Below are 72089 nucleotides of genomic sequence, written 5' to 3' on the forward strand. Positions count from 1 at the left end.
ATGGCCTTAGCAGCTATCTATCAAGCAATCCCTGAGGAGATGTTGTTTTTGTTAGCAGAGAAAGAGACAGCGAAAGAAGCATGGTATGGTAGACGTTAAAAACTATTCATGTTAGTGCTGAACGTGTAAAGGAGGCAAAGATCCAAACTCTGAAGATTGAGTTTGAAATTATGAATATGAAGGAGTCCGAGACTATTGATGATTATGCAGCAAGGTTGACAGAAGTTGTTAATAAAATACGTACTTTTGGAGACAAGTTTGAAGAGGCATACTTGGTGAAAAAATTTCTCCGCTCAGTACCTCCTAAGTTTCTTCATATCGCATCGGCAATAGTGCAATTTGCCGATTTAAAGGTGGTGACCATGGAGGAAGTTATCGGCCGTCTTAAAGCATACGAGGAACAAATCGGTGGCAACAAAGAGAATGCTGAGCATGTCTTATTGACTCAAGGAGAATGGAAAGAGAAAAAACGTAGCGACAATGGAGGCCATAGCCGAGGGCGAGGTCGCAGTGGTCGCTGGAGAGGTAGTGGTCATGGACGTGGAAACGACTCGTTTCATTAAGAGAAGAAGGCTGACAAGAGAAAGGTAAGATGCTACAATTGTCAAGGCCTAGGCCACTATGCCTCAGAATGTCGGAAGGTGAAGTGTTATAGTTGTCAAAAGATTGGCCATTATGCATCTGACTGTAGATCAAAGAAATGGGAGGATCAGGCGCACTTGGCTGAGACGCAAAGTGACGAGGATGAGCCAGCCTTACTTACAGCACAAGTTTGTGAAGTCCGAACTCTCGGTTCACCAGAATTGACGGAGATGGCTCTTTATGAAGAGAAGGTTGTCCCGGAAGAAATTGAGAAGAAAAGCAACACTTGGTTCCTAGATACGGGAGCCAGCAATCATATGACTGGTTGTCGAAGTTGGTTCTCGAAATTGAACGAGTCAGTGACCGGCACGGTGAAGTTCGGAGATGGATCACTTGTAGAGATAAAAGGACGTGGAGATGTGAAAGCTGCGTCTGTGAAAAAAACAGAGAAGATGATCGATGAGGAGAAAATCGATGGCTCTGTGAAGATTGAATCGGAGAAAAAACAGAGAAGCGAGAAGAGAAGAAGAGCGATGGAGAGAAAATCGTTGGCGTTGTGAAGTTTGAATCCGAGGAGAAGAGAGATGGCGTTGTGGCGGAGGTCCAGAATGTGGCAATGGAGGTAGCGAAAGCAGAGGAGATAAAAGAGAAGGAGGTCACCTGTGACGGCAAGAAGAAGGAGAAGGAGGACGGAAACAATGATAATGCTATTGAAAAACAGGTCGCCGGAGAAACGAAAGCAGAGGAGGAGAAGGAGAAGGAGGCCATTGTTTCCGGTAATGCAATTGAAGTAGCACAGGGAACTAAACCTATCGTGGAACAGCAGTTAGTCGGACTAGTAGAACAGGTAATTAAACCTGTTGAGGAAAAGCCATTGGCCAGACAAGTAGAACAGGTAATTAAAACTGTCGATGAAAAGCAGTTGCCCATTGAAACGAAGACAGAGAAGAAGGAAAGCGGCGATAATGGCGGCAGCTTTCATCCTGTGAAGCGGAGTATATTGTGGTGACGTCAGCTGCTTGTCAAGGAATATGGTTAAGACGTTTACTGAAAGAATTGGTTTGAAGAATATGAGAATGTGAAGATCAAAATACAAGATTAAGGGGATGATTTGTTAGTTTATTTAATCTTGTATTTTAGTATTTGTGGCTAATAGCAAGGGAAGTTAGTGTAGGTTATTAACAGTTGTTGTGTAGGTTATTAGCAGATTTTTTTCTTCTGTCTTTAGTTTTTTTTCTTCTGTCTACATATGTGTACAGCAAGTTGAAGAAGAGAATAGTAGTTGGTTTTTGCTTATTTTTCTGAGTATTGTCTCTTCCTTTATGAGTGTCTCTAACAAAACTTATCCCAGAGAATAGGACTAATTAGAAAACTTATCGCAGGGAATAGGACTAATCAGTCCTAAAGAATAGGACCTTATGACAATTTACAACACAACCAAGAGGCTATGAAAAAAGGGGGAGTGAACTATGGTGTATAAGCTCAACAAAGCACTCTACGGGTTAAAATAGGCACCTAGAGCATGGTTTAGCCGAATTGAATCCTACTTCATGAAAGAAAGTTTTGAAATCAATTCTAGTGAGAATAATCTCTTTGTTAAAAGGAAGAAAGGTAACATTTTGATAGTAAGCATATATGTTGATGAACTTTTGTTTACTAGCAATGAGATATGAACTTTTGTTTACTAGCAATGATGAAACATTACTGGGAGAATTTAAATGTTCTATGAAAAAGAAGTTTTATATGACTGATCTAGGATAGATGAGGTTCTTTCTAGGGTTGAAGTAACACAACGATCAGATGACATTTTTATATGTCAAAGAAAGTATACAACTGAGGTTTTGAATCAATTTGAGATAGAAAATTATAACTTTGTCTGTAATCCCATTGTTCCAGGACAAAAAATTGGTAAAGATAAAAATGACATTAAAATAGATACAACTTTTTTCAAGCAGATAGTAGGAAGCTAGATGTATCTCATTGCCACTTGTCTTGATCTTATGTTAGTTGTTAGTCTAATAAGTCATTTTATGGCTTTTCCAATGCAACAACATTTTGCAGTAGCAAAAAGAGCTTTAAGGTACTTGAAAGGTACAATTAACTATGATGTATTCTACAAAAGGGGAGGAGTGAGTGATCGGATCGGTTTTACTGATAGTGACTATGCCAGCGACATACAAGACCGCAAAAGTACTACAGGCTATGTGTTTATGATGAGTGAAGGAGCAATGGCTTGGTCATCTAGAAAGCAGCCTATAGTCACTTTAACAACCATAGAGGCAGAATTTGTTGCTGCTGCATGTGCATGTCAAGCGGTTTAATAAGAAAAATACTAAGGAGATCGATTCTTTACATACAGAAGAAACCAAACTTATGTGTGATAATGTTTCAACTATGAAGCTGTCAAAAAACCCAATTCTATATGGTCGTTCTAAACACGTAAGCGTGAGATTTCATTTTGTTAGAGATCTTACAAAAGAAGACATTGTCAACTTAGTGTTCTGTGGTATTCAAGATCAATTTGCTGATTTGTTGACAAACCCTCTTAAGTTGGAAGCATTTCAGAAATTGCTTAAAGAATTTGATGGATGTGATATACTAGAATAAGTTTAAAGGAAGAAATGTAAGGAGTTATGATTTAGTCAACTTTTGTTTCAAATAAAGTTATAGTCTTTAGGAGTCCTATTCTCCGGGACTCTTAGAATTTTTTTGTTGACATTTTTCTAGATATTTTTTGTTCAACTACTTTACTTGAGTTGTGGTTTCTATCTTCTTGTAAAAGTTATATATAATTAATAAAAGAGCACTATGTTATTTGGTCTAAGAATGTCCCCAATCTAAAATTAAAATCAATTTTAATATAATTTAAAATTAATTTAAATATAATTTAAAAATAATTTAAATATAATTTTTAGTCTCACACAAACCCTAATAATCGCCACCAAACTTTCGGAAAAGCAAGTCTTCTTATTGAGAAGAAATCCTTGAAAAAGTGCAAATATTTGACATGTTTCAACGCTAAACTTGTGATTCCTCTTCTAAAACATCATATTCGAATATGAGACCCTAAATAGCAACCAAGACTCTTGGGTCATGGAAAAGGAAATCGAGACTCGAGATCATGGACTAATCTCATGTTATTGCTAGATTTTTGGCAAAAATTGAACGATCTGATGCTCGATCTTTCTCAGTTAAGTTATATACTTTTTTTGTGGAGCCTTGCAAAATGACTTTCATAATTAACTTATTCCGGTAGCCTCCGTCTTCTCTCTCTTCTTCCTCTTCTTCCCTTTCTTAAACGTTAGGGGTCCTATCCTTGAAAAAGTGCAAATATTTGACATGTTTCAACGCTAAACTTGTGATTCCTCTTATAAAACATCATATTCGAATATGAGACCCTAAATAGCAACCAAGACTCTTGGGTCATGGAAAAGGAAATCGAAACTCGAGATCATGGACTAATCTCATGTTATTGCTAGATTTTTGGCAAAAATTGAACAATCTGATGCTCGATCTTTCTCAGTTAAGTTATATACTTTTTTTGTGGAGCCTTGCAAAATGACTTTCATAATTAACTTATTCCGGTAGCCTCCGTCTTCTCTCTCTTCTTCCTCTTCTTCCCTTTCTTAAACGTTAGGGGTCCTATCCTTGAAAAAGTGCAAATATTTGACATGTTTCAACGCTAAACTTGTGATTCCTCTTATAAAACATCATATTCGAATATGAGACCCTAAATAGCAACCAAGACTCTTGGGTCATGGAAAAGGAAATCGAGACTCGAGATCATGGACTAATCTCATGTTATTGCTAGATTTTTGGCAAAAATTGAACGATCTGATGCTCGATCTTTCTCAGTTAAGTTATATACTTTTTTTGTGGAGCCTTGCAAAATGACTTTCATAATTAACTTATTCCGGTAGCCTCCGTCTTCTCTCTCTTCTTCCTCTTCTTCCCTTTCTTAAACGTTAGGGGTCCTATCCTTGAAAAAGTGCAAATATTTGACATGTTTCAACGCTAAACTTGTGATTCCTCTTATAAAACATCATATTCGAATATGAGACCCTAAATAGCAACCAAGACTCTTGGGTCATGGAAAAGGAAATCGAAACTCGAGATCATGGACTAATCTCATGTTATTGCTAGATTTTTGGCAAAAATTGAACAATCTGATGCTCGATCTTTCTCAGTTAAGTTATATACTTTTTTTGTGGAGCCTTGCAAAATGACTTTCATAATTAACTTATTCCGGTAGCCTCCGTCTTCTCTCTCTTCTTCCTCTTCTTCCCTTTCTTAAACGTTAGGGGTCCTATCAATTTTAAAAAATACAATTAATAAAAAAAAGTTTTTACTTTATTATCGACTTTGAAAAGTTTTTTTTATTTTATTTTATTTTATTTTTTTATCTTTGAACTATCATGTCAATTTACATAAATGATGTCACGTATGATTTTCAACTTTTATACGATGACTACCTTAGTTATCGTATAAAAAATCATTTGATTTTAACAAAAAAAAAAATCCATCAAAACTCATTGTTCCGAAGTTCAAAATCCAAAGATAAAAAATGAATTTTTCGGAGAAATAAAAACGAGATCGAACCCTACCAAAAGTTTAAGAAGGTTGAGTAAGATTTAATCTAAAAAAAGAAAAGAGTGCAAAATTCACATCATTAAGTTGGCTTGCATCTAGAACATTTTTCACTTAAAACATATAAAGGATAATATTGACATTTCACAAAAAATCAAGTATAAAATATAAAAATGAACATAGAATAGAATTTTGAATTTGGAACATATAACTTTAAATTTAGTCCAACTTTGATATTAAATTCAACTACTCTTGTTAGAAGTATAAATGTATAATAGAGCATTGGAACATGTTGAGTCGGAAGGATGTTGAGAGTGTGGAGACATCATGTCGGACAATTAAATTTTGTAACGCTCATAATTTACTGAAGTGCTTATAAATGTTTATTATTATTGTTATTAAAAGGGAATGGTTGAGTATCTTCTTCTATTGAGATGAGTTCAATTTTTCACCTACACATTTTTTTAACTTAAAAAAAGGCATTTTCAAATACTTATATCCTATAAATGGCAATGATACTTCAATATTTATTTCATTGTTTTTTTTATTATAATTAAAATAATGTTATGTTCTAGAATTAAAATTAATCATATCAAATTATATATGTTTTTTAATTGATCTAAATTTCAAAAATAGGTTTAAAAGGAAACTTGTCACATGCTATGCAAAAAAATTTCTAGCATTAACAAAATATATGTTATCTTCCATGGAAAAATTCTTTAACTTCTGTTTATTTATTTTTCGATCGTGGCAAAATTTTATTTATGGACACTCATCTATTTAAATAAATTGAATATATAATTTGAAATAATTTGTAAAATTCTAAAAAAGATACTTAATTCATGCTTTAAAAAGGTTTGAATTAAAATAGAATAATTTGTTTGTAACCCTAGGTATAAAAATTTTAAAAATTATTTTATGCACAATCGTCGAAAAAAATTGAGAATTCCGTGTACCATGCGCTAGTCGTTTATCTGTAGTCGTGGGTTAGGTGCTCTGATTTGAGTCGGTTCGATTCTCGAGTTTATTGGTTAGGTTCACTCGAGTTGGACTGTGGGTTGGTTCAGCCGATGGGTTGTGGGTTGAAATTGGTTTGGCATGCGGGTTTGCGGGTCACATCGAGTGTAGAGGCCAAGTGTTGCAAATCGAGTGGAGCCACGATGCTCCATGCGGCGTTCGATGTGTGGCTCCACCTAATGCACGCGTGTCCTCCACTTGGTGTTACGCGCGGTTCTACTAGCCAGTTGACCCGTGGCTGGAGCTGTTTCTCCCTCCTCCTATAAATTAACAACCATTTTCGATTAGATTTCTTTTTGTTTTCACTTTTTCAAATCTTTAGATTTTTTACCCTATTCAAATCGTTCTCTTCACAAAAATTTTAGATCATAGTTCCATCTACATCCTACCATTTAGTCGTTCATCTTCAGACTCTTCTAACATGCTACCAAAGATTAAATTGTTTGGTGCATTAGAAATTTGATTCACCTTCTTTAATTCTTCCCAATTCTATTGCTCATTTCCAGTAAAATGAAAATCTTGGCTCACAATAACACGACTAGTGTGTGGTTGAAAAATTCTGTAAGCTTTGGATATAGTACTATACCCAACAAATATGCCAGCTTCTACCTTTTTGTCAAGCTTATCACACTTGACCTATGGAATGTAAGTGAAGCAAAGAGACCCAAATACTTTAAAAAACTTTAAAAAAGGTTTGTACCCATACCAAACTTCAAATGGTGTCAAGTCCTTCACATCTTTTGTTGAAATTCGATTTTGCAAGCACACAACAGTGTTTGCTACTTTTCCCTAAAAACGTTTTGGAAAATCCTTCTCATGAAGCATGCATCTCGTCATCTCCATTATGAATCTATTCCTCCTTTCACTGACGTCATTCTGTTGAGGAGTGTATGGTGCTGTCAATTGATGTTCAATTCCAGCCTCTTCACAAAACCTGTTAAAAGTTTCTAAAGTGTACTCCTTGCTAATATCTGATCTTATAGTCTGAATTAAGCATGCACTTTCATTCTCAACTTTGGCTTTGAATTCCCAAAATACACCCGTAACTTCTGACTTTTGCTTCAGCAAGAAGATCCAACACATTCTTTTTAGATCATTAATAAAAACAGTGTAATAAAGATTACCATTTAATGATGGTGTTTGCTGAGGATCACAAAGATTAATATGAATCAGTTGCAGCTTTTTCGAGCCTCTCCATGCCTGTTTAGGAAAGGGTTGCCTATGTTGCTTCCCAAAATTACAAGTACGGCAAGGAGGCATGTCCTCGTCAATGTCAGTGAGTTCTTCTACCAGCTTCTTTGATTGGATCTGAAGCAAACCTCGATGATGAAAGTGTCTAAGTCTTTTGTGTCAAATCTCAGTGGCACTAACTTTGGATATAAAGGCCATCGGATTTAGAGCAAAGCTTTTTCCTTCCATTTTGACATTGAACAAGTCTTCGCCACTAGCATCTTTGATCAAGCACTGTTTATTCTCAAACAACACTTTATAGCCTTCATAACTTGTTATAGCTACTATGCCTTTTCCCTTGACTTCCAAGTGTTCACCATTGCCAATCCTCACTCTCTTATCTTCGGTGTCTCTTAATTCCTCAAAAGACTCATTGTCATATGTCATGTGATTTGTGCACCCACTGTCAATCAACCAGCTCTCGCTTGATTCTTTGCCTGAGGAAGAAGTGACTATAAACAATTGATCTTCTTCTTCTTCTTCTTGACCAACTATCTGTGCATCTACTTCTTTCACCTGATCTTTAGCTTTACAGATCACAGCTTCATGTCCAAGTTGATTGCATTTGGAGCAGAAGGCGTCAGATCTTCTCCAACACTTGTATGGTGGATGGCCTTTCTTCTCACAATGGCGGCAAGGTGGATAGAATTTTTTGAAACCTCCTCCTTTTATCTTCTGATAATTGGCAGATGGATCTCCACTCTAGATAAAACAATTTTTGTTGTCTTGATGCTTGACATGTAAGGCACCTTCAATCACCCCTTCTTGCCTCATAGACCTCCTTTGCTCTTGTGCTTGTAAAGCCTTCAAGAGCTCTGTAAGAGAAATCTTTGACAAGTCTTTGGTGTTCTCCAGAGTAGTAATGGTGGCTTCAAACTTCTCTGAAACACTGACTAGCAGCTTTTCAACGATCCTGGAATCATTTAATACAGAACCAATCAATCTTACCTTGTTGGCAATGCTGAGAAGTCTGTCAGAGTACTCTTTCACCGATTCAGACTCCTTCATCTTCTGCAACTCAAAATCCCTAATCAAATTCAGAACTTTCATTCTACGAATCCTCTCATCTCCTTCATATTCAGCCTTGAGATAATCCCAGATTTCCTTTGCTGTTTTGAGAGACATTATTCGCATAAAGATCATTTGAGATACAGCAGCAAATAGGCAAGCTTTCGCCTTTGATTTCCTTGTCTTCTTTTCCTTTTGTAATTTGATTTGTGCTACAGTAGGATTTGCTGGAAGCGGAGGGACCTCGTAATCCTCTTCTATTGCTTCCTAAAGATCCAAGGTCTCCAAATAAGTCTCCATACGAACTGTCCACATTTGATAATTGTCTCCATTGAAGACTGGTGGTGCAACAGTTGAAAAACTTGATTCTCCTCCCATTTTGATCTCACAAATCCCTTAAGAAGATAGCTCTAATACCAATTGTTAGTGAAAGAGGGATTGATTGAATAATTGATAAGAAGATTGAATTATGAAGAGCAAGAATGCTCTATATATACACAGATAATACAAAAAGATATTTAGAAAAATCTACCTAAAAATCTACAGAAAATGGTAACAAACCAGTACTCAAATCAAAATTAAATCAAATCAAAACTAAATCTAACTCCTAATGGAGATTTAATTAGATACTAACTGACAGCAATCTAAACAAATACGTGATCTTTAACAAGTACAACGGAAATTTAACGCATGATCGCACCCTCAGATAATTCACCAAAACTTCCCATAAAATAACACATCATCAGCTCATAACAATCAGTCATAGGAGGCTACCACCTAAGGCAAATAGCTATCATGCATACAGTCCAAGCGAATCATACAAGTATTTCTTCCTAAACACCGGGTGATTACTTACCTGATTGACGCGTGCCCTTTCGCTAGCGTTTCTATGCCCGTGAGGTGTCCAAAAATACAGAATTCCTTCAATTAGGTCCCTATTCATATAAAAACAGTATTAGATCTGGAATCAAGCTAACAATCGGGCAAACGGGCAAAAACGACCTTCTCATGTGTGCTCACACGCCCTCACGCACCGGCTGTGTGTCGACCATGCGCGAGGAAGTGTGCCAGTCGCAGGCGTGGGTCGGGTAGTCTGGTTTAGCTCGAGTTTATGATTCAGCTTGGGGTTTGCAAGCGACACGTGTCGTCGTCTCACTGGGGCTACGTTGCTCTAGTCAACGATCGACGCATGTCCAGTGCTTGCCGCGCCGCCCTCCGCCGCTCGCCGGCTGACACAGCCTCTCTTTTTTCTTCTTCTTCTTCTTCTTCTCTCTCCTCTGCAATCCGTAATACAGAGTCACATTTCTAATTTTCATATCTTTTGATTCAGAGTTCAGATCAATATGATTTATTCGGCAAGGTTCTAAATCGTGTTACAGGCTACGTCCTGGTATTTTTTTTCAAAATTTTTGCTTAACTACCAGACGAGTTAAGAGCATCGGAAGTTTGCTTACCGTTCTCGGACGATTCTAGCATCTTCGCCTTCAGATCAAGATTTCGGCCAAACTTCTTCACAGATCATATGTAGAGTTGTTCCTAGGTGAATATATCGATATTTTAGGACTTGATTCACATAGAAAAAGCTCAGATATGAAAAATGTCATTCAAAACCTTACCTCATGAAACGTTCTTGGATCTTGATGGAGTGTTGGTCTTGCTAGCCTATCAGTCCTTGTATAGGTCTTGTCTGAAGGTGGATTCCGACGGTGGTCCAATGAACTTCGCGGTGACTCTTTTCTGTTTCCTCTCTAACTTCTTTTTTCTTTTGTTGGAGGTTTGATGGGGTTTCCTTGAATTTTGCCCCTCTGTAACTTAGCCAACCTTCTTTTTTTTTTGGGCGTTTTCTTCACGAATCCTGTGGAGAATTCCCTCTAGATGAACAAATCAAGATTTTAGACCTTGATTCACTACAAAAAGTTCTATATCTGAGAAAAACGCTTAAGATCTTACTTCGTGGGTTTTCTCGATTTCAACCTATGGACATATCTTTTATACATCAATGGGAGATTGAGGGCGATATTAAAACGAGAGGTAGATGTTTAGTTTGATTTTGTCGGTTTGCATTGTCAAAATTAGTGTAACTTATTTTAGATAGAATTAGTCAAGTTGTTAAGCCATTCATCCTTATTAGGAGGAATAGTTTATTTCAGTAGAGTTTTTGTAGGAGTTATTTATAAGATTTATTTTGGATTAAATAGAAGCCCTCTGCTTAGTAAAACACAAGCCATAGTAAACAACAGTTCATTATTTCAGTTATCCTTGTATTACCTTCTTTGAGTAATAATAATTTCATATTTATTCACACCTTTGAGCGTGAGATATTGTGACTATTGGTATCAGAGCCAAGTTGATACGTTTGATATTATTACTCAACGAGATGAATGGTGGAAGTGCTTCTATGTGTATATCTATGGAAAAGCTGGTTGGCAATAACTATAGTTATTGGAAGTTATGCATGGAAGCTTATCTACAAGGAAAAGATTTGTGGGATTTAATTGAAGGTGATGACACAGAAATTCCAGCCGATACTCCACAGAATGCAAAATTACGTCAACAATGGAAGATCAAATGCGGAAAAACCTTATTTACCTTGCGAACTTTGATTAGCAAGGAGTATATTGATCATGTTCGTGATTTAAAGTCACCAAAGCAAGTATGGGATACACTTCAAAAGTTGTTCACTAAGAAAAATACCACTCGACTACAGTTTCTAGAGAATGAACTAGCTATGGTAACTCAAGGTAATTTTTCTGTTGAAGAATATTTTTTTAAAGTAAAAATCTGTGTTCTGAAATTTCAGAATTAGATGCTGAGGAACCAATGAGTGAGGCTCGATTACGGCGTTATCTTATTTGTGGATTACGGAAAGAGTTTATGCCTTTTGTTTCCTTAATACAAGGGTGGGCATATCAGCCTATACTAATTGAACTGGAGAATCTTCTTTCTAATCAGGAAGCCTTGATTAAGCAAATGACTAGCAACAACGAGTTTTCCCGAAAGTCAGAAGATGTGTTGTATGTCAAAGATCAAAGGAGACAGAATTTTCATTCAAAGCCTTCATCTAGCAATGGGAATCAATTCAGAAGTGAGGAGTCGTCAAAGAAGCCATTTAAAGCTTGTTACAAGTGTGGAAAACCAAGCCACTTTAAACGAGATTGTCAGGCGAAAGTGGTGTGTGATCGTTGTGGAAAGCTAGGCTATATTAAGCCAAATTGCCAAGTCAAAATCCAGGAATCAGAAGCAAATGCTGTATATGAAAGTATAAATTCTTTAGATCAAATTTGGGAATACTGCTTAACCACTAAGGTTCTTGATCAGCCAACAAACGTGACTTCAGCCGTATATCAAGATGATGTCTCTACAGGTGATCAAAATTATAATTCCACTACTTACGTTTCTGAATTTGATTCTCTCCAAATTTCACCTCTGCACTCTTTTTTTTACTTTGATGCCAATTCTGCTGCCCCCTGGTGACCCTTCTGTTTATTTCACGGTCTTGGATTTGGGATTCGACAAAAATGAAGATTTCGAACTAACCTTTGACGATCTTGACGCCTCTGAGGCTGACGTTTTCCTCATCTCCGAAGATTTGGATCAAACTACCAATTTGTTAGACTTGCAGGCTGACCGGGAAGCTTCTGGGGACGCTGCTGAAAGTGAGAATCTAGACCAAGTTCAGAAAGGCAGTGTTGTGGTAGAGGCTGAGTTGTTGGATAAGAGCATGGATGTGGCTAAAGAGAGAGAAGCTTGTAGGGATGATGCTGGTTTATCAGAAAGTCGGGATGTATCGATTGATTTGGGGAATTGTACTAAGGATGAGCGTGATGTTGTGGCTGACGAAGGTGACAAATTGGCAGTCAGTTTGGTTGGTGAAAGAGAATAAGGTAATGGGATGGATGACAAGAACTCGTTAGAATCCTTAGTTTAGTTGGATGACGAGTGCAAGGAAAGCAAGGGCCTCGATTAAGAAGTGAAGACCAGAAATTTTGATGTATCAGATAAAGAGGTAGAAAAAGAAATGTCAGATGGAGAGACAACAAAAACTACCAAGGCATTGACTCAAAATTTTAGAGATAAAGGTATAAGGGTGCAGAAACTTCAAAAAATAAAAAGAAAAAGAAGAAGAGTGGAAGGACTGCTCGAGAAGAAGATGATTTGGATAAGATTCTTGCTGAGCTAGGAGAGTGGCCTACTATATCAAAACCAGCCGACCCTCCTCTCTCATCACAAGAGGCCTAAGTTGAGAACCCACCTGACCTTGTAACTCCTCCTGATGCATCGGTTAAAAAGGAAATTGAAGAAGAGAGCACAAAAACGACTGTCGCTAGGAAGAAGAAAAAGCGTAGGCAAAAGGAAAGAGAAAAAGAGAAGCTGCTCAAGAACAAACAAGAGGGCAAGCTGTTAACAGGGAAACAAAGTGAAGTTTGAAGCTTTTCGTAAGTCTCTCGGAGTTATTAAGAAATAAGCTTGCACTAAGGGAAGCTGTCAAAATTAGTGCAACTTATTTTAGATGAAATTAGTCAAGTTGTTAAGTCATTCATCCTTCTTAGGAGGAATAGTTTATTTCAATAGAGTTTTTGTAGGAGCTATTTATAGGATTTATTTTTGTTTAAATAGGAGCCCTCCGCTTAGTAAAACACAAGCCATAGTAAACCGTTCATTATTTCAATTGTCCCTGTATTACATTCTTTGAGTAATAATAATTTCATATTTATTCACACCTTTGAGCATGAGATATTGTGACATGCGCTCACTGAAAACTACGATGGTCGTTCGTCTTCTCTCATTCACCTTTGCCATTTCGTTTCCTTCTCTCTTCTGTTTGCAAGTTTGGTGAAGAGGGTGGGAGCATGTGGAGCGTTTTTCCTTAGGGTTGTGGGCTGGGTGTCTGTTGTCTGAGTTTCTAGGCGCCTCGCCGGAATATTTTAGATTTTTCGACGATCGACAACTTTCGTCCATGAAAGTGTTAAATTTTATGTCAACTCGAGGTATTCTCATTTATCTTATCTTTTCATTTCCACGTGGTCTCTTCCATGTGGTTGTTTCTTCTCCGTACTTGACGAAGACAATATCTTTCTTGCATATCGATTTCAACTCGCAGGTTAAGGTTTTCATAGGTTTCCCATCATAACTTAATTCCTCGTTAATTTGACAGGGTCTGTAATCCATTTACATGAATGAGGTCTGTAAAGTAGTACTAGTCTCTATGCCACTGAAGCTTCTGTTATGTCTTAAAAATCTTCTCTAGACTAGGGTTCTTATATTTCATTCTCTATAATCAAACCTAGACGCATTGAGTTATATTTCTTTTTGACAAATGACGTAGGTGTATCTAGGAGGGACGCTAGGGAGAATAAGTTCTTTCATCAGTAAGTCTTGTAATTGCACCTTAAGCTCATTTAGTCATATTAGTAGTCCGTAAGTGCTTTAGCAGTTGGTTTAGTTCCCGGTTCAGGGATGGGATATTCTTGGTTGGTCTTTCCAAAAGCTTTTGAACATTCGCTCACTATAGATATTGTGCCCAAGATCTCTTCCTTTTCCTCTTACATTCACCATACTAATATGGCCGAACCCCCTTGTTTGGTTAATCTCTTCGTTTTAATATCTGAGATTACCTTCGAGGTACTCCTAACTCATGTACCTTTTGACTTAAAACTAGGCCCAACCGTGGTGAGAATTCTATTTCTTTAAATAGGGGTCATCCCATTCCTCACACTATAGATATTGTGCCCAAGATCTCTTCCTTTTCCTCTTACATTCACCATACTAATATGGCCGAACCCCCTTGTTTGGTTAATCTCTTCGTTTTAATATCTGAGATTACCTTCGAGATACTCCTAACTCATGTACCTTTTGACTTAAAACTAGGCCCAACCGTGGTGAGAATTCTATTTCTTTAAATAGGGGGTCATCCCATTCCTCAACATCCTTTACAATGAACTCGCGAGATTATTCTAAAACTAACATGCAACCTTTCTTAAGTCTACTACTTCTATATAGCTCATCTCATATTTTATATCATCATAAGCATACAATTTAGTAACATAACATATCAGTAAGTATACAATTAAGTCAATCACTGTATTACACTCAACAATATACACAAAATTATAAACTTTCAGGTTAAGTTACATTTAATCACAGTGAGTGATCATAACATAGGCAATCAATAGCACTTCCTTTTTCTCATCTTATGCACAACATACTTGACGGTGACAGGGTATCGACAATGGGACCATAGAACATGTCAAGCTTACATCGTAGGCTAGTCTACATAATCTATAACCTAGATCTCTTTTACAAACTGTAACGACCGTAAATTTCTACTTACCTAGAGTCGTTATTGTCATCATCATCTATACTCATATGTGGAATTAAACGTTTAAAACTTTATCATAAAATATAAATTTCATCTTAAAATACTGTCATGGACTTACGTGTTTAAAAATATCTTTAAACGACACAACAAAAAAGAACTGAATAAAATAAATCTTAAGTGTTCACACCCTCTAGACCCATCATAGTCGAGCTAGCTGTCCATAGTGACATCTAGAGGTCAGCATACCCCGATTGTCATGCGAGGCATGATGACGATCATCATCATAGTGTATGCGTCCGTACTCATCATAATAAATGGGGAAGTATCCCGATGTATAAGAACACACAAAATGCATGAGGTCCCTATAGTTTTCATCTTTAAATCATCCTTATGACATAAATCTATACATCATTCACACATTACTCTAAGTAACATGCACGCATTGGCCTTCTACATTCATCATCATTAACATCAACTAGGGCTGTGTCTTTGAAAACTCGTCGTCATAGTGTATCGTGACATTTAATACATGCACGTCATCATATTAAGTCATTTCATCATCATACCTCTCACATCATCTTGTTATCATGCATCATCACTGTTAGGTTATGCAGTCTGCTGCTTATTTATATCTTAGTAAACGATTATACATACTAAAACTATATATGGTAAATGAATAATGAAGTAAATTGTCATAAATAATAAATAGCTATTTATAATAAAAAGCTAAGTAAAGCTATATGTGGTAGATAGTTATATATATAGTAGATGACTTATAGCTGGTAAAACTATTTATAGTAAACTAAACCATATATAGACCCACTTTTGAAAATATATTTTATGTATTCTCCATATTATCTTATATACATACCTAAATTATCAATATAAACATTTAGCCAATATTTCTCCTTACCCTTTGTCTTTCTTGTTCTTTATATTTATCTAGTTCGAGTGTGCACCTTATTGTGCGATCCTAACAACTGGTATTAGAGTTAGGTAAAATTCACCACGATCTTTGAATATGGAAAGTTCAAAGATTGGAATTGAGAAGTTTGATGAATCCGATTTCGATTTTTGGAAGATGTAGATTGAAGATTATATATCCTAGAAAAATCTTCACGAACCCCTGTTGGGGGTGAAGCTGGATACCATGACCACGGAACAGTGGAAGCTCAAGGATCGACAAGCCTCAGGGTTGATCCGCTGACGCTATCTAGAAATGTGGTATTGAACATCACTAAGGAGAAGAAAACGTCACATTTGTTGAAGACGCTGTCAAATATGTACGAAAAATCGTCAGATATGAACAAAGTGTATTTGATAGGAAGATTGTTTAAAATACAATGTCTGAAGGTGGATCTTTTGTTAATCATAGAAATGAATTCAATATGATTTTAATCCAACTGAGTTCGGTAGAAATTAATTTTGTAGATGAAATTAAAGTATTGATTTTGATGTCATCTTTACTCGAGTCGTGGGACACTATTGTGGCCACATTCAGCAGTTCACAAGGATTTGATAAACTAAAGTGTGACGAAATTCGAGATGTAGTTCTCAACGAAAGTATTCGAAAATGAGAAATTGAGGATTCATCTGGTGGTGCTCTGAGTGTTGACCAAAGGGGAAGAAGTAAATCGAAGTGCCCAAACAAAGCTCAATCAAAATCTAAGAACTACAAAAATTTCCAAACAAACCAAACATAACATTTTGGAGTTATAAAGAAAAATGTCACTTTTGGGTAGATTGTACATGTAACGACCCGAGAAAAAAAAAAGAAAAAAAAAACTCAATCGCCAAGTTTCGTGGATCCCACACGAAACGACAGCCACACCTCGCTCAGCCTTCAGCCCACGACTCCCAGAACCTTTCAGAATACCTGCAAACAGAGAAAAGAAAGAAAATATGAGGGAGGGAGGGAGGGAGGGAGAGGAGAGAGAGAGAGAGATTTGAGATAATGTCGGCGAGTTTTCAATTTATCCGACAAGTTCAGAAGCACCTGAAAACTGACGCCAAACGTTCAGTTACCACCATGAGAAGGATCCCTAACGATAACACAATAACTCAAGGTACGTTTTGTGCCTTTTCGTAAGCGCCGTCGTTGGTAACCGAGGTCGAAAAATTGAATTTTCCTAAATGTTCTTAGATATGATGTTTTAGGAACTTTTAGGCCACAAAACTTCGAGGAAGAAAAAAAGGACTATAAACAGAGAGGAAAAGGAAGACAGAGGACCGAAATCGACAACGGAAATGCCGTGGGAAGGAGAGAGAAAATGCACCAGAAAAACAGTCGAAGTGAGGTAAGGAAGACGAGATCCACGGATCTGGGTCAACTCGAACCCAAAACTGAGAGAGACAGCCCAACTTCTTTCAACCTCGGCCTCTACCTTCAGCCCAGTCCAACTACAGCGACCCAAACCTCAATCCAACTCAGAAGCCATGGTTCAGCTGAACCAACCCGTGACCAGACCCACGGTCCAATCGAACCGCCCTGCAACCCAAACACTTGCGGCCCAGTCCAGTAAACCGAGACCCAACAACCAGGCCGACCTAGTAGCCTTTTGCAGCAATCGACCCGAACCAGAGTGTGACCCGCGCCTCGACTCGATGCACACCACACGACGTGGCGCGTTCTACTTCTACCACGTGGCATACAGCGGCGCAGGTGGTCCCTCGGCTTAGCTCGGCGTAAACGTCTCCGTGGCTCCTCTAACGGCTCCTAGCGGCTATTTGGCTCGACTCACCTATTTTCAGCCCGATTTCCACTGTTTCGACCCTCTCGAACCTATTTTTGACCCTGATTAAGGTATTCGAGGCCAATTTAGAGCTGTATTTTATATTTATTGAATTATTGGTAAATTAATTGTGAAATACTAATGAAAGGTGGCGAACGGTGCGATAGGAAACAAACCCCAGCAACGTAGGAAGCAATTCTCATGGAACAGGAGCTTACGCTTAGCAATTAGGGAGTACTTCGGCTAAGGCCAACCAAGTAAGTGGCCTTACTATAGGATAGGCTAAAGATTGTTTGAGTTATGATGATGTGTGAGTATGACGTTGTGTTGTGATGTCTGTTAAATGTACGTTATTTATGTTTTGATGCATGACGTACATGTTATATTTGATGCACTTAATGGCTTCTATGATGAGTATGATGTATGCATGACGATGTTATTAACATGATGATGTTTTCTATGTTGAACATGTCTTATGATGTTGTTTTCCATATTGCATCATGTCGTTAGATCGACATAGGACACAACCCTAAGAGTATGAAATGATATTAATGTAAATATCCACAAGCACGTGTTACATAGTATAATTAAGAGATGAGATTAGAGGGTTGTGTCAGAAGAGATGTATAATTGGACTTAGAGGGACCTTATGCATATTGTATGTTCATAAGCATAGGGCTGCTTCCCCTAGAGATGATGAGTGCGAACGTGCACCGTATGATAAGAGCGAATGCGCACAGCTACGAATGCACAAAGATGAGGGTGTTCATGAGGCGCATGACACTATGGGGTTCTGCTGACCTCCGGACGTCGCAACAGATTAGCTTGACCAGAGGATCCAGGGGGTGTGCGAGCACCCTGGGGATTCACACTCGCACATGTGAGTCGTGTGTAGAAAAGTACTACATATCCAATTTATCCGAGACTGAAGGCTACCCTTATGATGATTAGCGATATGTCCCTAATTCATGATTGCATGTGCTTGCATTAGTATGGCCCCTATAGTGGGGTTACTTATTGAGAATTTCTTTGAAATATTCAGGACGTGTGCTACATTGTTTTTCAAGTAAAGGCAAGGCGCCCATGTACGATTGACAGCGGCATCGTGATCAGAGACTGCAGCGCGTGCATAGGATAGTTACATATTTAAAATTCCTAGTCTTGGTTAGGATAGGGTGTTTGCATTTTATTTATTTAAATTATTTAATTTGTAATTGTTTTATCTTATTTTGAACTCTAGCATGATGTTTGAAGCACGTAAGTCTGGTAGTGTTTTTTTAATGTTTTAACGTATTCTGAAGTTTCAAATTTTTTCGCTAATACAGATGAGCATTCTTAGCGTTATATTCTGCATTAGAGATGAACATGAGACGTTAGTGGCGACTCTAGATATATGAAAATTTAGAGTCGTTACAGTACAAGACCAAAGAGGAAGTAGAATCACAAATCAGAAGATGATGATGATTCTTTGAATTCAACAGAAGACATTGCGAATGCTTTAATCCTCAGCATGGACTGTTCAATTGAATCTTGGATTTTTTATTGAGATGCATCTTTTCATTCGTCTCCAAATAAAGAGCTGTTTCGAAATTTCAAGCCTAAAAATTTCAAGAAGGCGTATCTTGTCGACAACAAAACCTTAGAGATTGAAGAAAAGGGAGATGTCTACATAAAAACTTCTGTAGGAAATCAGTGGACATTGAAGAATGTCAGATATATTCCTGGTTTCAAGGAGAATCTGATCCCTGTTGATTAGTTGGACAATACAAGTTATGCAATAGGGTTTGGAAAAAGTTCATGGAAGATTATGAAGGGTGCTTTGGTGGTAGCACGTGACATAAAATCTGGAACCTTATACACCACTGCAAGGTGTATGAACATGACTGCTATTGCTGAGAGTGCTTCAAATTCAAGTCTATGGCATAATAGATTTGGCCATATAAGCCTTAAAGGAATGAAAATGCTAGAAGCGAAAGAAGTTTTAGAAGGTTTGAAATCTGTTGATATGAGTCCTTATGAGAATTGCGTTATGAGAAAACAGAAACAAGTTAGCTTCATAAAGGCTGCTAGAGAATTGAAGAAAGTGCGGTTGGAAATGATTCATACAGACATTTGGGGACCATCTCCAATTCCATAACTTGGCGGATCAAAGTTCTATGTCATCTTCATCAATGATTACATTAGGAAGGAGTGGATTTATTTCCTGAAACACAAGTCAGATGTGTTTGCCACCTCCAAGATGTGGAAAGCTGAAGTTGAAATCAGACCGACTTAAAAATCAAATGTCCGAGGTCTGACAATGGAGGAGAGTACAACAAGTCCGAATTCAAAGCATTTTGTGCAGCTCAGGGAATTAGACTAACAAGGACAGTTTTTGGTAAAATGCAAGACAAAAAATGGTGTTGCTAAAAGGATAAATAAAACATTGAATCAACATGCAAAAAGTATTTGGATTCATTCTGGATTGCCAAAGACATTTTGGGCCGATGACTTGATCAATAGAGGGTCGTCAGTACCCTTTGGAGTTTAAGTTTCAAGAAGAAGTATGAACAGGAAAAGAACTCAAGTACTCTCACTTGAGAACTTTTGGCTGCGTATGTTCGTGTTGATCTAGAGAAGAGCGACAAGCTTGACGTTGAGGTTGTGAAGTGCTACTTCATAGGCTATGGTTATGACATGTTCGAGTATAGATTTTGGGATGACAAGAACAGAAAAATCCTAAGACATTGTGACATGACATTTCATGAAAATGTCCTGTACAAGGACAAAGTGAAGCAAGGTTCCAAGACAACGAAGCAAGTGAGAGTTTAGATTGAGTTGCAAAAAAATTCACCTAATGATGTTGTATTAGATACTCAAGAAACTTCTGAGACTATTGTTGAGGAACTAGAGGTGGAGCAAGGTTCCAAGATAAAGAAACAAGTGGGAGTTGAGGTTGAGTTGCGAAAAATTCACCTAGTGATGTTGTAGTAGATACTCAAGAAACTCTTAAGACTATTCCTAAGGAACCAGATGTGGTACAATGTTCCAAGACAACGAAGCAAGTGGCAGTTTATGTTGAGTTATGGAAAAATTCACCTATTGATGTGGTAGTAGATACTCGAGAAACTTTTGAAACTATTATTGAGGAACCATAGGTTGAGCAAGGTTCCAAGACAACGAAGTAAGTGGGAGTTGAGGCTGAGTTGCGGAAAAATTCACCTAGTAATATTGTAGCAGGTACTCAAGAAACTCCTAAGATTGTTGCAGACGAACCAAAGGTAGAGCTAGTGACACCTAAATCGGTGTTGAGAAGATCATCCAGAACTATCAGAATATCATATATGTATGTACTTTCATTACATTATCTATTGTTGACTCTGCTGAAGGAGAACTAGAGCAATTTGATGATGCCTTACGGTTGGAAGATACAACCAAGTAGGAGCAAGCTATGGATGATGAGATGAGTTATATGTCTAGACTTCATATGGATGATAGACTATCTAAAAGAATTATGAAGGAAATTGCACGAGAAGATTCTTTATACAGATAGTCAGAGTGTCATACAATTGGTGAAGAACCTAGTTTATCATTCAAAGAAAAAACAAATCTGAAGACGATACCATTTCATTTGCAGGTTAGTGATAGAAGGTGATATGTGTTTGGAGAAGATAGATGGTGCAAAGAATTCAACAGACATGTTGACAAAATAGGTTGATGTTAGAAAATTGAGGTTATTCAAAACCTTAATTGGTATGGTGCAGTGAAGATGCTGATGGTCGTTTGAAAATGAAATTCTTGGTTGACTGGATTAGTCTCTAAGTCGGAGAATTGTTAGGTTATGGAACGTGCTACTTATTTATAGCAAATGTAATAAAGAAAATTCTTGGTTGACCCGTATTGTGTTTAGGTTTGATTTCCAAGTTGTGTAGTTGTCGCCGTTTAATTTCTCAGAAGCGAGTAATTGTACTATTGAGTTTGTCATGCTGTGATATAAAGAAAATTCTATTAGTGATTTGACTTAATCCTGTTTAATCCAATCAGTTTTAGCAAATATAATAATGTACCCAAATCATTATTAATTTGCAACGATACTTTAGTGAGTTAGAGTACTTGCTACCGAGGGGCAGTCAATCACTCATTCACTAAACCAAGACATTCTTGACTTAAACACTAATCCCAGAATAACTCTTGTTCCTATAGTGTTCTTAGTTATCGCTGTTTTGGTCAAGAATATACCAACTCTTAGTATTTCTTCGTAAGTGTGACCCACCATTTTCAGACCTCATAGATCGGTCCCAACAATGCTATCGAATGAAAAAGCCAAAGTTGAAACGGACCTAAGAAATCCTATCCATTTCTGGAGTTTGCGTTGTTTCGACTCCCATGTTACGACCCTCCGAATGAGTAGTTGCTCTAGGGCAACATGCAGGTGGAACATGGGAATCTCACGGTGCAACCTAGTGGTGGAGACCATAGGACGTATTTGATATACTTCCTTCTCCCACTTACTATAAATACTTTCTCTATTCACCTTGTTATTGACTCATTCAAATACCTTCCGAATGGAGAACGCTCCCAGGGCGACACGAGGCTGAGCATGAATCTCACTGTGTGAATTTTACAGAGAGCGTGAAAAGAAAACGATGTATCTTATACACCTTTTTCCTCCCACTAAGTATTTTAGATGGTTGGGTATACTCATTACTTAAGTATATTCCGGCTAATTAAATATAACTTAAGTCTAGGTGATTTTTCTAAATCTTACATCACTTAAGCATGCTCAAGTACTGGTCCGATCTCCAGGTAGTAGGTGTTCCGTAAACCGTCAACTTAAGTACCTCCAGCCTTAAGACAAGATCGTGCCAGGTTAACTTTCTTGTGAGAACAATTTTACAAGACATCGACCTATTTTAACTATTAAAATTGATCGTGCTTGGTTCTTAACCCTAAGTGAGCATGTACTTATTTTTATTATAGATTTTAACGTCTATCTCGTTTTATGACATTGAAAATAACCTATAACATGCATCTACATGCTTCATATAACAATTATATAATCATCTGTTCCATGCAATAATATAACAATTTATATCTATCACTCATGGAACCCTAAACATGCATACTATACATTATAACACTTATAACATACTTGGAATGCATGAAACATGCTTAGCCTATGGTGAGATTTTAAATCTATATGACATACTCTATGCATATACATTTTCTATTTAATTAAAACATACATTCATAATGCATAATTAATTAAACACACTAAAGTGGGTTGGTTTTGGCATTTTAAAGCAAGCAATTAACTAAATTATTACATTAATAATTAAAAATAACTTGAGCCGCTCCCGAGGATCACGAACTGGGCGAACCAACCCTTAAAAACATTGAATCAGACCCCAACGGCAGAAAATCACCCGAACCGCATCTTCCATCTTCTTCGGTTCAGCTTGCTATCTCTTCCATTTTCGATCAATTACAACCTAAAATGGACTCTAATGACTCCATAAAAATTACAGACCTTTCTTCATTCATTAAAGCCCATACACATTAGGCTTATTACAATAATTGTATCAAATGAAAGCATAAAAAAATGCCGAAACCAAAACCATCCACTTTAGCAACCACAAATTTCATTCATGAAATGGTACCCACCATGATGAAATTAATGTAAATAAAGTGCCTAAAACTTGCTCGGATACCAATTGTTGGTGTTAATATAACACATGCGGAAGCAATTTGGATCTTAAGCACTTTTAGAACATCAATTATAGTAAATAACTAGCATGTTCATAAGTATTAAAACTTAATGAGTTTAAATACTAACCTTTTGTAGTTCAAACTCCTTTTTTCTCACGAACCAGTTTCGAACCACCACTAGTGTCTTCTCCACTATCCTCCGGCCTTAGAACGGGATTGTGGAATCCGGTGAGTGACTAAACTTGGGAGGGATTTTGTATATGTGAAGAGAGTGTTTGTGAGAGGTTTTTTTCAAGGTTTTTCCCCAAGAAGAAGAAGACCTTCCATGTACCATGATCACTCTATTTAAAAAGTCATGTTTGCATGTTTATGCAAATTTGAGATCATCAAATTTTGACACTTAAAATTCCACTCAAATGTTTGGGATTATGTGGCAAGCATGCATGTCTGAGTTAACCAAATTTTGACACCTCAACATTTCACATGGATTTTTCCATTAAATGAAGTCAACATTTTGACTTTCTTCATTTTAATTCAACAATTAATTTGAATAATGAATTTCAAATTAAAGTAACATTAAATGATTAATTAAACTATTTAATTAATATTTAATATTAATTCAAATGTCAATCCCAATCAATTCCGATACATAATTGATTAAGATATTTAAATCTTATTTAAATATCTCAGATTCTCTCTTTTTGTTTAATTTGTAAATAAAACAAAAATGCGGTTAAATATATCGTATATATATAGCGCATATTCCCTAATTTGAACTCGAACACTTCGAACTCACTCGTCACACTGTTCTATGGTTTAGTCCGATATGAGCTAGCAGAGGAACCTAATGGACCTATAGATCATGGGCTCCAACGATCCAAGATTAACCGGCTAAACTCATTAACCTTGTTAACCAACATTCGTTAACTACTAGGACACTCCACTATAGCCTAGTAGTTGCACTCCCCTCACTATAGATATATTTCTGTCCATTTGATATAACCATGATTAGTAAGTCGATCCTTCACAGGTTGTTCGTAACTAGAGCTGAGTCAATTTACCGTTTTACCCCTGAAGTTACTTCTTGTTTCTTATGTCTCACTGATCCTCTAATGAACAATTGATTTGTGGTCCAACCAATAAACCGAATCCCTCTTAGGCCAATGAGAGGGTGGGGCCCCTTGTTCAAGACCTGTAGTCAGTGCTTAAGGGAACTACCTCTCTTCTATCCCTAAAAGTGGGTAGGAGTGAATTTCATCTTGCACCCCATGTCCCCAGCCATTCACCCAGTCTTACCCCTGAAATGGGAGGCCTATTGAGTCGGCGAACTAGAGTCACTCTCACCCATGCAAATCTAAGGATAATTCCGAATAAACAGGAGTTCATGGTTAGCTCAGGATTAAAACCGAGTTACCTAAGTTATAGAATGAAAAGAAAATCAGTCTCAACAGTAAACGACATTATAAAGTGAGAGTGGTTTTCTTCATGGTCCGATCTTATGCAATACTCATTGCATAAGACGCCCCCACTCACATGTCTTCACATGTACAATTTAGTGATCACATTGTTTATATCATATACAAAAGTGGGCCGCATCCATAGTGTCCCCAGAATAAGGTACTCAGCCTTATCCTTATACTATAGATCATTTTGACTATATACTTGAACTTGATCCACTCTTATGTCTCTACATATAGTTCAAGTAATCATAAGCCAGAGTGTTCTTAGTTTATTGGATTTAGATTAATGATCGTAAAGTTCACTTTATTTAATAACAATCAAACAACAATAATAACTTTATTGAAAATAGAATATGTTTTTGTTTACAAACTATGAGTTTTAGGACATAAAACCCAACAACTATATTATATGATGATGATGTATGAAATATGATGTATGATGTATGATGTAGGACGTATGCTTTATGACGTATGTATGTCGTATGATGTAGGATGTATGATGTATGTTGTATGATGTATGACGTATGGTGTATGGTGTATGATGTATGATGTAGGATGTAGGATGTAGGATGTATGATGTATGACGTATTATGAAGGACATATGATGTATGACATATGACATATTATGTATGACGTATGAAGATGTGACTGAGTTACATGATGATGTCATACGATATTAATGATGATATGATGATGTCATACGATATTAATGATGATATGATGATGTAATACGATATTAATGATGACATGATGATGATGATGATGCATGTTAATATGATAACATAACAATTTTTTAGACTTAAAAAAAATTATGATAAGGGGGCTAAACCAACCATAGTTGTAAAATGATTAAAAAATCCCTATAATTATGTACGGCTAATAACCAAAGTGACCTCTAAATTACATGAAGTTTGATGAGGAGTTTTATGTCACAGTTTAAAGGAATTATACAAAGTTACTAGGTCATTTGAATATGACGAGGATTTAAACCAAGATTTGAGGTGATAAATGACCAAAATACCCCTATGAGAATTCTAAGATGTTTTAAGATATTAAAAGTCTCAAAATACTACTAAAATTTATATGAGACTCATATTGATATTAAGGGTAAGTATGACCGATCTTAACAAAATTAGGACAACTTTAAAATATGAGCCAAGAGGAAAAGTACGTAACTACCCTTCAAGAAACTTTATAAGAAATGAAGGTTTTTATGCATACCATGTGACAAGATCCTTATGAAAGATTTATGCATGCAAAGAAATGTTTATGACTCATATGGATTAAGGTGTACTTGTTAAGAAATATTTCTTAATTGTGCTTGAAGACTTAACAAAGAACTCTTAGAACGAGAACGCGAGATATCCTAAAAAATTCCTGAGGAATAGTGCAACATGGAACTATGATGCAGGCTATGTCGCAGGGAATGCATGAAGCCCTGGGTGTAGGTATTCAAACTATGTCGCACTGAACGCATGAAATCTTGGACATAGGTACATAGATTGTATCGCGCGGAATGCATGAAACCTTGGATGCAAGCATTAAACTATGTCATAGGGAACGCATGAAACCTCGGACATAGGTCAGGATATAGTTGTTTATTGAGCATAGAACCCCACAGATCACTCAAGAGAGAGTCTAAGGGATAATAACTCACAACACTAGACAAAGATCTTCACTACAAAACTGGGTATCAAACAAGGGGTTAACTCTATAAAAAAAATGTGTTAAAAGAAGAAAACAAGTCACCTCGAGTGAAGTGAGAAAGTTGGGAATTAAGGCCCAATTAAGTAATCAAGGTTTTCTAGTATGAATATTGACACCTTAACATTTTTTATTGAGCACATTAACCTTGATAAGCGGATATGATCTGACCGTATGGCTATTTATTGAATATAAGGAACTGATCAAGGGATGCTTGAATGTTGCATCGATAAACGACATACTAGAACTTCTATGAAACTTCAAGCTAAGTTCATGTTTCATCAAACTTTTCAACATTCTAAAATGGATCAGACCAGTAACATATAGATAAGTCCTACAACTGTCTCGCTTTGTAGTATGTAACCTGTGTCACATATTCATGCTTCACAAATACTTATTTAAGGTAATTAAGATGAGTATGATGTTCAATCCCTACGTTTTAGACCTTCTCGGAGCTGAAATTGACCTTATTTAAGGCAATTAAGGTTAGTATGGCATCCAATTTCTTAATTCAAGTTAAAATGAGCTAAAAAAAATAGGACTACTAAGGAAATTAAGTGATTCCTATAATAGTGCCAATGATACTTGGAACAACCTCAAAGGCGAACTCAAGTAGATAAATTTAGGGAGAACATCGGTTAACACCAACCAAGTAGGTAGCCTCATTATCGGCATGGTTAGGAGTTTGTATTCTGCATGATGACATGTGCCTCATGGTTCTGCACATGTCATATGTTTGATATATGTGAAATGTTTATGAAATGATATGTTTCTGACATGATATGTTAATGATATGATACATGTTATGATATGATGTGTTGATGATATGATATAATACATGTTGTGATATGGTATATGGTTTCATATATGAAAAGGTTGGGACCTCATGCATCATTGTATGTTACATGCATTGGGGAATTGTCCTCTTTACGATGAGTACAGATGCATATGTTAAGAAAAAGAAAAATGATCATTGTATTTAACATAGTGTTACGACAGTTACTATTCCTATCGAGTGTCCGGTAATAGCACTAGAGAATGCTAGTCCGACCAAGAAAATGGGCCCAGGAGGTGAGAACCGACTGGTGAGTCCATACTCGCACGTATAGGTCGTGTGTAGAATAGTAAATACACATCCAATGACCCGCTAAGATAGTCACCTAAGAGAATACAATTTTAAATGATAGATCTCATTCGTAATTGCTTGTGTTTGCATCTAACCCCAATAATGGGTTGCTTACTGAGTATTTCTTAAAATACTAAAGGTACGTGCTACTTTTATTTTCCAGATAAAGGCAAGGCACCCTTGCACAATTGATGGCAGCATCACAACTTTAAAGACCGTGGCACATGCATAAAGTAGTTGTGTTTAATTTCGTAGACTATAGATTAGTATAGGGTGTTTTTGTTTTATTTCTAGTTATGTCTATTTTAATTTTTTCATTGTTTTATTTTAAAGACCTTTTATTAAACATGTAAGTCCATGACAATATATGTTTCAAATGATTATTTTTGCATAAAATGGTTACGTTATGTATACGGTAGCGACTTTAGGTTATTAAAAATTTAGGGTCGTTACACAAGTGAGCTCCAAAGAATGCACAACCATGACCCTAAGCATGACACCAAAATAACATAGTATCACTGCATATAATGGACTCAAAGTTGTCTACATTATGCCCTAAGTCCTCCCGACTTTCGACCTATTCGGTATACCATGATTACATGTCTTTCTCACTTCGTTTGATGGGATGCCTTGTTCTGAATAGTGAGATGTTATACACAAACTACTGTCACAAGGGATGCAAGGAAATGCTAGAGCCAACAAATGTCAAATATGAATTCCAAATCCTAATCAAAATCCTAGGCATGGGACATTAAGACCATGTCCCAAAAGTTGTCAGAGAATGTCAAGGTAATTAAGTGTTGAATCCTTGTGAAATGAATTCAACCACTCATCCTTTGCATGTACTCAAAAGAGCGATTACAAGAAGTAGGGTAAAGAAGATTCAAGAGACCTTCACATTACATCGTTAAAGGCTGCTAATGTAGAAGTTGAAACAAAGATTTTTTTAGCCGAAAAATCTCCATAATATTAGTATATCAAATATAGAAAAGAAACAAGCGGACAATAAATACTACTTGACAATGGAAAGAGATTTGAAGGCTTTTCATCTTTGGTAGTTGTACTGTCACTTACTATTTATGTCATGTTTTATTTTCTTCCCTTTCCATTTAATAGCTTTTATTGGCTTTGATTGGTAGTGGATAGTTTTAATTCAACTACTAATCTGTTTGGATTTTTTTTTTTTTTTTTTCTATTCTATGTAAAGACATGCAATATTCAAGTCTGCAAATCATTGTTGAATACAAAAACCTTGTGTTTTGTTGAAACCTTTTTGGTGTTATTCTTTTTCTAACCTTGCTTTAGGTTTGAAGTTAAACTGATTCATTGGATTAGTCTTGATCAAGCTAATTTTGGATTGATTCGTCTTGGGATCTAAGAGTGATCATCATTGATTCCAAGTTCGATCTAAAAGTCATCCTTTCTAACTAGCTCTTAGGTTGGAATCATTTATTACGTTTGCTTTTATTGTGAAAGTTTGCAAGGATCGTAGAAAGACCTCTACCTTTGCAAATACACTTCATTTTAACCGTCGGTTATGTTTATGGGCCACATGATCTGATGATCTATCTGGGAGGAGGGTTTTTGGTTCATGATTTAGAGATTTCTTTTAGTGTGGGTGGAAAAGAGAGTGGACAGCCTGACAGGCTCCGCTCTTCTTAAACTCGTCTTGAGAGGAACAAGGAGTTGAATAAGTACATAAGCAAAGGTATAAACATTAGATTGATCAAGGCCTCGCAAGTTAGACCCTAAGAATAAAACTCTGAAGTTTATGTCTTATAATTAGATTAAGAGTGTAGTACCTTTACTATTATTGAAGTAGACTTGACATTAGTTAAATACTCACTCTAGTTTTTTACTATTATTGAAGTAAACTTGGCATTAGTTGAGGACAAGTGTGCGCGTATGCGTGCGTCATATTGCATGCTCATATGATCATGGATTATTACTCCATTATGTACAGACTCGTACACTCTTATATCATTCACATTCCTTTCTTTTTCATCAATTTTGGCAGCGTAAGCGTGCACTTATCCATAGTCAAGCTTAAGAAGTACGAAGTTCGCTTAATGGACCCACATGCATGTACATGGACTGTATTGTAGAGAATTACTATTCATTCAACCCTACCCCAAGAATGAAAGTAGAGCTCATGAAAAATATGAAACTAGGTTTCAACAGTCACGATACACATTACACATTGTATGTGAATGCATTTTCTGATCTCAACATAGGGTCACTTTCTAAACATTTTTAACTACTCATCCTTTTCCAACCAACTTTTTATGTAAAAGCATGAGACTTATGCACGATTGACAGTTTCGGCGAAGACCATAGAACAAAGATCTTTAGGAAGGTTCAATGTTTCATGGATATAATTAGTATGTTAGAATCAATTTTAGATTCTACTTTCAGGAGTAGTTAAAACTCATTTTTATTGTTCCTTTTTTAACATGGCTATAGTTGTGCTTATTTAAGTTCATCCAATTACAAAGTAAAATGTTTAAAAATGTTTCTTAGAAGCACGAAGGTTTTAAAATTACTTTGGATTTGAAATGTCATCATATGAATATTGTAACAGTCTTATACTTAAAGAAGTGGGTCATTACAGAGCAACTAAAAGATGAGATTAAGCAATTTTTTTTACTAGAAACTTTGAGAGATGAAAGATTTTGAGGGAAGAGAATTTGTAATACCATATTTATAAAAAATAAAAAAAATAAATTAAAAATAGACAGCATTATAATTACAAAGAGGTCTATTGTTGGAACAACTCGATATCCAAAACTTGTACCGAATTCCTTCATGAACTAAGTTGTACCGAATAACTACAAGGGTTTCTATCTTTTTCAATTCCTTCATGAGCTGTCCATTTGTAAGCATGGTTAGAATGAAAAGAACCAACAAAGTTCACTATATACACTTGGAGTTGTTGGGCGATAAAGTGAACAAACATAAATAAAATAAAATAAAAAATAAAGAGAGATGAGTGGCATGGTAGGAAACACGTATTTGGACACTCCAAAATAAAAAGAGAAGAAGAAGATGATGATTATTAAAGAATGTTAAGGTGACATGTTCTGCATGCCCTTAACTTATGTCTCCTGTTCACCAGAAGCTGTCCATGTCTCAGACATCCCCACACCCAACAGACATTAGAACGACAACTGTGTAATGTCCCAAAGTACGCTAAAAACTAATTCCTCCACTCTTCAATCATCTTTCCACACATGGGATTTTCTTATTCTTCATATCATACCCTCTTATATTTTAACACTTCTTTAATTATTCCACGATGGAAAGTTGAATTGGTTGGAGAAGAAAGGAGATTAGGTGTAGTAGAAAAAGGTGTCAATTTCTTACAAATTTGGAAGAGGACCATGAACAACTTTTCTCAATCACCTAACTCAACTTAATTCTACCTTAAAATACATGGGTAGATTCATTTTATTTTTATCTTCCTTACTTTCAAATATTTAAATTTAGTCTAATTACTTTCAATAAAATTTAAAATTAGACAATACTGGTAGCTTTGTTTTGAGCTTCTCCAAAAGGCTTCATACTAATAGAGAGAGTATTCTTTGATTATAAATCCATGATCATTCCCTAAATTAGCCGATGTGGGACTTTAATCATCCAAAAGGTTGGAGACCAAAACCCACTCCTGCTGAAGAAACTCGAGCTCTAGATCCGCGGGCGTTCGACTGTCAATTTCGGACAGAAATGAACCATTGTGGGAAGTCGAATGGATGGAGAACGCCAAGGTTCGCGAGAGGACGATCTACGACCTTGCTAAAGAAAACAACCGGAGTTCCAGCATGTATAATGAAGAGCGAGCGCAAGAAGGGAGGGAGGAAATCCAATGAGCATAGAAGTGAGTGAAAAGAGATAAAAATCGGGAGAAGAGGAAACCAATGCGACCCGTGGTGCAAATCGCGAGTTGCGAGGTCTTGCCTGCGCACGGCCCAACCCGGGTTGTGGCCAGACCCGATGATTCTGACTCGATTTGGTTCAATTGGGCCGATTTTTCCCCTTTTTGCACAATTTTCCCTTTTTCACTCCGATTTTGGCACCATTTGCATCCGTTTTCATCATTTTTCTTAATGTTGGAACTATCTGAAGAGTTTGAAAAATTTTGGAATCTCCCAAATACACAAACCCGAACAAAAAGTGTCATACTTCCTAGGTAAGTGGCACCTCGAGACTTTGGATTTAGCTATTCTCGTAGTATGGATGAGTGTATGATATAAGAAGCATATCATAGAAATTTGAGCATGAGATGAGTTTATTTGACGTATATAAGAGTATGTTAAACATTATGATGCACGCTTATCGAGGATTAAATTGTTGAGCTGTGATATGACTGGAATTGAAAGCATGCCTTTATTATGATATAAAGCATGTTATAGAAAACCGATTAGAAATGTTTGAGCATAGAATGAGCTAAGATTACACATGTTGACTATCATTATGTTTGTTTACTAAACGCGTACACACTGTCCTATGAGTTGAAATTTATGACTAGGTATCTATATTTAAATCACTATGTTTTGTCTCTATTTCATATTATGTGATGTTAGCGATTATATGAGGACGATTAGGGATTCGTTAACTAACCCCTAACCATAAACTTGACTGGATTGTCAAGGGTCCGAATCACTATAGAACTGGCCTATCTTATTGTTGACAGTACTCTATGGGGACTTTTAGGAAGTTTGCAAGTTAATTTCCTCTTAGTGAACCCGTCACGAGTGACAGGGGTCCATAGTGGTACATTAGAGTTAGTCGATCTTGCGACTCTTGATTTATGGTTCATGCATATTAGTTAATGGTTATATGGGAACGATAAGGGGTTCGCCAACTAACCTCTAACCATAAACCTGACTTGATTGTCAGGGGTACGAATAACTATAGAACTGGCCTATTTATTTGTTGATGGTACTCTGTAGGGACTTCTAAGAAGTTTGGCCGTTAATTTTCTATCAGTGAGTCTATCATGAGTGACAGAGGTCTACAGTGATACATTCCAATTGGTCGATTCCTTGAATTTATGAACCTTACGATTCTAATATCGAAGTCGCGCCTCAAAGACTTAGAGATATGAGGATGGAAGAGACTAGCAGAAACAACTAACTAGGAGACCTAGAGAACTTAAGAATATTCCGAGGGCTGGAAGTCTAGATAAGACCTAGAGAACTTAATAATATTCTGAGGGCTGGAGGTCTAGATAAGACCAAGAAGCAAGAACCAAGAGAAAGTAGAATGAGTAAACCTAAGGTGTAGCCTAGGAAGAGCTTATATGGGGGAACGAATCCCAAAAGAGAATAAGATACCGAACGTATGAACAAAATCAATAAGACTTAAAAACGAAATATGAACTACTAGCAAGCTGCGTACGGTATATTTTATATACCCATCCTTACTACTTCAACTTTCTTTTTAGGTGGAGCTTGACATAGCCGTTGAGGCTGAGGTACACATATTTTTGTGGTCTTTCTTGTTTCTTTACAAAAACAAAAGTTTATTACTATTTTAATCAAATTTTGAAATGCATGCATGTATTTTAAAGTTTTAAAATTTATGCATTATTACTTATTTCCATGTCAGTGAGTAACGATTCGTGGCTCGAGTTTTTGTTAGCATTCGCTTCATAAATTTTGTAAACATGTTTATTGTGTGTTTTCTTGTATTAAAATTATTATTATTATTATTTAACTAAATTTGATTAAAAAATTAACTCTAAACCATACTAGGAATTAATTTTAAATTTAGGACTAAATTTAAACATATACTTTTATATGAATTAAAATGGAAAAAAAATCAAAATTAACTCACATATATTATGTCATAGAAAGGATATAATAAATTTAAATTAAATAATGAGGTCTAAATTGAAAAATTAATCAAATATATAGAACTAAAAAAATATATGTAGCACTAAAAATTGTGTTCAGAAAAAAATAGACATGGAGGATAAAAGAGGAAGTAATTTATCAACTAAATTTTGATTTATCAAAATTTGAATTTATCCTAAATATCATTTTAAATAATTTGAAATTTGAAAATAATTACAAAGAAAATATCTTTTAACATCTTTAGACCTTAAAAAAAATTCAATTTCAACAATTTTAATTATTATAATCAAGATATGCTTTTTGCAAAAATCTTACAAATGGAGATTCTTCCCCCACTAAATAAAAGAGTTTGAAAGCATTGCCACACATCAATATTAAGCACAATTTTACAAAGACATACTCAATATGATTTGATTGAGTGCTTGACTTAGATCTTAATACCCATTCATTTTAATTGATGTAACAAATAATAAAAATCTCAATTTGAAAATTTGAATATCTAGTTATATGTTAATTTGTTTTTAATATTCAATTTGCTTGGAAATGCACGTGAATTCAATAATTTATCTATTTCTTCTCAAAGAAAATCACAAATTTACCCTACTGGTTATGTTGGTCCTAATCTTTTTACAATTTCTATATTATTCTTCCCATCTTTTAATTAAATATTATTTTGGAAACTCATAGATCTTGGATGGTTGTAAGGCATTAGTTTAACCCAAAGGAAAAATAAAATAAAATCAAGACAACATTGTTTCACAGAGCAAAATTAGATGATAATGAAAGTTGTTTCATTACAATTTAGTGATGCCCTTTTGAATGTAGATAAATAGCTTGGTATATTAGGTAGTACTCCTATTAATGACAAATGTTGTTGTCGAATGTAACGCCCCTATTTTTTTTGTCTAAATTAGAGACTTCATCACATGCATATCTTTAATAACATATGCGAAACTTCAAATAAATCATTTGGTTAAATTTAAAAGAAGAAAATAGAACTAACATAGTATTTGAAGAAAATTAAAAAGTCATCTATTAACTACTAAAGGAAAATTAATGCATACTGTTGTCCTATCATAACTTTCATGACTACTCCAGCATTCACCATCATCCGTGTAGGGACGCTTTACCTTTACTTGAAAAATAGTGTAGCACGTGGCTTGAGTATTTTAAGAAATACAAAGTCACCCCACTGTTGGGGTTGTTAATGCAATCACACACACACATAAGATGAGACCTATCCTTTAAAACTGTAACATGGCCTTGGACTCTTTCCAGTTTCGGGCAGGGTTGGATGTGTGATACTTCTCGACACACGGCTCACACACGCGCACATAGACCCACAAGGCGGGCTTGTATACATACCCCCTAAGCTTGGCTTGGTCGGAAAAAATAAGCAAAGGTCAACATGATATCATGGCGAACATAAGTATCAAAGGTATGTGTCTGTACTAACATATCGTAATGGGGAAGTATCCCGATACATGACATATATAAATGCATGTAGTCCTCATGGTTTACAATCATAGCATTACAACATCATTTCATTTTCCGTTTCATCCATGCATAGAACATATATGCATCACGTATACATGGTGTAGTCATCACAACATAGTAAACTAAAACTATATTTAGTAAACTGAAACTATATATATACCCCATTAGTCAATGCTCTCAAAATGTACCTTTCTTCATTCTCTCTATTCTCTCTTGTTGTACACTGAAGTTATCAATAAAACCTTTAGTCAATATTCCTCCTTAAATTTTCTCTCTCCTATTCTTTGTGCTCATCTTGATCGAGTATGTGCATTGTTAAGCGATCCTAACAACTGGTATCAGAGCAAGGCAAAATTCACCACGATTTGTGAAGATGGAAATTTCAAAGATTGAAATTGAAAAGTTTGATGGATCCGATTTCAGATTCTGGAAGATGCAGATTGAAGATTGTCTATACCAGAAAGGTCTTCCCAACCCCTGTTGGGAGTAAAGCCGGATACTATGACTACGGAGCAGTGGAAGCTCAAGGATCGTCCGGCTTTAGGGTTGATCCAGATGATGCTATCTAGAAACGTGGCATTCAACATCATCAAAGAGAAGAAAACGTCAGATCTGTTGAAGATACTGTCAAATATGTACGAGAAATCGTCAACTATGAAGAATGTGTATTTGATGTGGAGGCTGTTCAATCTACAAATGTCTGAAGGTGAATATGTTGTTGATCATATAAACGAATTTAAGATGATTGTAAGTCAATTGAGTTCGGTGGAAATTAATTTCGAAGATGAAATTCAGGCATTGATTGATGTCATCTTTACCCGAGTCGTGGGATATTGTTGTTACCACGATCAACAGTTCACGAGGGTCTGAGAAGCTGAAGTTCGATGAAATCCAAGATATACTTCTCAGCGAAAGTATTCGCAAATGAGAAATTGGGGATTCACATGGTAGTGCTCTCAGTGTTGACCAAAGGGAAGAAGCAAATCAAAGGACCCAAACAATGGGCGATCAAAATAAAAGAACCGGGGAAAATCTCCAAACAAATCAAACGTAAAGTGTTGGAGTTCTGGAGAAAAAGGTCACTTTCGAACAGATTGTACAAGACCAAAGAGGAAGCAGAATCACAAATCAGAGGATGATGATGTTTCTATACATTCAGCAGAAGACATTGGGGATGCTCTAATCATCAACGTGGACAATTCGATTGAATCTTGGATTTTGGATTCAGGTGCATCTTTCATTCGTCTCCAAATAAAGAGTTGTTTCAGAATTTTTGGTCTGAAATTTCGTAGAAGGCATATCTAGCCAACAACAAAGCTTTGGATATTGAAGGAAAAGAGGATGTCTGCATAAAAACTCCCGCAGGAAATTAGTGGACATTAAAGAATGTCAAATATATTTCTAATCTCAAGAAGAACCTGATATACGTGGACAATTCGATTGAATCCTGGATTTTGGATTCAGGTGCATCTTTTCATTCGTCTCCAAATAAAGAGTTGTTTTAGAATTTTTGGTCTGAAATTTCCTAGAAGGCATATCTAGCCAACAACAAAGCTTTGGATACTGAAGGAAAAGGGGATGTCTGCATAAAAATTCCGACAGGAAATTAGTAGACATTAAAGAATGTCAAATATATTCCTAATCTCAAGAAGAACCTGATCTCTATTGGTCAGTTGGATAGCATAGGTTGCAACAGAGTTTGGGAAGAGTTCATGGAAGATTGTGAAGGGTGCTATAGTGGAAGCATGTGGCACAAAATTTGGAACCTTATACACCACTGCAGGGTGTATGAACATAGCTGTTGTTGCTGAGAGTGCTTCAAATTCAAGTCTACGACATAATAGACTTGGACATATGAGCGTTAAATGAATCAAGATGCTGGCTGCGAAAGGAGTTTTGGAAGGTCTGAAATCTGTTTATATGAGTCATTGTGAGAATTGTGTTGTGAGCAAAAAAAACGAGTTAGCTTCACAAAGACTGTCAGAGAAGAATTGAAGAAAAGTATTGGGACAATGAAGCAAGTGGAAGTTGAGGTTGAGTTGCTAAAAGATTCATCTAATGATGTTATAGCAGATACTCAAGAAACTCCTAAGATTGTTGCTAAGGAACCAGAGGTGAAGCAAGTGGGAGTTGAGGTTGAGTTGCTGAAAGATTCACCTAGTGATGTTGTAGCATATACTCAAGAAACTCCTGAGACTGTTGTTGAGGAACTAGAAGTGGAGCAAGTGACACTTGAGCAGGTGTTGTAAAGATAATCTAGAGCTATAAGAGTACCAGATAGGTATGTACCTTCTTTACACTATCGGTTGGTGACTGATGAAGGGAAACGAGAGCCCTTTGATGAGACCCTACAGTTGGAAGATACAACCAAGTGGGAGCAAGTCATGGATGATGGGATGTCTAGGCTTAAAAAATGTGTTGCTCTTCTATCTGCTGAGGCTGAGTACGTGGCAATAGCTAAAGCTGGAAAGAAGATGATATGAATGACAAACTATCTAGAAGAATTAGACAAGAAGCAGCTCAAGAAGATTCTTTAGGTAGATAGTTAGAGTGTCATGCAGTTGGTGAGAAACCCGGTCTATCATTCATAGATAAAACAAAGAAGGCGATACCATTTCACTTTGAGGTTAGTGGAAGATGCTGATGTGTTTGGAGGAGACAGAGGATGCAAAGAACCCACAAAACATGTAGGGTTGATGGTGGAATATTTTGAGGTTGTGTAAAGCCTTAGTGCTATGGTGCAAATTGAGAATGAAATTCTTGGTTGACTAGATTAGTCTCCAAGTGGGAGATTGTTGAGATATGAAGTCTGATGCCTATTTACAATAAAGATCGGGTAGAGATATATTTGGTAGATATTTAGTAAAAATCTGATAGAGATATATGGTAGATATTTAGTAAAGATTTGGTAGAGATATATTTGGTAGATCATACCTTAAATATGTTAAAGCTATATTTAGTAAATTGAAACGGTATATATACCCATTAAGCAGTGCTTCCAAAACATATCTTTCTTCATTTCTATTGACCTTGTTTGATCTCTTTCGCTTTTACTTAATTAGACTTCAAACTTTCATCCAACACCTCCCCTCGAACAAAGTATGCCTCTCCTTAATCGAAGCTCGCCTCCTTTTTCTTTTGGAGTCTTTGTCATTTAACTCCTTTTTCTTTTGGAGTTCTTTGTTCGACATTTGAGGATTCTATTGACATGACTAAGTTTAAGGCATGACTCTAATATCATATTAGATGAACACAACTCTTCACAATGGTATGATATTGTCCACTTTGAGCATAAGCTCTCATGACTTTGCTTTGGGCTTCCCCAAAAGGTCTCGTACCAATGAAAATACTATTCTTTGATTATAAACTCATGATCATCCCCTAAATTAGCCGATATAGAACTTTCATCCAACAGTAATCATATTGTTATTACCTAGTGAGCCTCAGCTTTGCTTTATTGATTTTGGTTTTACTCAATCAGATTTCGTAAGTTTGATCTCATCTTGTTATCTTTTCAAGGCTTCATCGTTTCACTACGATCATAGGATTTGCCTCGACTAGGGCTCACTATCACCTTTTTTTTTTTCCATGAATATGACCTTACCTATCTTACATTGATCTTCCATACGTGCTCTTAACTGGTTCCCCCTTAGGACCAACATTTCATTTAGTTTTTTGGTATGGATTTTGGTTTCACTCCTATCCTTCAATGTTGGTGCTTTTCCTTTTCTAGGATCTTGAATGAATTCTTTCTTCTATATGAGCTTCCTTGCGGCGAAAATAGTCTAATTAGCCTCCATGGATGGGTGTTAACGGGCCTTGACTAACAAATATTGGTCAACTTCAATTTGTCTTTTGACACTTGTCTTTAATTAGTATCATTTTCCCTCCGGTTCTAATTTTTTCTCTTCCATATTCCTCGTAACGAACCTAAATTTTTTACTTAGTTTAAGATCATTGTTGTATACATATCATGAATATTAAATGGGGAAATACTTCATTTAAACTTACTCATAACTTAAACTTTATCTTAAAACAGTCATGTACGTACGCGTTTGAAAACATCTTTAAAATGACACAACGATAAACTAAATGAAATAAAATAATTGAACGTTTAAATTAAGAACATCTTATTCTAACCTAATTCTATAAAAAATAAATGCGACTACCCTATGCATGTGTCATGGTCTCGAGTTGCGATGTTGTCGTCAGTCGTACAAGGATATCTTACCTTTACCTGAAATAGAAGTAAACATGTGATTTGAGTACTTTTAGAAATACTCAATAAGTGACCCCATTGTTGGGGTTAAATGAAAACACACAATTTCATGAATGGGACCTATCATAACAGTTTATTTTCCTACAGATGCTATCCTAACGGGCAACTTGGATGTGTAATTAATTTTCATACACACGGTCTACTGTGAGTATAGACTCACTAGTAGGTTCCCACACCTCCTAGGCCCATTTATGGTGAGCATTCTCTGGTAGCTATTGATACCGGACACCCGTTACGAATAGCGACCGTCATGGCAACATTATGATAAACATAATGATCGTTCTCCTGCCTCATAATGTACGTGTCCGTACGGTCGTGAATGATGAGGGGTATCCCCCGATGCATGAGCACACAATAATGCATGAGAGGTCCCAACATTTTTTTCATTTTCATTATTATTTAATACAACCTTGCTAGCGTCTTCCTTCATATCATATCATTTGTCATATTGTTTATCATATCATGTATCATATATTTCATGCATATGCCGAGGTTGTATTTCATGCTAGTTCTTCATTTTGCATGTCAATCATGTCATATCATTTAGATTACATAAATATGTCATATCATAACGTTTCATGCTTCCCGACAACAATTTTCATCATATAAATATCATACCATAGCATATCATATCACAATATATCATATCATAAACATATCAATTTATCACATATCTCATACCATAAGATATATCATATCATTTTCGTATCATATCACAACATATATGTATATCTATCATTCATATGTCGTATCATTTCGTGAACATACCTTAGTCATATCGTTTCCATATACATATCCTAGCCATAATTTTTCTTAAACTTTTCAGTCATATCGTCCTTATACATCTCATCGTCCTATCATTTCATGAACATACCTTACTCATATCATTTCTCAACATATCCTAAACCATATCGTTTCATGAACATATCCTAGTCCTACTATTACAGGAATGCATCCTAACCATATCGTTTCATGAACGTATCTTACTTATATCGTTTCATGAACATATCCTAGTCATACCGTTACAGTAACGCATCCTACCCATATCATTTCATGAACATATCCTACTCATACCGTTATAAGAACACATCCTAACCATATCATTTCTATCAATCTATCATAATCATATCCTTTTCTATACTTAACCTAACCATATCGTCATATCAATCATATCTTATTCGTATCACTACACTACGTTTATCGCATCCTTCTCATATTCTATCTCACACATATCATTGAACACATCATAACGTAAGAGTTATCACATCATTCACATATCATAACACATACATAATATATCATTGTCATATTGATTCATAAACAATTCATACATATTGAATTTATGACATGTGCAGAATCATGGAACACGTGTTAGCATCAAATATAATCATGTCCTTAGCCGACTTTCTTCCTAAATTTAGTTGCTTGAGATTGTCCTTTGAGGTTGTTTCAAGTATGGTCGACCCTATCAACAATTCACCTAATTTCCTTAGAAAATCTCATTTTTTCTGATTTAATTCAACTTAATTTGAGAAAGCTAACCTTATTTTGACCTTATGTGCCTTCAAAAAATGGCTTCAGAATGGTCGAAAACCTATGAATTGATATATTATTTGTATACCGAGCAGTGCCGAGAAGCTGAGGAATCGAGCCGTTTAAGCCGAATCCTTTGATTCGAGCTGCATAAGTCGAGTTATTAATGCCATGCAAGTTGAGGGAGTCGGTGTCAGCATGCACGACACTTGTTGCTCTCAGGAGGTGATGCATGTCGGGTGGCATTCCGGGTCGAGGCGCGGACTCCGAGTCACGTCTTTGGATTGCAGGTTGCAGGCGACTGTTGGTTGGTCGTGTCCTCAGGTGGGCTTCAGATTGACTTTTGTTGGGACTACTTGCTGGTTACTACAGGCAGGCTGAGGATGGCTCCCTCAGATCGTGTAGGCTGAATCTCCAACTAGGTTGCAGGCGTCTGGGTTGTTTATGCCATTGGGCCGTCAACATTTTTGGGTCGTATGTACAGATTGACTTAAGCCCGTGGGTTAGGTCTGACCTGGATCCGAGTTCGATGGACTTCATCTTCTTCACCCTTTTTCACGCAATTTTTTGAAGGTCTTTTTCTTCCCTCCCGAGCGTCTCCGGTAACGTTTTCGAATGTACATCCTACTAACTTTAATTGTGTGGCTTTAACTAAAAATAGTAACTAAAAATAGGAGGAATGACTTTTAACCTAAAATAGAGATTTATCTAACAATCTTCTCCTAAAGCCGTGTGGTATATATCTACTTTATTGATTGAACTCAGATCTTCAAGCGAAGTTTTTCAAATTTCACCCGCGCTAGAGATTTGGTGAAGAAGTCTCCAAGTTGTTTCTCTGTTCGGATGAAATCAATCTTGATGAGCCCCTGATCTGCACATTCCCGGATGTAGTGGAATTTGATTTTTATGTGCTTGCTCCGGTCATGCAAAACTGGATTTTTTATCAGAGAGATCGTAGCTTTGTTGTCCACGTATAACATTGATGGATCGCCTTCTCTTCCGATGAATTCTTCCATCAGTCGCGCAAGCTAGACCCCTTGTGTTGCTGTCGTCGAAGCGGCAATGTACTCTGCTTCCCAAGAAGATAAAACAACTACCTTTTGCTTAGTTGATTGCCAGCAGATTGTGCCACCTTAGAGGAAGTAAATCATCCCGCTGGTGCTCTTACGATCATCAACGTCACTAGCCATGTTACTATCATTGTAGCCGATCAGCTCAAGCTTCTTCTTTCCTCTCCCTGCGCAGTATCTCACACCCCAACCTTTGGTTCAGGCCACATAGCGCAGAATGCGCTCAACAGCCACAAGATGCTCCTCCCTAGGTGCTTCCATAAACCTACTCACGTATCCAACGGAATAAGCAAGGTCAGGGCGTGTGTTTACCAGATAGCACGGGCTCCTGACAATGCTGCGGCAATTGGTGGAGTCGACTACTGTCGTAGTGCTAGCCTTCCTTAACTAGAGTCGAGCCTCCATTGGCGTCCTTGTAGGGTTACTGTCCGTTAGCCTAGCTGTGTTCAGCAACTTCTTTGCCTACGCACCTTGACAGATGGTGATGCCGACAATACTCTGTTGCATTTCGGTGTCAAGGTAGTAGCTGACCACACCAAGATTGTTCATCTTGAAGTTCTTTGACATCTCCCTCTTGAATCTTCCAATCATTCCATGTCGCCTCTAGTGATTATGAGGTCGTCGACGTACACTCCCACGATCAGTTGCTGCTCGCAGTGGTTGCGCATGTACATGCCATGCTCAGAGGCACATCGCTTGAACTTCAGTGACAGTAGGATACTGTCGAGCTTCGCGTTCCAGGCTCGTGGTGCTTGTCGAAGCCCATAGAGTGCCTTGTGCAGGCGTAGTACCTTGTCAGAGTTGTTGTTGTCCAGGAAGCTCGATGGTTGTTGGACATAAACAGTCTCCTTCAGCTCTCCATTGAGGAGAGTGGACTTCACGTCCATGTGGTGACCTCCCAGAAATGATGTGTCGTGATCGCCAGCAATAGGCAGACAGATTCCAACCTTGCCACCGGCGCGAATACCTCTTCGAAGTTCACTTCTTGCTTCTGGACATAGCCCTTCGCCACCAAACAGGCCTTGTATTTCACAACTTCTCTCTCTTTGTTACGCTTCAGTTTGAAGATCCATTTGAGCCCTATGGCTCCGTGTCTCGACGACATGTTCTCTAGACTCCACGTCCTGTTCTCCGTGATAGATGTCATCTCTTCCTGCATTTCCTTCAGCCAGCATGGGTTCTTCTTTGCTTCAGCGAAGGAGTTCGGCTCATCTGCGCTGATGGTATGCAGTTCGACCACCTCTTCTTTGAGCTCGCGCGCCACCAGTCCAGGTAGTTCACCTCCTCCCAGTAGGTCTTCCATCCTCCGGTACCTAACCACCAGAACATCATCGTGATCGGCATTCAGTGTTGAATCCGCAGTACCTGGTGTTGCGAACTCCACTGGTTCAGGGGGTGCAGCCGAAGTTGTGGTTGGGGTTGGCGTAGGAAGGAGGAGCGTAGCATTGAGAGCGTAGCGGCGGTGACGGTTCTCAATGCTACGCTCCTCCTTCTCCCGGCTTGGTGACGAGGTAGTCCACCGTGAATTGATTTGGGTTTTGTATGCCTCGGTCATGTCGTTCTACTGCCAGAAGGTGCTCTCGTCGAAGATGACGTCGCGCAACACGTGAGCTCACGCCCCGCAGGATTATAGAGCCTGTACGCCTTGCTCTCAGGTTCATAGCCGATGAAGATGACCTTCAACCCCCTGGGATCGAGCTTGGCGAGGTGGAGACTCGCGACCTTCATGTATGCGACGCAGCTGAACACTTAGAGATGATGTACCACTGGCTTCTTGTTGTACCAAGCCTCATGTGGTGCCTTTCCGTCGAGCATTTGAGTTGGCGACTAATTAAGGAGATAGATGGTCGTCATTACCGCCTCTCCCCAGAATCTCCTAGGCATCCCGACCGTCATCAGGAATGACCTTGTTGTCCCGACAATGGTCTGATTTTGGCATTCCACCATCCCGTTCTTCTGGGGGGAGTAGGGCACCGTTAGATGTCGCTACATGCTGAGCTCGTCGCAGTACTTACAAAAGCTCATCGAGGTGAATTCTTCACCTCGGTCCATGCGCAACACTCGCATCTTTTTCCCGCATTCGGCCTCCGCTCGCGCTTGAATGTGCTTAATCGCCTCACTTTTCGCTTGCAGCAGGATCAGTTGTGCACGAGCTCTAATGGCTCACCGGCGCAGTAGGATGCCTGATCCCCTTCTTTCCCGCGTGTGCGCCCGTGAGATTTCTACTGCTTCTTGTCTAAGACAACCTTGTTTGTCGACAGCTGAAGCGACATTCTTCTTTCGTTGCTTGACATTGCGCATTCTAACCAATTGAGCTATGCATTGTTAGGTCGACGTTCTAACCAATTGAGCTATTCAACTTGGCTTTTGATAGACTTGGCTTCTCCACAATGATATATCACCGGTAGATGAACCTAGCTCTGATACCGGTTATCTTTGACTGAGCAAATGTGAGGAAATCGTTGACCGATGAAAAAAAACTGAAGGAAATTTGTTGGAAGAAGAAAATAACAGGAAAAAACACAAGAGAGAGATAGTATTTTAGATTATACACGAAAGACTCGATGATCTTATTTCTCATTCAATTGGGATATTTAAATAACAATTATATACTAAAAATGTACCTTCTAGTACCTTTATTTGTGTGACTTCAACTAAAAAAATAGTAAATAGGAGGGATGACTTTTAACATAAAATAGGGATCTAAAAAGAAAAGTCTTGGGTTCTCGCCAGCGGCGTACACAGCGGGAACATGAACCATTCGTCTCCCTCCCTCCCTTCGTCTCTCACGCACTCATATGAGTTTGTATCTGATGGGCAAATGGGAGTGGATAGTTTTGGATGGAGAAAGACATGGGCATGCCTTTAGGAGTGGGTGCCCGAGAATTCTAGCACGGAATTCTGTGTGTTTTCCGGCGACCGCACAATTTTTTTTGTTTTGTTTTTTTGAATCCTGACATTCCCTCTTGATCATTGAATACAAGATACAAATAAATCTTTAAGGAAAGTTTTTTCTTCCTCGTAAATAATATCTAACTAATGTTGCCAAAATCTAAATAAAGTAATACACCTAATTTTGTTTATGTGACGGGAATAGTAAAATTTATTTGAGAGGAGAAAATTGTAGCCTCAAAAAAATAGAAAAGAAAAGGAAAAAAAAAAGTACATTTATACGGAGAGAAAAGCCACTATGTTGTCGTAGAAACACAAAAGCTAGTCTCTAATCCAAATTCCAAAATTGATCCAAACAACTTCAATTTTCAAGCTTCCCAATTGTTTCCTTGTTTCAAAGTTTGTCCTAATTCTAGGAGGGAGGGAGAGAGAGACAGAGATTATTATTTCTAAATAAATAAATAAATAAAGAAATAAAGAAGCAAGCAAGCTTTAATGGAGAAATGAATAAATAATTAGCGTTTTTTTTAAGAAAAGAGATGGAAATAATATTAAAAAGTGGTATTAGGTTGAGTAAAGTAATCCAGAGAGAGAGAGAGAGAGAGAGAGAGAGAGACATTAGCAAAGCACGAGAAGCGCAGGTGGAAGTGTAGAGACATTGGCAAAGCACGAGATGTTCACGTGCAACTCTGACTTGTTTGTTTCTTCATTCCAACCCCACCATTATTGTTTATTACACAAAACCCCCACCTTCTTAGCTGTCTCCTAAATTTAGTCGTAGTTTACGAGAATTGAAGCAAGAAAGGGAGGAACACAAGAAGAAGCAACTTGGGTTGCTTTGCCTTAATTAAATATATACATAAATTACATGGTTTATAAATTCTATTTTAAAATAAATGATTATGTAAAGGCAAGGCTTGGTTGGTGAGTAATAAGAATAATAAGCTTATCATATCATGTCACACATACTAATAATAAAAGAAATTATGTAGTGGGTGACCCATTTGGGTGGTGGGTGATGCCTACACAAGCAATAAAGGAGAGAGAATGACACATCTTGTGAGAGAGAGAGAGAGAGAGGAGATAATAATATAATATATAGTTTAGTTAATATATAGGGGGAGGGGAGGGGGGGCTTGTGGGGAATTGGGAAGTGGGGTCTGTGAAAATGGGAGTTGTCTGGTGGGTTTAGGGGACAGAGGCACAGGGGTTGGATGGCCCATGCCTCGCCCTCCCCTTCTTTTGGTATAAGAACACAACCCATTTCCCCCAAACGCCTTCAGACACAAACCCATTTTGGTATAAGAAGAAGAAGAAGAAGAAGAAGAAGAAGCAAACATGAAGATGAGCTTGAACGGCAGCGGAAGCTCCAAGAGAAGGATTTCATCTCCGAGTAGAGGATTTGGAGGAGTTCTTAGAGAGCAAAGGGCTAAGCTTTATATTATTAGAAGGTGTGTTGTCATGCTTCTCTGTTGGCATGATTAGAAGAAAGGATTTAGGAGTTTCATTTCATTTAATTTTGTGGAGTGTAAATAGAACCAGAGATTTTGTTGTTACAGATTTTTTTTTTGGTTAGATTTGGCCTTGTTTTGGGTGTATAAGATGTGTAGATTTAATGCCATCAAAGGAAGCTTCCACTTTTTGATTTCATCTCTCTTTGTCTCTAAGATGAATTTGTTATGGGTTTTGTTGACATTGGCCTCCAATCAAACTCACCACATATTGCCTTGATTTTGGGTTTAGTACTTTACACACAATCTTCTCTCTCTACTCTCTCTCTCTTGGTTCAGAGACACAATTCTGGCCAAAGGAAGAAGCTTTTGATGATGATGGTGATGATTCAAAACCCCAAATGAAAATTGTTGGGTTTAATTAGTTTCCCGTGTTTTATTTATTTATAATAATTTGGTATGAAATAAAGGAAAAACGAGAAAGGATTGGCACTTAGATTGGGTCAAAGGAGGTCCTTCATCATTTAAAAGTAGACATTGATCATTATTTTTCCCACAAACTTGCAAATATAATTCATTTTATTATTACTATTTTGGAATAATTTAATGAACCTCTTTTCAAATATTGTTTGTGTTTTGTATCTCAGTGTGTGAAAAAGAAGGCGTTAGAGAATGGGTTTAGGGTTTATTAATTTAATAATAAACCCAAAGCCGTTGTTTGGCAAATCGCTATCGCACTCCGTATGGCTGTGGAATTTTGTGTCTTTAGCAGCGTTGGGAATCTAATACCCACCTCCCGTGAATTCAAAATGAGATCATCTTTTTTCTTTTTTTCTTTCCCCTTATTTTTTATAATATTATTATTATTTAATTCAGTGGTCAAAACTCGCATTGCAGGGGCCAGGGATTTATTGCAGGCATTCACGTGTGCCACGTGTACACTCGTCATGACCCCACTCCCAACACTATTCCGTTTTCTACCTTGTCATTTTTACCCATTTTACGGTTTTACCCCTTCGGAGTTCGGATTCTCTCCCCCCCCCTGAGTTTGCCTTTTTTTTAATATCAAAATTACCCTTTTGTTTAATAATAATTTAAGCTAATGTGTTATGATAAGTATAATTATATCTACCATTTAACACTCTCTCATTTGTGAAAATTGGTGGAAGACCCAACAAGTGTACATTAATATTAAATAAGGAGGAAAAGTCAACTTTACAACGGTTCGAACTGAAAATCTCTTACTCTTGAGTTATGATAAATGAAAAACGCTAGCCGACTAGCGTGCAATAACTTCCTCTATAATGGTATAATGGTATTATGGAATTATTCAATGTAATATTTTAACTAATAAGGTTAAAATGTTGAAGTACATCATAAAATTTGTATTCACGGATGGAATGCTCAATCTAATTTTATTTTATTTAAAGAAGGAAATATAAAGATGAATAATATATAAAAAGAAAAGAAGAAATAAAATAAAATAAAAGAGGAAGAAGAATCGAAATCAAATTAAGTATTCAATTTAGGATTATAAAAAATGAGGAGGTGGCTACAAGATAGAATCACAGAAACCAATGAAGCGCTAAGCTACACCACTCCCGCGCTCAAGTTAGAGTACAAGGACGTGATAATTATGAAACAATTACTAACTCCCTCCCCTTTAGGGTCAACGTGACCTTTCAAGTGCTACAGAGTTGATCACTAGCCAACTCTAGACCTTCTCTCCTCTCTAAACTTGGTTTTGCTTAAGGGTTAATCAAGACTTTCTAAGAATTGGTTAAATCCTAGGCTCCACTAGATAAGCTAGCACAACCCCTTGAGACATTGATCAAACCCGCCAAGGTCGAACTCTTAACGAGTTGACCACTTTGGCCTTTTGCTTACTCTTCAGGGTTTGACCCAATAGGTATAAGCAAAAAAATTTGGACTGACCAACCATTGTAGGGTTCGATCAAGCTCAACTTACAAACTCTTGGGATTGTATAAGAATATAATCGTCTGAGAATAAATGAAATCTCATTTAAAGTATCTTAAAATTCTTGTTACATAGATAAAACTTGATTTATCTTAATGTGACATTCATTTAAACTTGAGTTCAACTTTAATTTATATCATTTTTTCCTTTTTCAAGAGGTCATCCTTGAATCCTTGTGTGAAATATTGTTGCAAAAACAATGGTAGAAAATATGAAAGACATCACAGGCACTCTCTCGTGTTTTTGCATTCAATTAAGTTTAAGTAGCTCATGAATGCACTCAATTTTGAGAAAACATTTTAATTTTAAATATCACCTTTGGCCTGCATGGTCAGGCTAGTTGGCTATAGTCGGACGTCGGGAGGTACAACGACCGTCGTGTATCATGCCAAGCATGATAGTCATCATCATAGTGTATGCATCTGTACTCATAAAAGGGGAAGTATCTCGATGTAAATGAACATAAAATATGAATAAGGTCCCTATATTTTTGGTCTTAATCATTCATGTAGCACAACCCCACACATTCTTCACATATTACCCTAGGTAACATGCATACATAAGTTTTCGTACATTGATCATACATAATATTACGTGGGGTTTGTACATCAAAAACCTCTTTGTTATCATTCATGTCATAGCATGTCATATCATAATGCAACATAGCATTTCACACATGCATATCATCGTAACATGAGATATCATCATACCCTGTTATATCATCATACTTCTCATGTCATCATGGTATACTATATCTAAATCATAACGTATCATAGCTTCATAATACATCACATCATCACAACATCGTAATATCATAGCATATCACATCATCATAACATACTACATCATCATAACGCATCATATCAACATACATGATATGTGCAGTTGTCACATACATAAAAGAAGTTTTTCAACCGAGTCGATAGTAGGATCATTTACGTGGCCTTAGCTGACATTCTATCTTATTTTTTGAGATTGACTTGATTTGTTCCTCAAAATTCGTGTCAAACTAGGTGGGAATCACCATATTAACAATATCCTCTTAATTCTTTTAGCAGCCCTACAACTTACACTACTTAAATTGAATAAACGAAACTTATACTAAATCTTATACTGAACCTTAAGTGCCTTAAATAAGGTCAAAATTAGCTTCGAGAGAGTCTAAAACCTAGAAAACCGTGTCAAAAATTCAAGGCCTGAGTCGAATAAGTGATTTTCAGCTACTAGAGTCAATTGAGACAATGGGAGGACACACGTCACACATGTGTAGGGGAGCGCACGTAGGTCGTCGGATGGGTCGAGTCGTACTCACTCTCTCGGCATTCTCACGTTCTTAGAAGGTAAGTGGGTAGAGTGGGGTTGAGGTCGGTTTTAAAAAGAGAGTGATGTGGGTTGGGTTGTGCAGATATCTCGTGGCTGCCCTCATTGAAAAGCGCGAGATTTTCAGGGAGGGTTGATTGTTCTAATCTTTTTTTATTTGTTACAATGATCAACAAGATTCTTTAAGAAAGCTTTTAGGATTAGATTTGAGTGATTGAGAATCTCGAGAATTTGTGCGATAATGATATTCAATCCTTGGATATTTTGTAAGATTTGATTGGCTACGATCTTGTCCTTTAGTGGTGCCCTCCTTATATGTCTCATTATCGAATTCATCGAATTCATCTTTGTCAATGGTGGTTGTGGTTCATATTGTTGCTTGATTCAAGTTGTTTAGTTCTTAGTACGACACAAGGTCATTTCTAACCAACAACGTCAATTGTTGTAACTAGAAACTTAGTTAATTAGGTCAATAATTAATTTGTGTTTATCAAAAAAAATGGGATGCACTAGCAAAATAGAATCATTGTATACCAATGTAGTGCTAAGTCATACACACTACGATACTTATGTTAGAATCGAGTTTGTGATAGACTTAAACAAATGAGAAAAAGTGAAGTCTGGTTGTACATATGATATAGTTCTTACCAATTATTATAGTCGTTGAATATTCCAACCCTCTTTGAGAATGTTAAAAAATCTTGATGGGCTATTAGGGCATAATAATTACCAAATAATTTTTGAATCTATCCCTTCAAATCCAACATAAATCTTTTAAGTGTCACTAACCAACTCAATCTTTTCTTTCGTTCTTTTATATTATATATATTGGTCGATTTTAAAATTCTAAAGAAAAATATTTGAGTTATTAAAGGGAATTACAAGCTAAGGATTTTTAGATTAAAAGAATAATGGAGTTTTTAGTAGATTAGATAGTGTAGGCAAAATAAAGTGATAGAATCAAATCTACCGTTGTTGAACTAATAAAAAATGATATTTTTTTTTCTTGTGTTTTTTTAGGATGATGAAGTAAGGAGGGAAGTGATATGAAATAAAGAAATAAAGAAATAAAAAAAAAAAAAAAGAAAAAGGAAAAGGGAAGAGAGAGATATGATGTGAAGATTCGAAAACAGAGGGAGGGAGGGAGGGAGAGAGGGAGAGAGAGGGAGAGAGAGCGAGAGAGCGAGAGAGAGAGAGAGGGAGTGGGTGAAGAGTGTGAGAAGGGGAGAGAGACAGAGAAGCTAAAAATGCAAGCTACAAATTCTGCTGTCGGCCACAAAACAGAGAGCAGAAGGAGATTTTTGGTCAAAATGGCAGGCTTTATCTCTGCCCCACGTGCACTCTCTTCTCTTTCTTCTTTTGGGCCCCCACTTCCTCCTCCTCTTCCTTTCTTTCCTTTTGTACTTACCCATTCCCCCTCCTTCCCCCCTTCCCCCCCTTTCAATTATTGCCTCCCCCACCCTTCTCTTTTACCTTTAGCATTTAAAACACACTTCAAATACTCTTACAAAGTGGACACTCCTAACACTATGCCATCTCTCTCTCTCAATATCTCTACATAAACTTAATGGACAACCCTCTATAGAAACCACCATTGTCCCCTCTCACGAAAGCTTTACAACACAAACGCCCCATCTACTAAATTTTCTAGGCCCGACCTAAGTTGGCTGATACAACTAATGGTGTATCAAAGGAGATAGGAGGTGAAGACTTTAATGGCATCATTCACACTACGAGTAGGCATGATTAACTTTTTTGGTCTTCTCTTGGTGCCATGGAGGTTAGCTAGGTTCTTAGGATAACTTTTGTTATTGGAGCAGTAGGGTCTAAACTTTTGATCACCACTCTCGATCTTGGGGTGCTCGATTTACCGGAGATATCCTAACTTAAGTTATCGTAAAACCGTTCTAGCTCTAGCGTCTATTCTTATCCCAATATATATTATGCATGCTCAAATAGGGAGATAACTTGATCAATTACCTGGTGTACAATTCTCATTCTTAGTACAGAGTATCTAGAATAGCGAAAGCATCTCACACAACAAACAATTCAGAAATCTCATTCAAGGTGCATTTCAAATATTTGTAGACATCATACATAGTATGCTTATCATTTTAGCTCAATCAATCTAATGTCCTAAACATGCATTTTTTAGTTATATATGGCAAATCATGCTCACATGTTAGTATATCCTAGTGATCCCTACATGTACCGGTCAAAACGAATCTAATTGGCTACTTACATGGTAATGCATGCCTGATCCGCTCTTGCTTCTAGCTTGCTTGATGGTCCAAATCTTCAAAAAAAAAAAAAAAGAAAAAAAAAAAAAATCTCTAACTAGGCCTATTTAAGTTATAACAGACTTGTATCAAAATCAAAGTGGAAACAATTAAGGTCGAATTGGCAAAATATCACATTGCAAGTAAGGAGGTCAAACACATAATTGTCACATGTGGCTGCTATGTCGGTCTTTTGTACAGTTGCAATCACACCCGAGTCAAGTGAGAACCAGTGTGTTTTTCCCTCTGTTTTTCTCCTTACAACAAATGTCGCCATCGTGTCCGCACTTATCGTCTCTGGGGAAGTATCTATGAGGTCCCTCTAATTTTCATTTTATCATCTCTAATGACAGAACCCTGTTACATTAAATAACACATGCTCGTTGGATATTTATATTAATATCACTTTCATGCTATTAGGGTTGTATCCTATGTCGTCTATCGACATGATGCAATATGACACTTATTATCATATAACATGTTTAATATGGAAAACATCAACAAATTAAGACAAACATCATGCAATCATCATAACTCATACAATACTTGTCACAAGCATATTTATTTTATAAATGGAGCCGAGACACAACCTGTTAGGAATCAGGGATCATGGATCTCCACAATGGTATGATATTGTCCACTTTGAGCATAATATGGCTTTGCTTTAGGCTTTCCAAAAAGTCTTGTATCAATGGAAATGTATTCCTTTACTTGTGATCATTTCCTAAATTAGCCAATATTGGACTCACTCCCAACAATCCTCAACATAACCTTCCCCTTCGTTGATTATACGAGTGTTCAAACCTGATTCAACATACTTGCGTTTCATTTCCCACGAAACTTCTCAAATTCTAGATTTTGAATTTGATAACACATCTTTTCCTAATATCTACAATTTTTATATTTTTTTCTATAGAATTCGAGTAAGCATGGCTCATTCAGTAAAGTAGTAAGTTCCATCCTGAAATCCACAGAAAAAGATAAACGCATTCGAAGTTGGGGTAAAATCTTGAAACTCATCGTTCTTGCTCCTAGATCGAAAATCCAACTTTGAAACGCCTTCTCTCCGACTTCCAATCTTTAGAAGCTATTATTCAATAAAACACTCGGATCTTAGGAAAATAAGAACTAAATACCTAAAACTTTTATCTTCAAATTCTCCCTCATATTATTTTTTTTTTGTTCCATTTCGATGATTCAAAAGCTCAGACCCACTTTCCTCAATGTTTTGAGCAATTTTTGTGAAGGGTGTCGACGAGAAAAACTTATAAATTGTTGGATCGAAAGCATCTTTGATGGTTTCCTAAAACTTCTTGAAATCCAACTTCATGGTCTCCCTTCTTTTTCTTTCCTTCTTTTCTTTTCTTCTTTCTAATTTTCTAGTTTAACTCATAACAATTTCTTAATTGTGAAAAAATGTAGAAATGACTAAAAAGCGTTCGAATTTGACTATTGACTTTGACTTTGACTTTTTTCTCACTATTTATGTATATTTTAAGCATATTTATCTCCTATTATGTCATGAAATTCAATCCCTAATACCCTTGACAAATTTCATCCATTTGGAAATAAAAAGGAAGAGTAAGAAAACTTATACCTTGAGTATTACATCACATCATTAATCTATCAACCAATCGATCGTTGAATAACAACTAGAACCAAATAGTTTTTTTTTTTTTTGGAGGGACTAAATTACCAAAAAAGAAAAAAGAAAAAAAATAGAAAATAGTTTTCCAACATAACTTCCAAACAAACAGCCTCCAACCACCTACATTTAAAAATGAGCTCGTAGCTTGGACAAACTCAAAACAAATGGTTAATGGTCGATTTCAAAATTAATATGAATTTTGGGTGACCCCATACACATTGCCCTACTCCATACATATTGCCCTACTCCATACATATTATTGTGGATGCTTTATCATTTTACATCGAATTAGGTTGTGGTGGGCCTCCCCATGTCCATTTCTTTCATATCACTTTTATTACAGGACTTTAAGATTTAAAATTCATCAAATCTCAATTAATTATTAATACTTTCTTGAATTATGAAGAAAAAAGAATCAGTGATGAGAATTAAAGTTTGGATGCACCTTAAAGTTGACCCAGAAGAGTGTGGTAGGGTGTGTTTTTGTGGTATCATTCTTCCTTTTTAGCAAAGAACAAGGGGCCTTGCCTTTTGCAAATTGGTGCTTTTGGGACTCATACAAATGTCTGTCCCATGCTGATTCTGGTCAACACAACATAAACTTGGAGCCCTCTACGTCACTCATTTTGAGGCTTGCTTCTATTAAGCTCCCTAGTTTTGGTGGGACACTTTTTATTTTTATTTTTTTTCTTTTTAATATCATTTTTAGTCCTTTCAATCTTTCACTTCTTAATTTTAATTGAATCATTAATCCTTCAAAAGTTTCATTATTGTCTCATCAATCAAAGTTTATTCAATGCATTCTTACTTTTTTTAGTCTAATAAATGTAAATGGAAGATTTAAATCTTTGATTCGGACCTACATTAATTTGAAAAATCTTATTTAGTTAATATTTAATTTTAAAAATTGTATTTTAAAAATCAATTTTTATTTTTAAATTTTGAAATGGCATTTAAACGGTAAACTAATAATTGTATTAATTAAAATTTTAAAATTTTACCTACATATAAATTCACTTTAAATTTTATTTAAAAATAATTAAAATTGTATCAATTAAAACCCTAAACAAAATGTAAGCTTCTTCAACTAATAAATTAAATGTACCATTTTTTTTCTCTCTATTTTCCTCTACCAATTTAGTAGTAGTTCTAGAGAGGACGATTATTCACGAAAATGATCAAATATTTCTTCATCCATTAATTCATCAATAAGTTATTAAGATTACAAAAGAAAAAAAAAATCGTGAGGCTAACGGTGATACGTAACTGGCCAAAGCAGATAATATTTGCTAGCGGTGGGCTTGAGCTGTTATACACATGCACACCAACTTCCACCTTGGTTCGTCCCCCAACCACATCTTACTAGAAGAGGTATCACTATGATATCATTTATAATGACCCATTCTCTAGGTTCACCTTGGACGACCCTAACATTCCCTTACACCCCCTGCAACATGGTCACGTTATCTACTCCACACTTTTTAAGAGTGAAGACTATCTCCATAGATCAACACAAGCCCTTCCATCATGCTTGAGGGAAAGTCCTAATGAAAATGAGGGAGAACAAGTTGTATGTTAAGTTCTCCAAGTGCGAATTTTGGTTATGTTAAATCTCGTTCTTAAGATACGTGGTACTGAAGGATGGAGTTTTGGTAGAACTTACTAAGGTAAAATTTGTCACCAAGTGGAGTCCCCCAACTACAGTTACTGAGGTATACAATTTCCTGAGGTTGGCAAGATACTATCAGCGTTTTGTTCAGAATTTTGCTAAGATAGCTTCACCGCTCACGCAGTTGACCAAGAAGGGCACCCTGTTTATATGGAGTGACACGTGTGAAACGAGCTTTCAAGATTTAAAACAAAGGTTAGTGTCATACCCAATTCTCACCGTCCGGAGAGGTCATAAGGAAATGTTATTTATAATGATGACCCTAAAAAAGGGCTAGGATGTGTACTAATGCAACATGAAAAAGTTATTACTTATGCATCCAATCGAAGGACTATGAGAAAAATTAACTCACTCATGATTTAGAGCTAGCTATGGTGGTGTTTGATGGTGTTAATATAACACATGCGGAAGCAATTTGGATCTTAGGCACTTTTAGAACATCAATTATTGTAAATCACTAGCATGTTCATAAGTATTAAAACTTAATGAGTTTAAGTACTAACCTTTTGTAGTTCAAACTCCTTTTGCCTCACGAACCGGTTTCGAACCACCACTAGTGTCTTCTCCACTATCCTCCGGCCTTAGAACGGGATTGTGGAATCCGGTGAGTGACTAAACTTGGGAGGGATTTTGTATATGTGAAAGAGAGTGTTTGTGAGAAGTTTTTCTCAAGGCTTTTCATCAAGATGAAGAATCCCCTCCAAGTATCATGATCACTCTATTTAAAGAGTCAAGTTTGCATGTTCATGCAAACTTGAGATCACCAAATTTTGACACTTAAAATTCCACTCAAGAGTTTGGGATTATGTGGCAAGCATGCATGTTTGAGTTAACCAAATTTTGACACTCAAAATTCCACTCAAACTTGTGGGGTTTATTTGGCAAACATGCAAGTTTGGTTAAACCAAATTTTGACACCTCAAAATTCCACTAACATGGATTTTTCCATTAGATGAAAGTCAACATTTTGACTTTCTTCATTTTAATTCAACAATTAATTTGAATAATGAATTTCAAATTAAAGTAACATTAAATGATTAATTAAACTATTTAATTAATATTTAATATTAATTCAAATGCTAATCCCAATCAATTCCGACACATAATTGATTAAGATATTTAAATCTTATTTAAATATCTCACATTCTCTCTTTTCGTTTAATTCGTAAATAAAACAAAATTGCGGTTAAATATATCGTATATATGTAACGCATATTCCCTAATTTGAATTCGAACACTTCGAACTCACTCGTCACATTGTTCTATGGTTTAGTCCGATATGAGCTAGCAGAGGGACCTAATGGACCTATAGATCATGGGCTCCAACGATCCAAGATTAACCGATTAAACTCATTAACCTTGTTAACCAACATTCGTTAACTACTAGGACACTCCACTATAGCCTAGTAGTTGCACTCCCCTCACTATAGATATATTTCTGTCCATCTGATATAACCATGATTAGTAAGTCGATCCTTCACAGGTTGTTCGTAACTAGAGCTGGGTCAATTTACCGTTTTACCCCTGAAGTTACTTCTTGTTCCTTATGTCTCACTGATCCTCTAATGAACAATTGGTTTGTGGTCCAACCAGTAAACCAAATCCCTCTCAGGCCAATGAGAGGGTGGGGCCCCTTGTTCAAGACCTGGAGTCAGTGCTTAAGGGAACTACCTTTCTTCTATCCCTAAGTGGGTAGGAGTGAATTCCGTCTTGCACCCCACATCCCCAGCCATTCACCCAGTCTTACCCCTGAAATGGGAGGCCTGTTGAGTCGGCGAACTAGAGCCACTCTCACCCATGCAAATCTAAGGATAATTCCGAATAAACAGGAGTTCATGGTTAGCTCAGGATTAAAACCGAGTTACCTAGGTTATCGAATGAAAAGAAAATCAGTCTCAACAGTAAACGACTTTATAAAGTGAGAGTGGTTTTCTTCATGGTCCGATCTTATGCAATACTCATTGCATAGGACGCCCCCACTCACATGTCTCCACATGCACAATTTAGTGATCACATTGTTTATATCATATACAAAAGTGGGCCGCATCCATAGTGTCCCCAGAATAAGGTACTCAGCCTTATCCTTATACTATAGATCATTTTGACTATATACTTGAACTTGATCCACTCTTATGTCTCTACATATAGTTCAAGTAATCATACTATAGCCAGAGTGTTCTTAGTTTATTGGATTTAGATTAATGATCGTAAAGTTCACTTTATTCAATAACAATTTTTTCTGAATAAACATCAATAATAACTTTATTGAAAATAGAATATATCTTTGTTTACAAACTATGAGTTTTAGGACATAAAACCCAACAGTGTTTGCACTTAAAATTTGGTGACACTACTTGTCTCGAGAAAAGACTTAGATCTATATTGACTCCAAGAAATTTAAGTATTTCTTGACCCAAAAGGAATTGAAAATGAGAGAAAGGAGGTAGCTAGAGTTGATAAAGGATTATGATATAAACATTCAATACCACTCCGAAAAACCAAATGTAATCGTCGATGTCTGAAGCTGAAAGACAACCCACTCCTTGGCTATGATTAATAGAGAGTCACGAGTGTAGGCAGATTTTGAGCTAGGAATAACGGTAGTAGTGGAGGGAGTTGTTGCACAGTTGGTTTGATTCACAATCCAACCTATAGTCTAATAGCGGGTTATTGATTTCCAATAGAGGAACCCTAGTTCAGACAAGATTTTGAATCGGTTAATAGTGGGGCCAGCATACGGTTTCTTCAATCGATAGATGGTGGGCTAATGTGCCAAGGGTGATTATGTGTACCTCGTGTCCTACCTTTTCGACCCTTAGGGAGTTTTTTATAACTATTTTTTTTTTTTGAACATTTAAGGTTAGTATGATCTATATTTGCTCAATTTAAATTATTTTGAGCTAAAAAATGTGGTTATTTGATACTTTTAGGTAAACTAAGCTCGTTATTTAGGTCAGCTTTAGGAATATTTAGTAATTCTGGTTTAGACTAACCATGTAAGTGGCTTCACTGTTTGGTTGGACGAATTATATGATGTATGATGACATGTGTTCCGTGGCTGCTGGACGTGCATAATTATGATTGTATTACTGTGTTATGTTATGTTGTGCTATGCTATACTATGTTATACTGTCATGCTACATGGTGTTATGTCATGTTTATAAGCTATTCTATAGAGTGACTATGACATGCTATAGAACTCTGTTATGATGTTGATGATCGATGATGCTTAAACCTCCATATCCCACGTCATTAAGCTATGTATGAAAGATTAGATAGGAATTATGAATGCATGATTCTTAGACCTGTGGAGGTTTGACTTGCATCATAAATTTATGCCATGATTTTAAGCCATAGGGACCTCATGCATTTTTGTGTGTCATATGCATTGGAATACTTCCCCGTTATGATTAGTATGAACACGTACTTACGACATTTATGTTCACTATGATGTTATGTGACCCTTTTCCTACATAGTATTCGGTAGTCCATTAATGAGTGCTAGCCCGACGAATCAGGCCCAGGTGGTACTCCAGCCTGCATGATGAGCCAAGCTGCGCTTATGTAAGTCATGTGTGAGGAAGTACTACACATCCAACCTGCCCATAATGGAAAGCTGCCTAAGGCCATGTCATGTTATTTTTAAAAGGATATACCCCATCATATCGCATGTGTTTGCATTTTTCGACCTCAACGGTAGGATTGCTTACTAGGTATTTTTTAAAATACTTAAGCCATGTGCTATTTTTTTTTTTCAAGTAAAAGTAAGGTAACCATGTACAGATGACGACATCATGATGAATACCATGAAACTAGTGTTAGGGTAGTCATATTTATGTCTGTTTAGTAGCCTTTAGATTAGTTCAAGGCTTTGTTTATCTTCTTTAATTTATGAAATTTATTTTCCACCTTGCTATATCTATATTATTTAAGGTATTTGTTTTGAATGTTAAGTCCACGACTCCTTTTATAAAATATTTTAAATGGATGTTTCTCACCATGCATTAGACACGTCATGCATTTGGTAACGACCCTATTTCTAATAGGAAAATAGAGGCGTCACACACATATTTTCAAATTGTAGAGAAAAATAAAGGGACAAGAGACAGCAAAAAGTAACTCATTTTATTAATTGGCATTTGGAGAAGTTAAAGCATATGAGAATTGATAACAATTTTTTAAATGCAAGGTCTAAATTATTCACTTACAAAAGTTTATTGAGGCGTCACACACATGCATTTGGTGGCGACCCTGTTTTTAATAGAAAAATAGACTCTATTTTTGCTACTTAAAATAACGACACTACTACATGCGGACATATCTAACATGTGACGGAATTCGTTTAGAAATATTCACATGTAAACAATGAGATAGACTTGAATGCTTGCAAATTCACTTAAGATAAAAGTAAACATCAATGGAATACCGAAAATGAAATAACAATAATTTCAAATAATGAAAACACCTTAACCTAATCGGCTGCAACTTGAATAGAAAATGCAATTATCCTCATTATGTTTTTGTGGCCTATATAGTGACGTCACATCTATACATAGGTGTCTTATCTTTACTTGAAAGTAGTATGAAGTTTGAGTACTTAAAAGACACTCGGTAAGTAGCCTCACTATTGAGCTTATAAAATGCAATCACATGTAATCATGGTAGGATCTATTATTTCGTAGAACATCATGACCTTGGCCTTTACTTTCCATTTTAGACAAAATTGGATGTATAGTACTTTTCTACGCACGGTCCATGCACACGCATATGAACCCACCAAACGGACTTATATACATACACCCTAGGCCTATCTATCGGGTTAGGATACACTCACGCTATCGAAAGTCAAGGAGGGAAAGAATTGTGCATAATATCTTGGTGTACATTATATCGTAGTGGACACATTCGTATTAACCATAACAGGAAAGTATTTTAATGCAAATGATATTTAAGATGCATGAGGTCCTCCTAACATATATTTATGATGCAGACTCATACCTCCATTATTTTCATGACATGGTGTCACAGTGAGACATACATATGTATTACTTGTCATATATTTCATGATTAATGTACCTGGCTTACTAATGTCTCATAGACATAGAGTGCACATGTTAACATAGTTTACGTAGCGTGACATATGGAGCTTCATCCACCATATAACATTGATATCACAACATAGCTCTATAACATAGCATAATCATCTCCTCTCTAACATAGCATAATCATCTCATAGTATAACTTATAACATAGCACACCTTGCATCATAACATAACTTATATCATCGCGTAAACATAACATACACGTCAAATAATCATAAAATATGACACGTATAGGGGCCACATAACACATGTCATTCATACATCATACAAGTCATCCAACAAAATCAATAGTAAATCTACTTACTTCGTTGGCCTAAGTTAAGTTGAAGTTAGTACACTCTTTTCATGCTAGCTCAAATTGAAATCCAATTTCATTCATGGAGTCCTGCAATCCTAATTAGAATTCTATTATAGGAATTGACTTAAATAATTACTGAAAGTAATATAAACTTAGCTCCAAATAATTTAAATTGGTTAAATAGTAGTCATTTGAAGTCACACGCCTTCAAAAATATCATAAACGACTCCCAAAAAGTCGAAAATGTAGGAGAGTTTGAACATATTAGCCCAAATCAGACTAGCCACTGTAAAAATATGGATTCTCTAAATGTGATGAAAGTGAGCAACGGTTGTGACTAAGGCAAGTAAAAAAGTCCAACTCCAACTTTCTCCATCGATGTGGAACAACTTTTCTTATTTTTATTAATTAATATATATTATATATTTCTTTTTCTGATTTTTGGTTATTATAAGTTTAATTGATATCGATCAATTTTCAAACAAAATAAATTGTTTTGGAAACTAAATGAAAACTACACGTTATTTAGATATATTATCCTTCTTTTGGGTCCAAAATTTGTCGGGCAAGGATTATATATGGCTATAATTAGAGGCAACCAAACAATATTGGCGTTGAAGAAATGTTTTGGTATTCGATTAAATGTTGTAATTGAAGACAAATGATAGGATAGCATAGCATGAATTCCCTTCCCCATGTGGTCTCTCAACCCCTTTTCATTGCCAACTTACACTATCATTTGACAGACAATGCTATGTTATATTTATATCTAACTCCCTTTTGGTGCCCCAAGTGGGTGTTCTTAATGCACCATTTCTCTTCCTTGACATTGACAATTCATCTTTTTTGGCCTATTCCCTTTCTCATTTTCTTATCAATTCATTGGATAAATCCTTAAAATATTTTCCAACTTTTGGAATTAGAATATCTACAACTTATGGAGGATAATAAAAGTTCCAATGTGGGTATCTTAGGTAAAGTTTCAAACAATTGATAATTGAAAGTTGAGCATTTCCTTCTTTCTTTTTCTTTGCCTAAGAAAGGATAACATTTTGGGTCACTCTTCCTATTTTAGTTCTCTACTATTTTGAAACTTTTAAGACATTTCAAAATTTCAACTCTAAAAGTTAGACCCACTTACCAAATGTTTTTTTTGGGTTAATTAAGTGAATAGATCATTCGAATAAACTAACACAAATGTCAATATTTCGAAAAAAAAAATAAAAACAGTAGCTTTGCCGGAACTTAGTTATTTGAAATCCAACACAAGATTGAATTTGCATCTATGTTCATTGTATTTTATTTTAATATATTTAAAGTTGTGAATAAAGAATAGGAAAAGTAATTTGAGATATTTAGATTTGAAGAAAATATCTCAAGATCCCTCATATTTTATTTCTATGTTCTCTAAGAACGTTCAAAGTCCAACAGCCAGCTATAGCATCATGATTATGTTAGCAATGGTTCATTTGGAAGATAAACTGATTTTGGTTTTTGAAAAGATCAGACTTGATGTATTTACTTATAAATTTACGATCTTATTCTTAATTAGTCGACATAGACTACCTAGAGATATTAAAAAGTAATAGTTTTAAACAAATACCAACGTCTAGATATTTGTCTTCTTATCATAGGCATCTTTTCATTTATTGTTATTTTCGTTTATTACTATTTCCATATCCTTCTCATTTATTTGATTATAAATAAAAAAATTTCATACATTTACGGTGGATTAAGCAAACATTCTAAAAAAAACTTAACAATCAACAACGTTTTGATTTAAAACAACGACTAATAATGATATGTTTTCTTCCAACGAATGATCGTATTTGTATAGCAAATGAGCATCCAAATCAGGCCAAGAAGGTGTAATATATATGGGATTATTTCAAATAAATGATTGTTCAAGAATATTTAGGGTTTATTATTATTTTAAAGAATATGTTAAGATGAAATCGTTATGGTTCCCTAGGGTCCTAGGGTTGTAAATGATGTCACCCTGGATATTATTTTTTTCTTTCTAATCAAGAAAATCAATAGGTTGGCCCATCCTTCATGAATATTTCCAACATGAGAATCAACGCAGATATCTTTTATATTAGAAAAAAATCAAAATATTCTCTGTGGAATCAAGCTAGTTTCCACATTAAATTTTGTTTGAGAATATCCCGTTGAAATTGGACTTAAAAACTTATCCACTCTCTCATTGGACGTTTCTTACATTTTATACAACCAGTGCCAGCCCATGCCTAAGATCTGTACTCTGATTCAAACTCCTGAAACGAAAATGATTGCAGCAGGGCGCTTTGGTAATGAATGTTGGATTTGACCCACGATCCGAATTATGTCGAAAAAAGTACAAGACAAACGAAAAAACTTGAAGGGAGAGAGATTTTTGGAACAAAGAAAACCTTAAGCAATTATCTTTTTAATTCTCTTTGTTGTTGTGTTGTTGGAAAGAAATCATACTTCTCATGAGTGTTTATAGCGAAGAAAGCACTAACTTATTTCTTAAACTTTCTCCTCAAGTTAAAACTACTAACGATCTTCCTAATTAAACCATACAACTTAGTTCACAACCTCAAAATTTGGTCAACAATTTGACAACTACTACCAATTCTCCTATAGTTGCTTCATAAGTTATAATTTATTCCACTAAGTCTACTAATAATTCTCCTAAAGTTACTCAATAAGTTAGTGACTTATTCTACTAAGTCATGTTTATAAGCTCACAATCTCCTCCATAAACTTGACTTTGTTTGAGATTCTTCACTCCCAGCCATTCTCGCATCTCTGCAAACTTAACCCTTACTAGGGCCTTGGTTAGAATATCCACTCCTTGCTCTCTAGTGCATATGAACTCTACAAGGATTTGTCTCTTCTCAACACACTCACGGATGAAGTGGAAGCGAGTGTCAATATGTTTGCTACGTTCGTGAAATGTTGGATTCTTCATCAGCGCAATTGCAGATTTGTTGTCGACGTAGAGAGCTACCGGCTTTAGTTCACTTCTAGTCCCTTTGCTCAACAAATTTCTCAGCCACAATGCTTGGCACGACGCCGCAGTTGCTGCCATGAACTCGGCCTCACAGAAAGATAGTGTCACAATTCGCTACTTCTGAGATTGCCAAGAGATCAAATTTTCGTTGAGATAAAACGCCATTCCTGCGGTGTTTTTTCTATCGTCAATGTCTCTAGCTAAATCACTATCGGTAAAAACAGCTAGTTCTTCAGGACCTCGCCCTCTTTGATACTTCAACCCGTAGCTGTTGGTTCCCTTCACATAGCAGAGAATGTGCTTAATTGCTTGATGATGCATCATAGTGGGCTTTTCCATGTACCTATTCATTATTCCAACAACATTTGAAAGGTTCGGACGAATATGAGTCAAGTACCTTAGACTTCCGATGACACGCCTATACTCAGTATAATTCACCAAGTTTCCTTCAGCATCTTTCCCGAGTTGTAATTTTTCTTCCATGGGATACTTGGTCGAGTTGCACTCTACCATCTTAAATTGTTGCAACAACTTCTTAGCATAGGTCGATTGCTTTAGCATGATGCAATCTTTCTTTTGGTCCACTTCAATACCGAGGTAGTACATGAGTAACCCGAGATCAATCATCTCAAATTCTTCCATCCTTTGCTGCTTGAACTCTTTGATGCCTTCAACACTTGTACCAGTGACGATCAAGTCATCAACGTACAAGCCAACTATGAGTGTTTCAGTCTCATTGTTTCTTGTATATAATGCTTGTTCTTGCAAGCACTTCATAAATTTTAGACTCTTTAAGCTCTTGTCCAAACGTATGTTCCACGCCCTTGGTGCTTGTCGTAGACCATAGAGGGCCTTTGACAACTTGTACACTTTGTGTTCTTCGACTTTGATGATGAACCCTTCTGGTTGGGCAACTTACACTTCTTCTTAGAGCTCACCATTTAAGAATGCTGATTTGACGTCCAAGTGATGGACCTCCCACCCGTGTTGAGTTGCGAGGGAAAGAATCAACCTTATAGTGTCCAGTCTGGTCACAAGCGCAAAAACCTCCTCAAAATCAACTCCTTCGTTGCACGTATCCCTTCGCCACGAGTCTTGCTTTATGCTTGATGACATTTCCTTGACTATTCTTCTTCAACTTGAACACATACTTTAAACCAATGGGCTTGTGTTCGGACGGTAAGTTAGTTAATGTCCATGTGTTGTTCTTCTCGATGGCTTCAAGCTCTTTTTGCATGGCCTCCTGCCACATAGTCTCAGTTGCTACCTCACGGTAGGTTGTCAGCTCCACGGCCGCTAGCAACACTAACTCACCAGAATCCAAGTTTTCTTCAAGTGTATCCACATAAATTTCAGCAAGAGTACGAAACTTCTTTGGTCCATCCTTTGTTGTAGATTTTTCTGTGCTCTCGCCTAAGCTCTCTTATTCTGGAGAGTCCATTATGCCTTTCGGTGTCACCTGTGATAACATGTGTGGACTTGTTGGTGTTTCTGTAGGGGCACTTTCTAGATTCGTTGCGTCTTCCTCTTCTTCCAGAGTAGTGAACTCTATAACAATCTGCTTGTTATAGCCAACACTGCACCAATCCCATTTCCTCTCTTCTTCGAATACGACATCCTTACTTACATGAATTTTCTTATGTTGCGGATCATACAGCCTGTGTGCCTTGGTCTCATCCTCTACGCCAGAATACACCATCTTTTGGCTTCTTTCATCAAGCTTTTTGATATATGGCTTTGTCGTCTTAACATGTGTTGTACAACCGAAGACTCTTATGTACTCGAAGTGAGGTGTCTTGCCGAACCATGCTTCATAGGAGGTGCGAGTGTCCAGCGCTTTTGTTGGTAAATGTTTTAAAAGATAAACCGCATGTTGTATTGCTTCGCCCAAGAAAATTGTCGAGACTTGCATGCTCTTGAGTAAGCTTCTTGGAGTATTCATTATGGTGTAGTATCTTCGTTCGACCACACCGTTTTGTTGTCGAGTGTGCGGTGTGGTGAGTTGACGCTTGATACCTTTCTCTTCGCAAAACTTCGTAAAACTTTGAGAAGTTTTGGTATAAGAACTCGCCACCTCGGTCAGTGCACAAGGTTATTAGCTTGTAATCAGACTTGTTTTTAATGAGTCTTTTGAACTTCTTGAACGCACATAATGCCTCTCCTTTTTCTTTGAGCATGTACACCCACATCCAACGACTATAATCGTCACCAAGTAAGAGAAAATATTTGTTTCCAGCAATCGATGATGGGGTGATTGGGCCACACAAATCTTATAAACTAGTTGCAGTGGTCACTCAACACAGAAACTAGTTTGAGCTGGGAATGACAGTATTGTTTGTTTGAAGACTAGGCAACTTTCACATAGCTGGTTCGAGTGTATGATTTTGGGTATCCCCGTAGCCATCTTCTTATCTACCATCATTTAGAGGGTCTGAACGTTCAGTGCCCAAGTCTTGCATGTGCCGTCAATAGGGATGTGGGCTGACTGGTCTCCAATAGTATCTTGTATAGGTGGTTATGCAACCGTTTTACCTTCATCAACAGCTTTTCATTTATGTCAAACATCTTGAGAAATGAGCGAACTAACTCCACTCTACTTTCTTCTTCCGTCATCTGACCAAGACTGATAATGTTACTCTTCAAGTTTGGGATATAGTATACCTTGGTCAGTAAACGTTTGTTGTCATTCTTGCACTGGAACAAGATGGATCCTTTGCCTTGGATTGGTACAATTGATCCATCGCCAAACTTCATGTTCCAATGAGCTTTTCATCAAGCTCCTTGACCTTTGTTCGATCTTTGGTCATGTGGTTGCTTGCTCTGTTGTCAAGGTACCACATGTTGCTCCTTTTGTGACAAGGTTCGCCATAACCTTTTCTTAGTTGAGCATCATCAGGTTAGGCATCTTCTTGGCCAGCATTAGTGCGGGCTCTTGATCTTGCGTGAGTGTGAGGTTTGCCTCCTCATCTCGCTTCTTCTTGTGGTACTCTACCGCATAGTGCTTGTTGGAAATTGCCCACGATCGAAGTATGTCGAAACAAATAACGGAAGTGAAAGAACAACTTGAGGGGAGAGAGATTTTGAATCGAGGAACCTTATGTATGCTTTATTAATTCTCTTTCTTTTGTTGTGTAAATAACATACCTATCACGAGTATCTATAGTGGAGAATGAATAATCAATATCTTAAACTTTCAAATCAATAACTACTAAATCTTCCTAATTGATCTCCAAAACTTTCAAATCAATAATTACTAAATCTTTCTAATCGATCTCTTAAAGTTTCAAATTAATAACTACTAAATCTTTATCCAAAACTCGTTGTAGGTTAATAACTTCTTTTCCTTTAGAAGAAACTTTAATTTTACAACATGCATTTTCTTCCACTCCTCTCTTCTGTGCAAAGAATTCATCGTCAAACTTACATCTAGAAAATTCTTGTGACGTACTCCTCTGTTTTTCAACCTTCTTGTTAGGCCTACCTCTAGGTTTCTTGAGTTGAGAAGGAAAGTTTGAAATCTCCTTTTTATTATACCCTGGTGGTCTTCCTCTAGGCCTTCTTGGTTGAGGTGATAAGTCTGATGAAACACATCGACTTGTAGGTTGCACTTAGCTGATTGAAACAGCCTCCAGTTGCTTCTTAATTTATTTTTCAATTCATTTTTCTCTTGATCCGTTGGTTTCTTCTTCACTTTCTTGCTGCCAACGCCAATAGATACTTTTGGAAGATGTTGATAGTCTTTCAATAGTATCTTATATAGGCAGTTTCGCAACCATCTTACCTTCATCAATAGGGCTCCGTTTTGATCGTATATCTTGAGGAACGGGCTGACTATTTCCACTTGACCCCCTCCTTCTGTCATTTGACCAAGGCTAATAATATTGCTCTTCAAACTTGGGATGTAATACACCTTGATAAGTAGACATTAATCACCGTTCTTACATTGAAACAAGATAGACCCTTCACCTTGGATCGATACAATTGATCCGTCGCAAAGCTTCATGTTTCCAATGAACTTCTCATCAATTTCCTTGAACTTTTCTTGATCTCCGGTCATGTGGTTTCTTGCTCCGTTGTCTAGGTACCATGTGCTGGTCTCCACTCGGTCTTCTCCATCTATGAAGGGATTCACCATAACCTTTTTTTCATTGAGCATCAACAAGTTCTACATTTTCTCGGCCAACATTAATGTGGGCTTTTCATCATCTGAGAACATAAGGTTTGCCTCCTCATCGTGCTCCTTGTTGCCGCACTTTGCCGCATAATGCTCATATTTTCCACAAGAGTAACACTTGATCATACTCTTGTTCTTCTGAGGGTTGACACTTTCATCGATTTGTGTGGTACTGTCACGACCTCCTCTACCACCACGTCCGCGACCATGACCACGACATCTTTTTTCTTTGTAAAGGCTGTCACGTTCACTCATACTTGAAGAAGAAGAGTCCTCTGCGTCTTTCTTTTTCATCCGTGCAAGCCACTCCTCATGTGTGAGTAAGAGGTATTTCCCCTCCTCTTTGTCTTCATAGTCACGAAGTCTCTCCTCATGGACCTTAAGACGACCAACAACCTCCTCAACCGACATGTTCTTGAGGTCGTCAAATTGCTCAATGGAGGTAACAATTTGCATGAATCTTGGAAGAATTGCTAGAAGGAACTTCTTGACGACGGAGATCTCCTCCACCACGTCACCTAATGAACGAATACCACTGACGACCGTTGTCAACTTCATGGTAAAGTCATCTATTGACTCACCGTCCTTCATGCGGATAGCCTCGAACTCACTCTTCAAGGTCTGCACCTTTGCTTCATTGACACGTTCCACGCCCATATGCATTATTTGCAGCGTCTCCCACGTTGCCTTTGCTGAGTCCTTTTCTGCCAACATGAGAAGGACGTCCTTTGGGATTGCTTGGTAGATGGCAGAAAGAGCCATCCTGTCCTTATGCGCCTCAACATCACCATGCTCAACGACGTCCCATACAACCTCTGCTTGTAAGTTAACACGCATCTTTATCGACCATGCTGCGTAATTACTCTTTGTAAGTAACGGGTACTAGAGCATTACACTCCCCTCCCTTCTACTCCTTATTGTTGTCACATCTCCTCTGACAACTTCATGTGATGACAACATTTTTTTGACATCCTAGAAGCTCTAATACCAAATGTTGAAAATTGCCCACGATTGAAGTATGTCGAAACAAATAACGGAAGCGGAAGAACAACTTGAGGGGAGAGAACTTTTGAATAAAAGAACTTTAAACACGTATACTTTATTAATTCTCTTTCTTTTGGTGTGTAAATAACATACCTATCATGATTATTTAGAGTGGAGATTATATAATCAATCTCTAACTTTCAAATCAATAACTACTAAATCTTCTCTCATAAACTTTCAAATCAATAACTACTAAATATTTATCCTAAAATTGCTCTAGGTTAATAATTTCTTTTGCTAAGTCAAGCTTATTAACTCACAGTGCCCATATTTTTCAGAACAATAACACTGATCATACTCTTGTTCTTCCCAAGGGTTGTTTTTGTCATGGGTTTGTGAGGTATTGCCATGACCTCCTCTGCCACTACGTCCACGGCCATGTTCGCGACCACGTCCATGACCTTTGTTTTCCTTATTATAGCTGTCACGACCCCTCGTACTTGAAAAAAAGAGTCGGCCGCTCCTCATGTGTGAGTAAGAGGTGTTTTTCCTCCTCTTTATTTTCATAGCCACGAAGTCTCTCCTCATGGACCTTAAGACGACCAACGACCTCCTCAACTGACATGTTCTTAACGTCGCTGAACTGCTCGATGGAGGTAACAATTTGTATGAATCTTGGGAGAACTGCTCGAAGGAACTTCTTGACGATGGAGATCTCCTCCACCATGTCGCCTAATGAACGGATGCCACTGACCATCGTCGTTAACTTCATGGAAAAGTCATATATTGTCTCACCGTCATTCATGTGGATAGCCTCGAACTCATTCTTCAAGGTCTGCAACTTTACTTCCTTGACACGTTCCACACCAACATGTATTGTTTGCAGCATCTCCCACGCTGCCTTTGCCGAGTCCTTCTCTGCCAACATGAGAAGAACTTCCTCCAGGATTGCATGGTAGATGACGGCAAGAACCATCTTGTCCTTACGCTCCTCAACGTCACCATGCTCGATGGCGTCCAACACGCCTTGTGCCTTTAAGTTGACATGCATCTTGATCGACCATGTTGTGTAGTTACTCTTCGTAAGTAACGGGTACTGGAGCGTTACACTCCCCTCCTTTCTACTCTTTATCGTTGTACTTCTCCTCCGGTGACTTTGTATGGTGACGACATTTGTTTCGGTATCCTAGAAGCTCTGATACCAAATATTGAATTTGACCCATGATCGGAATTATGTCGAAACAATTACAAGCGGCTTTTTGGAACAAAGGAAACCTTAAGCACTTAACTTTTTAATTCTCTTTGTTGTTGTGTTGTTATTGGAAAAGGCATACATCTATATAGTATTTATAGTGGAGAAAACACTAACTAAATTCCTAAACTTTCTTCTCAAGTTTAGAACTACTAACGATCTTCCTAATTAAAGCATACAACTTAGTCGACAACCACAAAACTTGGTCCACAATTTGGCAACTACTACCACTTCTTCTATTTGCTCCACAGGTTAGTAACTTATTCCACTAAGTCTATTAATAATTCTCCTAAAGTTACTCAATAAATTAGTGACTTATTCTACTAAGTCATGTTTCTAAGCTCACATATGTTGCGAGTCTCAGTGGTTGAGTCCTAGATGGGCGAACAATAGAATAGGTCTAGAAGTGGGATAGTCGTAGATAGTGTGCATGAGTAGTTTGTATTCTTTCTAAAGCACATTTATTTTCCAGCAAGTCAGTTGGCAAGCAGTCTAGACATCGCTTCCACAAGAGTTAGTACCACGAGGAGGAATTTCTTGGTTGGCTTGCGAGCCGCGTGTCACGGTCCTACATTTTTTACTGCGCGGCGTGTGATCTTGACACGCTCACGACTAGCCTTAAGGGGAATTAAGCCCCATATATAATTTTTGCCTCGGCTTTGTGGCTTCGTCGGACCTTAGGCGAGGTTTGTCTTCACCAATCAAACATTGCTTGTGTGGAATCCAAGCTTTTTCAACCACACACATTGCCTGTGACACATCGACTTACATATACACTAGGCCAAGTCATTCGGCTCGACCTTGCCTCTGCTCGGGCCAAGGTCTCTCAATGCAACGTCGCATCTCATCTTGTCATCTTGATCTCCGTCAACATGGTTCATATGTCTTGATGCCATCCGAGTCTTGGGATGTCATCGGCCATCATACTCGTTCGGTCATGCTATCGAGAACGGGTCCGCGTGTCGCTCATCTCATTGGAACTTCCCGAATATCCATCCATCTGGGTTCTATCGAGGCATTGGTCCTCCCATGCCCAAGTCGTGTCATTTACGGATACCGTGTCGAATAGTGTGTGTATGTAGTAACCTTCAACACACAGTTTGGGGCACAATACCGACACACCCGTGTCGTCCGGTACTGTCCTTGAAAATCCCATTTCAAAGGAAGTCGCCCAAGACACTCGTCTCAACACGCTCGCCCACGCTGTGATACACGTATGTGCCACAGGGTAGCTCACTTAGACCACAGGCCTAGGGGTGGTGGAGAGCTAACACCATGATACCCCTATAGTACATTTTGAGCCATTTTCAATCTTCCAAGCATAGACATGATTTTGGTGAACGGTTATACAGTGTCGTGCAATGTCTATCTAGTTTTCGATTGGCACCAAACTTGGCAAGCATTCATATTTCATATGGACAGACTTAACTCTCGAACCGCATGTCCAAATTTCTTCTGGAACTCTGACTTTCGAGGTTAAGGCTCGAGACCCTACCCGACCCTTCAACAAGCCTATCTTTGCCCCTCATGTCTATTCGATGTCTCTGTCTTGTTTATGTCTCAACTTGTCTTCAATGCCCACTTCGTGTGGTGTGTTAGATGATGCCCCATTCTCCTCTGTCACATCATGGCACTCGTCTAGGCCCTCACATGGTCGGATGGGCGCCACTTGAGGGTCGTCTCTTCTCTTGTCGAAACGTGAGGGTCACAACCTACTCTCTTCAAAGTTAGGTTGTGACATTCTCCCTCACTTAAACTAGTCATCGTCCTCGATGACATACTTGGGGGCACAACTATTGTTGGGTTGTGACATTCTCCCCCACTTAAACTAGTCATCGTCCTCGATGACTTACTTCGGGGCACAATCACACTTTGGATTGTGTCATCACGCACCCCTCGAGGTGTACTGCTATGTGCCAATTAGAGAGTATGCAGATTGGTCAAAAGAAGTGCCGAAGTTATGTTGGGACAAGTTCACCCAACAACTGTCCAAAGAAGAGTCTGACAGTGGTGTCATATGACAAAGAGGAGTCAAAAGCATCAACTCGAACTTAGTAAGATAAGCATTATGAAAAAAGAGAAGTCAAGTGCTTAATGAATTTACACTTGTCTAAAGCACGATCAGTTCCAGTGGGTCAAGTTAGCAACAGTTCAACGTTTAGATCGTCATCAGGATAATGTCGAGATTAAGTGGGATAGAATGTAACACAATTAGTTCCAATGGGTTAAGTCAGCAACGGTTCAAAGTTCAAATCATCATCGGGACGATGCCGAGATTAAGTGGGAGAGAATATTACAATCTGCGATGTGATTGTGCCCTAAGATAGTCACTGAGCAAGTGGGAGAGAGAATGTCAC

General features: G+C 37.1%; 4 protein-coding genes across 4 annotated transcripts; 2 read left to right on the forward strand and 2 right to left on the reverse strand.

Moving 5' to 3' along the window:
• Positions 1–1198: 1198 nt before the first annotated feature.
• Positions 1199–2903, forward strand: LOC111436572. The gene is made up of 2 exons (XM_023074317.1): positions 1199–1577; positions 2590–2903. The coding sequence occupies exons 1-2, from the start codon at positions 1199–1201 to the stop codon at positions 2901–2903; spliced, it is 693 nt and encodes a 230-aa protein (XP_022930085.1).
• Positions 2904–45824: 42921 nt separating this feature from the next.
• On the forward strand, positions 45825–46272 carry LOC111436587. The gene has a single exon (XM_023074335.1). It carries the CDS (start codon positions 45918–45920, stop codon positions 46062–46064), a length of 147 nt encoding a protein of 48 aa, XP_022930103.1. The 5' UTR covers positions 45825–45917; the 3' UTR covers positions 46065–46272.
• A 17164-nt stretch (positions 46273–63436) lies between these two features.
• Positions 63437–64099, reverse strand: LOC111436573 (uncharacterized mitochondrial protein AtMg00810-like). The gene has a single exon (XM_023074319.1). It carries the CDS (start codon positions 64097–64099, stop codon positions 63437–63439), a length of 663 nt encoding a protein of 220 aa, XP_022930087.1.
• A 3388-nt stretch (positions 64100–67487) lies between these two features.
• On the reverse strand, positions 67488–68333 carry LOC111436574. The gene has a single exon (XM_023074320.1). The coding sequence runs from the start codon at positions 68331–68333 to the stop codon at positions 67488–67490; it is 846 nt and encodes a 281-aa protein (XP_022930088.1).
• Between the last annotated feature and the right edge of the window lie 3756 nt (positions 68334–72089).

This window comes from Cucurbita moschata, unplaced genomic scaffold (genome assembly GCF_002738365.1).
Source record: "Cucurbita moschata cultivar Rifu unplaced genomic scaffold, Cmos_1.0 Cmo_Scf00056, whole genome shotgun sequence".
NCBI classification, from domain to species: domain Eukaryota; kingdom Viridiplantae; phylum Streptophyta; class Magnoliopsida; order Cucurbitales; family Cucurbitaceae; genus Cucurbita; species Cucurbita moschata.

What these genes read in the sequence shown, in the direction of transcription:
- LOC111436574 (XM_023074320.1), bottom strand. Translation starts at nt 68,333, where the DNA reads ATGCGTGTTAACTTACAAGCAGAGGTTGTATGGGACGTCGTTGAGCAT.
- LOC111436572 (XM_023074317.1), top strand. Translation starts at nt 1,199, where the DNA reads ATGGAGGTAGCGAAAGCAGAGGAGATAAAAGAGAAGGAGGTCACCTGT. An exon ending in CTTTCATCCTGTGAAGCGGA is followed by an intron (nt 1,578 to 2,589) that starts GTATATTGTGGT and finishes ATCTTATGTTAG; the next exon opens with TTGTTAGTCTAATAAGTCAT.
- LOC111436573 (XM_023074319.1), bottom strand. Translation starts at nt 64,099, where the DNA reads ATGAAGTGCTTGCAAGAACAAGCATTATATACAAGAAACAATGAGACT.
- LOC111436587 (XM_023074335.1), top strand. Translation starts at nt 45,918, where the DNA reads ATGAAGATGAGCTTGAACGGCAGCGGAAGCTCCAAGAGAAGGATTTCA.